The sequence below is a fragment of the Podarcis erhardii genome (assembly GCF_964252035.2).
Source record: "Podarcis erhardii genome assembly, chromosome: 3".
Classification (NCBI taxonomy): Eukaryota; Metazoa; Chordata; class Lepidosauria; order Squamata; family Lacertidae; genus Podarcis; species Podarcis erhardii.
Window position 1 is genome coordinate 117,371,400 of NC_138507.1, and position 71,302 is coordinate 117,442,701.

The 71,302-nt window shown below is 43.4% G+C and overlaps 2 protein-coding genes and 3 long non-coding RNA genes across 12 annotated transcripts; 2 read left to right on the forward strand and 3 right to left on the reverse strand.

Moving 5' to 3' along the window:
- Window positions 1-3,852: 3,852 nt before the first annotated feature.
- Window positions 3,853-7,977, forward strand: LOC309338033. The gene is made up of 3 exons (XR_014154596.1): window positions 3,853-3,985; window positions 6,242-6,368; window positions 7,784-7,977. It is a non-coding gene; the product is annotated as an uncharacterized lncRNA (long non-coding RNA).
- Window positions 7,978-8,348: 371 nt separating this feature from the next.
- Window positions 8,349-14,530, reverse strand: LOC309338670 (uncharacterized protein). The gene is made up of 4 exons (XM_081855989.1): window positions 14,364-14,530; window positions 12,840-12,969; window positions 10,867-10,983; window positions 8,349-8,449 (listed from the first exon to the last, which is right to left on the reverse strand). The coding sequence occupies exons 1-4, from the start codon at window positions 14,419-14,421 to the stop codon at window positions 8,440-8,442; spliced, it is 315 nt and encodes a 104-aa protein (XP_081712115.1). The 5' UTR covers window positions 14,422-14,530; the 3' UTR covers window positions 8,349-8,439.
- Window positions 14,531-16,195: 1,665 nt separating this feature from the next.
- LOC309338040 lies at window positions 16,196-28,717 on the reverse strand. 6 transcript variants are annotated; one of them, XR_014154609.1, is made up of 6 exons: window positions 28,353-28,717; window positions 27,307-27,688; window positions 22,360-22,462; window positions 20,774-20,909; window positions 18,501-18,651; window positions 16,196-16,646 (listed from the first exon to the last, which is right to left on the reverse strand). It is a non-coding gene; the product is annotated as an uncharacterized lncRNA (long non-coding RNA). The 6 variants fall into 6 exon arrangements; XR_014154610.1 differs by having other exon boundaries at window positions 27,307-27,622; window positions 28,290-28,716; XR_014154611.1 differs by lacking the exons at window positions 27,307-27,688; window positions 28,353-28,717 and adding an exon at window positions 25,356-25,372.
- Window positions 24,540-46,754, forward strand: LOC309338000 (uncharacterized protein). Of its 3 annotated transcripts, none has more exons than XM_081855103.1 (7): window positions 24,540-24,676; window positions 35,101-35,225; window positions 37,531-37,660; window positions 39,147-39,188; window positions 42,725-42,766; window positions 45,004-45,051; window positions 46,642-46,754. In XM_081855103.1, the coding sequence occupies exons 1-7, from the start codon at window positions 24,672-24,674 to the stop codon at window positions 46,652-46,654; spliced, it is 405 nt and encodes a 134-aa protein (XP_081711229.1). In that variant the 5' UTR covers window positions 24,540-24,671; the 3' UTR covers window positions 46,655-46,754. The 3 variants fall into 3 exon arrangements, with proteins under 3 accessions (XP_081711229.1, XP_081711230.1, XP_081711231.1); XM_081855105.1 differs by lacking the exon at window positions 24,540-24,676 and adding an exon at window positions 34,593-34,856; XM_081855104.1 differs by lacking the exon at window positions 42,725-42,766.
- Window positions 46,755-62,394: 15,640 nt separating this feature from the next.
- Window positions 62,395-67,632, reverse strand: LOC309338952. The gene is made up of 3 exons (XR_014155108.1): window positions 67,473-67,632; window positions 65,338-65,467; window positions 62,395-62,591 (listed from the first exon to the last, which is right to left on the reverse strand). It is a non-coding gene; the product is annotated as an uncharacterized lncRNA (long non-coding RNA).
- Window positions 67,633-71,302: the final 3,670 nt, after the last annotated feature.

Here is a 71,302-nt window from a genome sequence, read left to right on the forward strand (position 1 = left end):
AGCCAAGCTTAACTCCCACCCATGGTGCCTGGTTCCTATTTTAAGTGACATTAATAAAATACAATGCACAGATTTCATTAGGCAACTGCACAGCTCATAAAACTATGAAATGTACTGATTCATTGAAGTATAGCCATGAAAGGTGGGATGGTGTGGGGCCCATCAACATCATGCTGAGATCCGCCCGACGTCTGGTGCCATCCTTTAGGCCCTACCAACTTTGGAGCTCCAAAGGTGTTGGGGTAGGGAAACTAATACAAGACCCCCCTTTTTCCATGGTCTCCCCTCCCCCAAATTCTGTGTCTGCTCCTTGGTGGAGGGGATTGGCAGCAGGTGCCCATCTAGAAAAAGCATCCTACCCAATTCCTGGAGCAAGGAACCACCCACTAATGAGACTTCTATCTTCTCATAATTCTACTTCAGTTTATTATCCCTTCTCTGTCCTGTTACTCTATTCAGGCAATGGTTTTGGAGACTGCATGGTCCCACATGGCTGAGATGAACCTTTCTCATTCTACAACATTTTTTTTTAAAGGTTAGGTAATCAGAACTGCACACACCATTCCAACCATGGTCTAAACATAGATTAGTGTGTTGTGATAATAGATTAGTGCATTAGTGTGCTATGATTTTGTGCAAAATTGTACATTGCTTAATTGGAAGAACATTTCATTTTCTCCTCCTCTCAGCTTCCTCTTTATTAAACATTAGTGATCCATAAGATGACCTCTTCCCTCATCCCATTAGTGTCAAGTTTATTCAGAAGTCCTTGGCGAGGTACTTTATCAAAAGCCCTTTGACACACTCACCCACAAAGAAGGCTCATTAGGCAAAATGTTAGGATAATGGTCATATTTATTAATACAACAACTTGGAGGAACTGTAGACCAAATCAACCAAAATCAGAAAATACAAGCAGGTGAGGAGTTTAGCTAATTCTGGTAGGGAAGCACCCCTCCTTGGATTCTGACACAGCAACAAAGTGGGTTTCTCCAGCGAAGGATAGGGAAGAAGTTACTCCTCCTTGGGAATGTGCACCCAGGCTCTGCTGTCCAGCATTCACTGAAAATACATTGTTGTTATTTAGTCGTTTAGTCGTGTCCAACTCTTCGTGACCCCATGGACCAGAACACGCCAGGCACTCCTGTCTTCCACTGCCTCCCGCAGTTTGGTCAAACTCATGCTGGTAGCTTCGAGAACACTGTCCAACTATCTCGTCCTCTGACGTCCCCTTCTCCTTGTGCCCTCCATCTTTCCCAACATCAGAGTCTTTTCCAGGGAGTCTTCTCTTCTCATGAGACGGCCAAAGTATTGGAGCCTCAGCTTCAGGATCTGTCCTTCCAGTGAGCACTCAGGGCTGATTTCCTTCAGAATGGATCGGTTTGATCTTCTTGCAGTCCATGGGACTCTCAAGAGTCTCCTCCAGCACCATAATTCAAAAGCATCAATTATTCGACGATCAGCCTTCTTTATGGTCCAGCTCTCACTTCCATACATCACTACTGGGAAAACCATACCTTTAACTAGAATCATAGAATCATAGAGTTGGAAGAGACCACAAGGGCCATCGAGTCCAACCCCCTGCCAAGCAGGAAACACCATCAGAGCACTCCTGTCATATGGTTGTCAAGCCTCTGCTTAAAGACCTCCAAAGAAGGAGACTCCACCACACTCCTTGGCAGCAAATTCCACTGTCGAACAGCTCTTACTGTCAGGAAGTTCTTCCTAATGTTTAGGTGGAATCTTTTTTCTTGTAGTTTGGAACCATTGCTCCGTGTCCGCTTCTCTGGAGCAGCAGAAAACAACCTTTCTCCCTCCTCTATGTGACATCCTTTTATATATTTGAACATGGCTATCATATCACCCCTTAACCTCCTCTTCTCCAGGCTAAACATGCCCAGCTCCCTTAGCCGTTCTTCATAAGGCATCGTTTCCAGGCCTTTGACCATTTTGGTTGCCCTCCTCTGGACACGTTCCAGTTTGTCAGTGTCCTTCTTGAACTGTGGTGCCCAGAACTGGACACAGTACTCCAGGTGAGGTCTGACCAGAGCAGAATACAGTGGCACTATTACTTCCCTTGATCTAGATGCAATACTCCTATTGATGCAGCCCAGAATTGCATTGGCTTTTTTAGCTGCCGCGTCACACTGTTGGCTCATGTCAAGTGTGTGGTCAACCAAGACTCCTAGATCCTTTTCACATGTACTGCTCTCAAGCCAGGTGTCACCCATCTTGTATTTGTGCCTCTCATTTTTTTTGCCCAAGTGCAATACTTTACATTTCTCCCTGTTAAAATTCATCTTGTTTGTTTTGGCCCAGTTCTCTAATCTGTCAAGGTCGTTTTGAAGTGTGATCCTGTCCTCTGGGGTGTTAGCCACCCCTCCCAACTATACGGACCTTTGTGGGCAAGCTGATGTCTCTGCTTTTTAAGATGCTGTGAAAATACATACTTGAGGCTTAAACCGCCCCCCTCCCATCATACAAGTTCCACTAGCAGATCCCTACAAGGTGCCCTTAGCTCAATAATGTCTCAGCATATCTAATCTTTCTCTCCAAGCTCACCAATTGGAGGCATCCATTGCACTGTCTGTCCCATCTGTACTGGATGGGTTTTGAGTACTGCAACCTGAACAAGTTGCGGGGGAGGGCAGGAGAGGGCCTTCTTTGCAACAGCTGCTAAGATGTGGAATTCTCTCCACATAGAGGTGGCCTCTTTGCTATAAAACTTCTCAGAAGTTGCACCTCTTTACCCCAGCCTTTGACACCTGAGATGTGTGTTTTCAGAGCCTAGCCTACCCCTGTGATTGTACTCTGTTGAAGCTGTTTTGCATTTTGAACTTTAAGTTGTTGTAATCCACCAGCCGCCGCCACCACCACAACACAACATCTTCGCCTAACTCAGCACCAAAAGAGCAAACAAATCACGCCACTCCCAAATGCTAATCTAATTCATCCCAACAGTTTGAAGTTGGCAAAAAAAGAGAAGGGAACCTGTGGCCTGTCAAGGAATTGCTTTTCAAATATTCTTATTCAGCCCTTCCTAACAGGTAATAGTAATAGTATTCTAATAATTTATTATTTATACCCCGCCCACCTGGCTGGGTTTCCCCAGCTACTCTGGACGGCTTCCAGCAGAATATTAAAATACAATGATTTGTCCAATATTAAAAACGTCCCTAAACAAAAATGAATAGCAAAACCCCACAATGCAAATTGGAGGGAGGGAAGGCATAGCAAGATGGGGGAGCTTGAGGGGAAGCAGAAGGCTGATAATACCATGCTTTGAACATCTTCCCATTGGCCGTCAGGCCCTGATGTGGTGGCCTCCTTAACCCTCTCCTTCTGAAAATCAATTACCCACGTTTTCTTTTGGGGACGGGTGAGGTGCGAGGAGCATGCATGATATTGAAAGTCAAAGTCATAGCTGTCAACTTTTCCCTTTTCTTGCGAGGAATCCTATTCGGAATAAGGGAATTTCCCTTTAAAAAAGGGAAACGTTGACAGCTATGGTCAAAGTACGCAGTGGAGCACATCTCCCCGTATCCTTATTGACTCTCCCAAAGAACACTAAAAGTGCTCATTGTACTAACTCGGTTGTCCTCTTCAGTTCATTCTGTTTGTTTTAGTGACAGACCACAAAAGCTACACATTGGATAGTGTTCAGGTACTGCACTGTACTTGGTGTCCTCTCTCTGGTTCACCTTGTGTTCTTGTGCTGTGATGCAAAAATAGCTCTCCTTTGATGCAAAGTGCCAAGAATTTCTGCCACAGCACATTAGGAGCATCAGTGCAAGATGGGTGGGTTATAAACAATAAAATTATTATTATCATTATCACAGAGGCTTATAAATAGTAAAAGATTCAGCCGTTGCAATAACATAAAACCTTAGTAGCATAAAACCTCTCCCTGTCCTCTTTGAGATCCCAACCATGAAAATCTACTACTACATTGCTGTCCTTTCTGGGATGTTCCTTGTTTCCAAAGGTATTTTTATTTTTATTATTTATTGAATTTATTTACTGCCCTATACCCAGAGGTCTCAGGGAAGTTCACAGAATAAAATCAAAATATAAAACCACAAAATACTTAATCAAAATAAAAACAACATCCCAATAACCTCCATGCCCCCCCCCCCAAAAAACCACCACATTTTTAAAGGGCATAGGATGCCAAGGTATGCATACCATGATGTGTTGCAATTTGGCTGTTTCATGTAACAGCTTCCCTTGGAAGTTATTTTGCTTTAGGGTGGCCAGGTTGAAACGCCACCTCCCCTATTGGTCTTTTAATATTGCTATTTTGGATGTGAGAGTTTTGTCCAGTTATCCGCAAAGCCAGTACAGTGATACAGAATTGTTCTGCCTGGCCTTTGGCTTGGAATCAACTTGATCCCCATCCCCTCTTTCCTTTTTCCTTTTTCCTTTCTCCTTCTGTGTTGGAACTCCTATTTGGGGACTTCCCTGGCTTTTCTCTGGCCCATATAGGACCAGTCTGGATAGTTGGCCTTGGTGAAGTTTTGAAGTTTTCATCCCCCAAAAGTTTTTGATTTGAGTTTCTACTGAAATGAGGCTGCATTTTAATGTTGTATTTTAATCTTGTTTTTAAGTTGTATTTTAATCAATTGTTTTTATACCTGGTGTTAGCCGCCTTGAGCCCGGTCTTGGCTGGGGAGGGCGGGGTATAAATAAAAATTATTATTATTATTATTATTATTATTATTATTATTATTATTATCCTTTTGCATAGAGAGTGGGCTGTTTGTTGTCTGCAGAATGAAATTGGATGTTGGTTGTCGTTATTGTTGCTGCTGCTGCTTTTTGTGTGTATGTGTATGGAAGAGGGAGAGGGGGAGGGGAAAGGGGAGAGACACCATGCTCTTCCTTCTTGATCTCTCATTGGCATTTGATACAAACGACCATGGAACCTTCCTGGACCAGGTCTGAGGAACGGGAATATGGGAGACTGTATTATAGTGGTTCAAGGAGAAACCTTCACTTTATTTGGACCCTGCTGAAAACATTCTTGTTTGGACAAATCTACCTGGATGCTTAGAAAGTAGAGGTGTTTTAGTATTTTAACTTCTGTATGTTTTAAAATATGGTTGTAAATTCTGTCCATAAGTGACTGTGGAGGCCTATTCTGGATCCACACATCCTTCTACTGTGGCGACATAGGTTTCCAGGTGGGAATTGATCACAGTGAGAGTTTGCCAAACATGCCTTCCTCTTAGCTTGTTTCTCCTTTCGTCCTGAGTTTGTGCTTCATTAAAGTCCACAATGCCTTTGGTAGAAGCCAGTCTCCAATTAGAGTGCTCACAGGCCAGTGATTCCCAGTTGTCAGTGTTTATATTACTTTTTTTTTTTTTTTTTTAGATTTGCCCTGAGAGTGTCTTTAAACCTCTTTTGTTGTCCACCAGAACTACACTTACCATTCTTAAGCTGGGAATAGAGTAGTTGCTTTGGAAGACGATAATCAGGCATCTGAACCACATGACCAGTCCAACAAAGTTGATGTTGAAGAATCATTGCTTCGACACTAGTGATATTTGCTTCTTCCAGTACACTGGTGTTAAATTTGTCTGTCATCCCAAGTGACATGTAAAAAATTTCAGAGACGGAATCTTCTGAGGAGTTGGAGATTGTGTTTGCAGCTTAATTCATATATGGAAGTTATTTTGTGTGTGCAAAGGTGAATTTGTGTGTACCTTGAGTCTTCTCTTTTACAAAGGTCTTGCATGGGAGGGGGTGTTTTTCCTAGAAATGAATATTGTTGTTGTTTAGTTGTTTAGTTGTGTCCGACTCTTCGTGACCCCATGGACCAGAGCACACCGGGCACTCCTGTCTTCCACTGCCTCCCGCAGTTTGGTCAAACTCATGTTTGTAGCTTCGAGAACACTGTCCAACCATCTCGTCCTCTGTCCTCCCCTTCTCCTTGTGCCCTCCATCTTTCCCAACATCAGGGTCTTTTCCAGGGAGTCTTCTCTTCTCATGAGGTGGCCAAAGTATTGGAGCCTCAGCTTCAGGATCTGTCCTTCCAGTGAGCACTCAGGGCTGATTTCCTTCAGAATGGAGAGGTTTGATCTTCTTGCAGTCCATGGGACTCTTAAGAGTCTCCTCCAGCACCATAATTCAAAAGCATTGATTCTTCGGTGATCAGCTTTCTTCATGGTCCAGCTCTCACTTCCGAAGATATTAAAAATGAATGAGTGGCTTACAATGCCTTTTCTCTTTCTGTTTGCAGGTCAAACCGGTTTTATAGAAACTCGTGAAGCGTGCGAAGCCGCTGAAGGTTGGTGCCAGGAAGGCCCATGCAGTATTGGACCCATGGAAATTGGAAAGTGTGACACATGGATCTTCTGCTGTTCAGGGTAAAGTTTCCCAGTTTGTTTGTTTGTTTTTTAAATCCACTCTGCCCCAATTAAACATGTGTTTGCATTTTCAAATTTTCAAATTTACATATACAGTACACTGGAACATCACAGGCCCCAGTAGTTTTGCTTCTGGAATACAGTGGTACCTCTGGATGTGAACGGGATCTGTTCCGGAGCCCCGTTTGCATCCTGAATAGAATGTAAGATGCGACTGCATGTCTGCGCATGTGCAGGTCACATTTTGCCGCTTCTGCGCATGAGCGTGATGTAATTTTGAGTGTCTGCGCATGCGCGAGTGCCAAAAGACGGAAGTAACACACTCCTTTACTTCCGGGTTGCCGCGGAGCGCAACTTGAAAACGCTCAACCTGAAGCACATTCAACCCAAGGTATGACTGTACACAGTTTGTTTTCTTCATAAGGAGCTGGTACCTGTTCGTTGGTGAAAACTAGAGAATGGCTCTGAAACCTGAGTACAGTGGTACCTCGGGTTAAGAACTTAATTCATTCTGGAGGTCCGTTCTTAACCTGAACTGTTCTTAACCTGAGGTACCACTTTAGCTAATGGGGCCTCCCGCTGTCACCGCCGTGTGATTTCTGTTCTCATCCTGAAGCAAAGTTCTTAACCCCAGGTACTATTTCTGGGTTAGCAGAGTCTGTAACCTGAAGCGTCTGTAACCTGAAGCATCTGTGACCCGAGATACCACTGTACAACAATGTGAAGCAGAAGAGTAACTTTTTGGGGGGAGTGCTTTATCATACACAGACACTGAAAAATGGCGATTTGAAAATGCAAATACATGTTTAATTGGGGCAGAGTGCTGACAGAAAATCTGAAGAGGGATTTTGCTTAGTTGGGGTTCAATTCGGCTGCAGAGGAGGCTCTCAGGTAATGCAACTGGTGTGGTCACGCTGGGCACAGAGGTCATGGGGTGCCACAGCATACACTACCACTAATGCATCCAATAGAAGGTGAGAGTTGCGGGGGGTTCCCACTTTTTGGCATCACACAGAGTGCCACTGAAATTTGATATGTCAAGGTCTTTTACTGCCTGCAGGTAAGAATGAGTTTTCTCAAGGCTCAGCTCTGGAACGATGAGGAAATCCCCCAGACCCATGAAAATTAATCAGTGCACATTACAGCCAAAAGATGGTTCAAGGAAAAGTTTGAGAGGCATCCATACTGCCTTCCCAGCCTCTTCTTCACTTCCTGGGTTATTGTTTTGGGGAAGAGAGGAGGCTGAAGGAGATAATGACATTCACCAGCTTGTATTATGGTGATATCTGTAAGTTCTTTCATGCAGAAGTACTATTTTTGTCCTTGAATATTCTCCGGTAGACTTTGCTTTCTGTTTCTTGCAAATGCTGTGTGAGGGATGCCCCTGAAAATAAAAATCTGCTATCTTCCTATAGGAACTACGGAAACTGAAGTTGGCACCTCATCAACTATTATGTTCTCATGTACATGATGATCCACTACTCTTTAGCCTTCAGAATATTTTACCATGGGACTGAGATCCTACATTGTTGATTGCAGGATTTGTTACACATCTTTGGAAAACCAGTGCATAATGTGTCAAATAAAGGAGATGATGTACCGCTAAAAATTCCTGTGTGTGCATTCTGTTAAATGTGCATATTGTCTATAAGGAAAGTGGTTTTACTTTCAGTTCAGTGAGCTACTGGACTATGAAGTGATCTGCTGGCAGCCCTGCCAGAGAAAGAAAACCTTTCCAATTTTGGGAACACCTTTGATGCTCCATCTTGTATTCACCCTTGCCTACTTCATAACTTTTACAGGCACAGAAGGGAGCCAATGGATAGTGCAGAGGCACTGCTGAGACATAACTAATCAACTCAGTGAGTGGACTTTAAATAAGTATTCTCCACCCCCCCAAAAAAACCCCAATTCACACACATTTTTACAATGCAGTTTCAAATCACGGTGTATTTATTTCTGTGGTCAGCAGCACCAAGCTCTATATAATGGGAGATTCAGGGTATGTATTTCTATTGATGTTCCCCTTTGATAAAGAGATTGTATATTAAGCAGAAGACGAACCCCAAACTTAGTACTGCCTGCAAAAGAAAGAAAGAAGTGAGTCACTGAATCGCTCATGCAACAATGTGTAATTTAACAACAAATTCATAGCACTGTTGATGCCTACCTTTAGAATTTTTCTCATTGATGCAATACTGCTTTTGGAGCTCAAATAACAAAAAAAGTAATCAAAAGCTAAAGGTGCTGAGGAAATTGCATGCTTGCCCCCACCATAAGTTAGAAAAAGAACCCTAAAGGCAGAGGGAGGCAACAAGATGTCTACAGAGACATCTGGTGAACTCATGTTTGCAACCAAGGGCTCCATACAAAGTCCTGCCCTGTGGCAAATGATCAGCAAGTTTCTCCTCCAGGAGAGAATGGCGAAATGGCTGTCGTCTCTTGCCCAGGATTCCAGCCTGGTAAGAAGATCGTGATTAGAATAAATGCAGTGTGTGTGTGTGTGTGTGTGTGTGTGTGTGTGTGTGTGTGTTTGGTTATGGTAGAGAATTGTGCAGAAACTGTCTTCGTGGGACTTCACACAGAGTTTTTAATGGCACACAGTGGAAAGCAATGATGAACACACAGCAAGGATAATACTGAGTACAGATTATTCGTTTGGGCAACTTTTGTCACAGGACGTTCAACAGTGAGACGGAATGAGGTGGGTAGTGCCTGATGTTGGACTTCATGGACACCTTTGATGCCTACAGAATGTTCAAAAATACAAAATGTATGCTCTGTCAGGACAGCTGCAAACAAGTTATCCCAAAATACAGTAGGTCTCTGTGAATTCAGGGGAGGGGGCCAATCCCTACTGAGTGCTTTTCATCTCAGAGGCTCATGTAAACACATGGAACACAGCCGTGTTATTGGGACATAGAGCATATGAAACTTGTGTTTTATCTCAACAAATAGCTCTCCCTCCCCCGAATGCCTATAGCACATGTGAACATAAAAATGGCTCTGTTGGATCAGGCTGGTGGGCCATCTAGTCAGGTATCCTGTTCTCCCTGTGGCTAACCAGGTGTCTATGGGAAGCTCACAAGCAGTGGCGTAGAATGGGGAGTGGCGAAATGGCTGTCGTCTCTTGCCCAGGATTCCAGCCTGGTAAGAAGATCGTGATTATATTGTTAGAATTCCTGCTCCATGATTTCAGTCATGGGGTTGTTGTCTTTCACATGACGGTGTATGTTTTGACTCCACAGAATGGGAAGTGACAGAGACAAGGTGTTTGTGTTACTGTGTTCCGTGAAGTGGGATTATTGTCTTTTGTTTATTCTCTTTGCTGTCTGATGCTAGAGAGAGAGGGAGCCATGTTGCAGTGCTCCGTGTGTGTTTATACGTAAATAAAGTAGATTAGCAAAAATGCTGAGTTGCTCAGGTCTGTTACGCAAGCTGCGCAAACTCTGAGGCTCCCTAAGTGTGCTGATGTCTGCTGGCATCGGTCGCTGTGATGTTCAGGCTGAAGAAAGCTTTTGAAGCTCCTGAACAATCGACCAGGAGGGAGGGAACATGCAAGTCGGGCATGTGTCTCTACCAGGGTCCTACTCGAGTGTAGGGCGACCTCCTGACACATATCACTTGCCATCAGACTGAGGGACTCATATATATAATGTCCAGTAGCACCTTAGAGACCAACTAAGTTTGTTCTTGGTATAAGCTTTCATGTGCATGAACACTTCTTCAGATACCCTTTCTCAGAACTGTTCATCTTCTCCTACTTGCTCAAAGATGAGGAGTCTTTTCTTTAAAAAGAAACAAGATGAAGGGACATGGGGTAGCAGCTGTTGTATATTCAGCATTTGTGCCTTACATCAAACATTCAGAGAATTCTGTTGAAGCATTTTGTGGGGATGTTTAGGATAATACATAAGGAAACATTTGTTAAGTGTTATCCTTCCTTCACTCACACTAGGGTCCTCTCTTAAAGGGGTTATATAATGGGTGTCACTGGCCATACACTGAAAGGTTGTCAGTGAACTACCCTGCGTGCAGGGCTATGGGCTTGGCTGCCTGCTACATTTACGTCTCATGGAGCACCCCCATGTCCCATTTACCCTGATGTTCCCCAGTTCCCCCACTTGGAGAAGCTGGGAGGGATACACGCCCAAGGCCTAAGCCAAGGTCTTCCTACATTCGGAAGTCTAATCAAGTTGTGGCCCAATTTTTACTTCCATAATGTTGTCAGAATCTTTTCTTATGATCCCTGGGGGCTGGTCCTGTTGCGCCTGGCAATTCCCTGAGCTCAGTCAGAGCAAGCAATTCCGTGAGCCCAGTCAGAGCAAGTAGCCTATCAAGCAGAGAGAGGAAAAGGCAGCCAGTTATTTCCCTCTTCCAGGTTGTCAACGTGCTCATTGACCCATATATGGCTGTGTCTTGCCCTCCTTTCTGTCTCTGTGTTTGGGGCAAATAATGGCAACCACATTTAAGGTTGGCTTAAGGGAATTTTGCCTACCTTAAGCAGCATGGACTTCCTCTGCCACACACCCCAATTTTCTTGTAATTATCAAGACAATGCCACACCAGGCAATGGCCCCCATTTGACTTACATGAAAACATGTGATTTATCAAGCTAAAACAAAGAAAGGAAAAATCGTGATCAAAACAGGCTCAAGTCAGGAAATGCTAGCCTTGCTAACTGCCTAGCTGTCTTCTGTTCAGCTCAACTGCTGATATATGACAAAATATATGATATATATTACTTAATTGTAATAACCTCGAAGCAGTTTAGGAAAAAAAGCTTTGCATTAAGATTATCAATAAAAGTAAGAGAAAACAAGTTAACCTAAAACGTATCAGTCAGATTGTTTCCCAGTTCTGCAGATACAAGATGAACTTTGTGGCTGGTGCACGCCTATAATATATAGAATGTGTTATGTACTGAGTTGAATAGGATCCAAACTGCAGCAGTCTGATTGGTCCTAGAACAATAGGATCCAAATTGCAGCAGTCTGATTGGTCCTAGAACAATAGGATTCAGAATGCAGCAGTCTGATTGGTCCTAGAACAATGCAGCAATATGATTGGTTGGCAGGAACCACCCAATCATGCTCCAGATATAAGTGAATCCACAACCTGATTGGCTTACAGTAGAATTCCAGAATTAGCCAATCATGTGCAGCCCATTGTGTAAATAATGTATATAAAGCAGATACTTTGAGGGGACATTCATTCATTCCTCCTCACCACTATGAGCTGAATAAAGAGCATGAAATCACTTTGCGACTCTGAGTATATTTCAGAATGACTGAATAATTGAATATGAGATCAGAGCATATTGAAAATCTATAACTTTACGATCACAGTCCATACCTAAAGGAAAGTTTCTTATCCTTCTAATCTTATGTTCACTTTGTCATGTTTCTGCAAGTTTGGGATACTTTTTTTAAAAAAACCAAAGTAGTCAACAAAATTCACTAACGCTTTTGAGCTTAGGGGGAATTAACGTTTCTCCTAATAGGCACATATATTTAATTAATTTTGCCCAATATTCCAATTTTTGCAAAACATTTTCATATGTTATTTTCCCCAATGCATGCATTATAATGCAGACTTTCCAATAATGTGTAGTTTGGGGGTGGTTGAAAGCACAAAGTCAACAAAAAGTTAAGAAATCCAACACAAAGCTAAGAAAGCTGAATTTCGTCATGTAGCCACATTTCAGATCACCTACTGTAAATGATAATATTGTCAGTGCTTTTCTTCTGGGGGGGGGACGCAGGGGTACGCATACCCCTAAACATTTTGTAAGTTTGGCCTCATTGAGGGGCAGTATTTCAATATGAGTAGGAAAATGAGAGTACCCCTAAACATTTTTTTTTTAGAAAAAAGCACTGAATATTGTTATAAACTTTGCATGTTGGTGCTCAAAGATGGCCCAGCCATTAGGCAGGGTGAAGCTGCTGCTTCAGGCATCAGAACACCCTCCCCACCTCCAGGTCACATGCCAGTGGGTGCCCAGCCTGCCTCACCTCCGGCATCAGTAGTGGAGAAGTGTGGCTGACATTGGCACCAATTTTGGGCAAGATCACATCCATTATAGGCTAAATTTCACCCCATTCCAGTGATGGTTATGCTGTCATTTCTTTGTCAGTGGTGGATGTGGCAGGGCATGTGGCGGTAGTGGCAGCAGCAGTGGCAGGGCAAAGCAACACTTCCTGTTTCGCCTTAAGCAGCAAAACCAGATGTGCCACCCCTTTTTGGTACTTTACATGTGAATTTATGCATCCAGCACAGCTGACTGGCTAGACTTACCTACTTTACTTCCACATATGTTGTATTTGAAAGGACAAGCATTTCCCTTCACAGAATACAGGAGCTCTGCATGAACTCACAGCACTCTCAAATGCAGAGCCATCAACCACAACTCCTCGGAACATGAACATGCTTGATGGCCCTGCAAGGATCATTGTGGCAAATTCTGCTTACCTTTTACAACACTTCTTCCCTTCAGAACATGATCCAAGGTTCAGCGCATACGATGGACAGTGTTTTTGACAGTCAGTATTCTTAACATATAAACATGAGAGCTCATCAAGGTCCCTTAGAGCAGAAAGCCCTAAAGAAGGAAGGAAGGAAGGAAGGAAGGAAGGAAGGAAGGAAGGAAGGAAGGAAGGAATATGAGAGCTGAGATTTCAGTATTTCTCAAAAGTTTCCAACTCTTCTTAGCATCATAATCCATATACAACACATGACCTGGTTCCTCATTTGATGCCAGATAGAGCTTGAAAAACGGCACAGCAGACAGCAGTTTTATCAGCTGGAAGCTTTCTGCATCATTTTACCAATCAACGTTATCGTCACCGACACCATCATTTAATACCTGGTCTTTTCCATATAGATTCAGTGTTGGAAAAGGCCGCCTCTTACTGTAGAATCCCCACCAGTGTATAAACATGCACTTGGCTGACAGAAGGTTAGATTAGGAACGGAAGAGGAATGTGCATAATACACATTTCAATACAAATCAATTTATGTATTCTGCTTCTCAGTCTCAACAGCCTAGGAAGGTGGTTGGCCAGTGGGCTGGTTGTGGTGCAGCAGCAGTGAATGGGAAAGAGCAATTTTAGCATACCACAACAGAAGGTTTTAACACCTTCCCTTTCCCCTGGACCCACATTCCGAAATAGACAAAATCTTCACACCAAATGCACCCTCTGGATGAGATTGCAAAGGGTGGAATATGTGCTAGAATTACTACCAATCCTCCTCCTCACCACTATTATACCATCTCCTTTATAAATTGTTTCCCTTAAATCATCTCCAGGTGATTTAAGATTAAAAGCACATACAAAAATCCTAAATCCAGTAGGGAAGCTTTTAATGTTTGATGTATCACAGTATTTTGATATTCTTTTGGAAGCTGCCCAGAGTGGCTGGGGAAGCCCAGCCAGATGGGCGGGGTATAAATAAATAAATAAATAAATAATAATAATAATAATAATAATAATAATAATAATAATAATAATTACAAATGTAGACTGGGATAAAAATATCCACTTAAGAGAGTTATAGAAAAAGGAAAGTTTTCAATGGTTGTTGAAAATATATCTTACACACACAAAACACAGAATGCAATATGGTTGATGCCTAAGGTAAAAATGTGCATTTATATTTTCTGGTACTCTCTTTTTTTTTAGCTAAGAACTGCATTGCAATGTTCAGAGAAATGCAAAATCTAAAGGATAACATTAGTTCAGGAGGTACAGTTCAGGTCAATTCATGTCAGAATCAACAACAAATGATTTTTCTTAGCATCTCTGAAATAATTGTGATAAATGGCAAAAGGAGTGGTTGGTTGGCAGGTTGTCTAGAAAACCAATGTTTTCTGTTGGGTCTCTGGCTTCAGCTGACTTGCTATGCAAGCATTCTAGAGAGATGCCTTGCCCTGATAATTAATAAGGTGAATACACACACACACACACACACACACACACACATATAAAAACATACCTGGAGAAGTCAACAGTGTCCGTAAAACAAAAAGAGGGATAACCCAAAAGGCTTGCATGGTTGTTTTACTGAGAATTCAACCACTGTGGCAAACCAGGTTATTTGCTGAATCTGATCAAAAATTAAATAAAATACTTGCTATCTTCCTTCTTGGTTTCTTCTGGGGGGGGGGGTAATGCCTAGACACAAATAAATGCAGTGTGTGTGTGTGTGTGTGTGTGTGTGTGTGTGTGTGTTTGGTTATGGTAGAGAATTGTGCAGAAACTGTCTTCGTGGGACTTCACACAGAGTTTTTAATGGCACACAGTGGAAAGCAATGATGAACACACAGCAAGGATAATACTGAGTACAGATTATTCGCTTGGACAACTTTTGTCACAGGACGTTCAACAGTGAGACGGAATGAGGTGGGTAGTGCCTGATGTTGGACTTCATGGACACCTTTGATGCCTACAGAATGTTCAAAAATACAAAATGTATGCTCTGTCAGGACAGCTGCAAACAAGTTATCCCAAAATAGGTCTCTGTGAATTCAGGGGAGGGGGCCAATCCCTACTGAGTGCTTTTCATCTCAGAGGCTCATGTAAACACATGGAACACAGCCGTGTTATTGGGACATAGAGCATATGAAACTTGTGTTTTATCTCAACAAATAGCTCTCCCTCCCCCGAATGCCTATAGCACATGTGAACATAAAAATGGCTCTGTTGGATCAGGCTGGTGGGCCATCTAGTCAGGTATCCTGTTCTCCCTGTGGCTAACCAGGTGTCTATGGGAAGCTCACAAGCAGTGGCGTAGAATGGGGAGTGGGCACAGGAGCAGTAGCCTTGAGCGCAAAATTGTGAGGGGCACAAAAGTCCAACACCCGGTACTGCCTCAATACAGCCGTGTGCTTCTTTTGCTGGGCTCTGTTGAAAATGGCTTCTCTATGCAAACCAGGAAGTGGCCTTTCCAGAAAATGGAACAATTCTTTTCATTTCTGTAGCTGTGATTTCTTGGGTGAAGTGGGTGCCGTTAGGCAGTTGAATATGCATGCATACTCTGTCCATTTCTCTCTCTCTCTCTCTCTCTCTCTCTCTCATTCCTATTCCCTGTGGCCCTGGACACTTGCGACCCATGCTATACCACTGCCCAAAAGCATGGATACAGAGAAATGTTGTAGGGCTAGTTTAGCTGTTTGTGTTTGATGCTGGAGGAAGATGTTTAGCCATAGCCAGGTGATGTGTTCCATACCTGATCCGTCATTAGTACCATCTCAAGGTGTGTGTGTGTGGGGGGGTGTTTCCCAATTTTTATTTTAATCATTGTCCTTTCTCGTTTTAAAGCTTTGCAGCTGCACTCTCAAAACAAGTTCCAGGACTTTATTGTGACACAATAAAATATACTCATCCCATACATAGGAAGAAGAGGAAGAGATTGGATTTGATATCCCACTTTATCACTACCCGAAGGAGTCTCAAAGCGGCTAACATTCTCCTTTCCCTTCCTCCCCCACAACAAACACTCTGTGAGGTGAGTGGGGCTGAGAGACTTCAAAGAAGTGTGACTAGCCCAAGGTCACGCAGCAGCTGCATGTGGAGGAGCGGAGACGTGAACCCGGTTCCCCAGATTACGAGACTACCTCTCTTAACCACTACACCACACATAGGGTGGACTATTCTTTTCTTGCAAGCTTTCTTCTTCCTTGCAATGGTAATTTCTAGATAGTATTGTGCATGGGTGCATTCAACACTGTTGACCTGCAAAATCAAGTGGTGATATGTGTTCCGTATCTCCAAACATCTAAATAATGTCACTTTAGATAACCACCCAATGAAGTAGATGCACAAACATTTCAGCAAAGCAATTTCACATCAAAATCGTTTATTGGTTGATTGATTGTGTCAGTAATGAAATGGATAACTGAAGATATGAATTCCTGGTGGCAAGATTCCTTGGGAGTCCAAGCAAATTGATGTAGAGTACATGAATCAGAGAAGGCTCTACACACACACACACACACACACACACACACACACACACCCCTCGAGATATTCAGATCTCCATTTGCTTCAAAATATGATTTGACCAAATGGGAGAAATTCTTCTAAGCATGGCTGAGTCTCATCTTTGCTGTTTCTTTTACACTATTTTGATCCCAGATGGTTTGCTGTCTCTTTTATTCTTCATCAAAACCTGCTGATGTCACCCATAATTCTCTTTATTGAGACTTTTCCGACTTCAGCACTGGAGTCCTAATAAACTCTGCTGTCGACTGGTTACACCCGCAGCATTCTGGTCACCCTATTAAAGAATATAATGGGTTAGGTGAGGTTGGCCAGGAGGGGAAATTTGACTCATTTTCCATTTAAAGGTATAATGATCCAATCCACACTTTCTGAAGTGACGTAAGAAATGAAACACTACCTTTGCTTGAAATTTTCTGAATTTTCTGATGCAGTTTTTCAGCCAAATATGGTTTACAAAAATGTATGTATTGGAGAAAAGTATGCATGAATATGCATATTTTAGTGAAAATAGCATGCATACTAGGAGAAACTGCTTGCAAAAATGTATGCTTTAGGCAAAGCTGCATATAAAACGTGTTTACTAGAAAAGATTTGCACTAAAATGTTGAAGAATCTGTCTATAACGGCTTCTCTTCGTTTCTGGTTTTCCCCATCTTAAATTCAGGTCACCTCATTCCTACATCCATTTGTAATGTCTCCCCCTCTCAATATATGTTCTTATTTTTATTTTGGTATGTGCATTTGTCTGATATACATATTTTTGCAAGCAATTTTTCCTATTGCAATGTAGGAAATCCATGTATCATGGATGCTTTAGTTGAGATTCCTGTATTGCAGGGAATTAGGCTAGAAAATGGTTGAAAATGTATATTGAAGCAAATACTTTGTCACAAAATACACCAGAGATGGGGAACCCTCAGGCCCAGGATCGAAATGCAGCCCTCTAAGAATAATAATCTGTTCCATCATCCTTTGCCTCTGATCATATCCATGTTTGCTTCTGGACTCCATTGGCTAGTAACCCCTGGAAGTTTGTCCAGAAAGGAAAGCAGCCCTTTGACTAGAACTAGGTTCACCACCATAAAATATATAAATAAAGTACATTTTATGCTAAAATACACATTGTTGAATGCACTTTGATGCATTTTTTGAGTCAATAGATGCATAATAAAATTCAGAGGAGTGGAAAATCTGAAGAGAAAAAAATCACTATAATTGCATTCCAATCTGTGAGAAGCAAATTAAAGCTTTTCACTTAAAAAATGCAAAATGAATGAAATTATTTTGCGGCATAGTATTCCGAATTAGGAAACAGTACAACCTAGGACTCAGGACTCAGGGCTGATTTCCTTAGGAATGGATAGGTTTGATCTTCTTGCAGTCTATGGGACTCTCAAGAGTCTCCTCCAGCACCATAATTCAAAAGCATCCATTCTCCGGAGATCAGCCTCCTTTATGGTCCAGCTATCACTTGGCTGTATCTTAAAAAGCAGAGACATCACCTTGCCAACAAAGGCCCGTATACTTAAAACTATGGTTCTCCCAGTAGTGATGTATGGAAATGAGAACTGGACCATAAAGAAGGCTGATCGTCGAAGAATTGATGCTTTTGAATTCTGGTGCTGGAGGAGACTCTTGAGAGCCCCATGGACTGCAAAAAGATCACACCTATCCATTCTGAAGGAAATCAGCCCTGAATGCTCACTGGAAGGACAGATCCTGAAGCTGAGGCTCCAATACTTTGGCCACCTCATGAGAAGAGAAGACTACCTGGAAAAGACCCTGATGTTGGGAAGGACTGAGGGCACAAGGAGAAGGGGACGACAGAGGACGAGATGGTGGGACAGTGTTCTTGAAGATACTAACATGAGTTTGACCAAACTGCAGGAGGCAGTGGAAGACAGGAGTGCCTGGCGTGCTCTGGTCCATGGGGTCACAAAGAGTCGGACATGACTAAATGACTAAACAATAATCTAGAAAGAGCCCTGCTGGATGAGTAGACACTTGATAACCTTACCATCTATGAATTTGTCTATGCCATCTGTGTTGGTGGCCACCACTACCTCTCCTGGCAATGCACTTAGATGGGAGTTGGAAAGGATAGTTATGAACATTTCTCTGGACTTACCCTGGAGAGATTGGTCTACTTTCCTGGAATGGACTTCACACAGCATGGGCTTCCTCTGCCACATATTCCAAACTGAAAGTGCTTGACAGGGCAGTACCACATTGAGCAAAAACCTTTACCAAATCCACACAGCCACATATTTGTTACAATGCTGAAGAAAGAAAGAAAGAAAGAAAGAGAGAGTCAGAATGATGGCCTGTGTGAGTTATATTATCCATGAACATATCAAGGAGGAAATAGGCTGTTGAAAATATTCTTGGACATTAAACTCTTGTTAATAATAATAATAATAATAATAATAATAATAATAATAATAATAATAATTTATTACTTATACCCCACCCATCTGGCCGAGTCTTCCCAGCCACTCTGGGTGGGTTCCAACAAGATAGTCAAAACACAATAAAACATCTATTGACTTATTACATTGAGCAGAATGTGTATGATAACTGGCCAGATGAAGGGGGTGGCAAATACCCCAAGCAAAACCACCTGAGAATTATAAGCTTCAAGCCTGACAATCATTCAGGAGTGGAGGCCAGAGGCATGACTGTAACGCTGCCCTTGAACATTCCAAGTACAAAAGTGTAGGGCTCTACCTAGCCCCGCTTCCCTGGTTCCAGCCCTGAATCAAATTGGGAGTCAGGTTAATGCTTAATTGGGGCTTTTAAAAGCTGCTGGATTATGCAGATTCATGGAGGAGAGGGCTGTCAAAGGCTACTAGCCATAAAGGCTGTGCTCTGCCTGCAAAGTTGGAGGAAGCAATGCTTATGGTTTCTGGAAATCACTCGAGGGGAGAGTGCTCCTGCAGCAGCATAGGAAGGGGCATGCGGTGGTTGAGGGAGTTATTTTTTTTAAAAAAACACATATTCTGGCCATTTTGTCACCCCATCAGTGATGACACCCGGGGTGGCCTGCACCCACCACACACCCCTTCCTATGCCACTGGGGTGAAGACACTCCCAGATCACTGTGTCAGGAAGCCCAGTATGGTCTGGGGCAGTTAGTGTCAGGAGCTCGTCCTACACTTGAGTAAGACCCTGGCAGAGACACATGCCCGACTGGCATGTTCTCTCCCTCCTGGTCAATCATTCAGGAGCTTCATTAGCTTTCTTCAGCCCGGACATCACAGCGACTGATGCCAACAGACACCGGCACACTTAGGGATCCACAGAGTTTGCGCAGCTTGCGTAACAGACCTCAGTAACTCAGCATTTTGGCTAATCTACACACGGAGCACTGCAACATGGCTCCCTCTCTCTCTAGCATCAGACAGCAAAGAGAAAGAACAAAGGACAATAGTCCCACTTCACGGAACACAGTAACACAAACACCTTGTCTCTGTCACTTCCCATTCTGTGGAGTCAAAACATACACCGTCATGTGAAAGACAACAACCCCATGACTGCAATCACGGAGCAGGAATTCTAACGGTCAGGGAATCAGGAAGGAAGGCTGCAGGAGTCTGTTTCACCAGCCTGTTCCCTTCAGGGAATGTGCTAGGGAAGCAGATCCCAGAAAGATTGGAATCCCCTTGCAAACCAGCACCCTGCAGGCTCAAACCCTCCACTCAACAGCTCGTAAATGCACTTGCAAAGCAACACTCTGCAGGTTTAGACACATACAGACATGGTGTGGGGAGGCGATTCGGCCTAGAAAGTATTGCAGGCTGATTGCATCAGCCAGTTGCATCAGCTAGCAAACTCAAGCCTGCAGACTCACTATCTCACACAGCATTCTGTGAATCCCAACAGCGTCTGCCCACCGCCTCAGCCTACAGCTGAGGGGGAGGCGGTGGCGAGGTTCCATGCAGCGTACCCTGCATTGGCTCACCCTGCCCCCATGGGCAGCTTGCTGCGCCCCCATGAGCGGCTCGTTCCACCCCTGGCTGCCCTGGGCACCCAAGCAGCTAGCTATGCCACTGCTTCACTCAATTTGGCTGAAACCCAAATCTGCCCGATTCTCTCCAGGCCAAATCTAGGACAGATCCCTATAAAAGGGGAGTGTTTTAAAACTTGGGGGCAGGTGAGATTGGACCGACAATGGCCTACCTGTATTTCAAATGTTATATAGACTCACAAACAGCAATCTCTCTCCAAATCTTAGAGCTGATTTTTTTCCCTACAGGGGAAAATTAAAGAGTTCAGCTATGTTCAAAGAGGCACTCATCACAGGGAAGCACTACATGGACATAGCTGGGAATATATGACCACTAAAAAGAATAGTGGCAAGCATTTCCAAACCTGCAAGAATAATATTGAAGAGTTGTCTACCTTGTGCAGCAAATTGCATGTTTGCCGCATGGTGCAGTAGTCCTAGAAAGAAAAGGGCAGGTATGCTTGTAGCATAATCCTTTATCGAGCCAGCACATGAGTAGGTCACGTGAGAGGTTTGGATCAAATGGGTTATCTATGCAAGTTGCCAATGCAGAAAGAGGGAGGGAGAGAGGAAAGAAGAAGAAGAAGTTGTTAATGACCATGTAAAAAATAATAATGATGTGGTGGTGGTAATTTGGGATTTCATCATTTGGGATTTCGTCCTTACAAAACAGTGCTACATTAATCAATATTTCACACATCAAAGACGACCAGCAATATTCAGTTTCATTCAGGGCTCCATGGTAACTCAGCCCAGCGGGAACCTCAGTTCAAGCAGCCAGACATTTCAGGTGCTGCATGAGCTCCTCCTATCCCTCCCCCCTGCTGACATGCAATATCATATTTTAAGGGGGAATATGCAATGTATCTTAGAATATATGCATGCAGCACACACCAGGGTTTTGCAACATAGGAGGTTAACAAGGAAGTACCCCCAAAAAAAACTTCTATATACTTCTGGGCAATTCTTATTGGCTGGGAGTGGCATGGGCCATATTTTTGGTTTGGCATTTAGTATACTCATGAGAGGAAGTACATAAGTGTTAGGTGCATTGAGGCATTATTGAGGAGCACTGAGACATTATTGCATTAAAAGCCATCTGTCACAGCCTTATGCACAGTGGGTCGGGGGGGGCACACTCTTGTGAATGCTGGAAAGCAGTGCCAGGGTTCACATGCTGAGTTCATGTACCCAAAGCTCACTTAGGAAGGAGGAAATAAAATTCTCCCAAACCTTGGCTGGGGAGACTATAGACTTACCTTTCCTGTGCACTGTCCATGCATAATTTGTGCTTTAAGGCTCTACGTCCAAGCACCCTTTCTTTTTTCTTTCCCCCAGTCCAGAACTTTCCCCAGGAAAGCTCTTTCTTTACCCCTGAATCAGAGCAAACAGCAATCCACAGAAAACCTGAATTGCCATTTGTTGCACTTCGACTTTAAAGAGCGGGTTTTTGTGGGGGAATCTCCAGAGCAAAAAGAGGGAGCACTCGGACACAGAACTTTAATGCATGGATTTGTGCCTGGAACATGCAAGGAAAAAAGTTAAGTGTGGCTAAGCCCTAAGACAGCATCTATTAACATGCCCAGGGGAACGAAAGGTCGTTTCCATATCAGAATAAGACAAAACGCTTTCCAAATTTGGCATGCAGATGCTGTATTTCTTATATTCATAAATATGGCCTTTCAACCGTTACTTTGCATCATGAATCTTCCTTGCAGGTGTGGAGGCAAATGGCAACCTGCTACACCAGTATTGCTAGACAACTGGATTAATTGGCCTTAATACTTTATTGTTGTTGACACCCGTCTGTCTCAAGAGGCAATGAAATACGCCTCTGGGGGTGAAGACAAACCACTGGAGAATCGCAGCGCCTGCTGTGGCTGCAGAGACTGGTAACTTGTAACTGCTGCCTCCCTCTTTTACTTATTTCAGCCATATTAACATTAATAACTACAAAAAGAAACAGAAGCACACACCTTACCTGCAGCAGCCAGATTCATCCATGAAAGAGCAAATATGAGAAGTCGAAAGACTCCCATGGGCCTAACACTCACAGGGCACAGTGGCCACCAATGGCCATAGTCCTGCAAAAAGCAATAATATGCCAAGAAGAAACCGGAAATTGTGAACTGGAGAGAAGTTTGCCTTTAAATGCAAACCGAATAAATTTTCTCCCCCTTCTTTAATTTGGGACCTAATAATAATAATAATAATAATAATAATAATAATAATAATAATTTTATTTGTATCCCACCCTCCCTGGCCAAGGCCAGGCTCAGAGCAGCTAACATCATAGAAACAACACAATATGCATAAAAACAGACATCAGTTAACTAAAATACAGTGGTACTTCGGGTTACATACGCTTCAGGTTACAGACTCCGCTAACCCAGAAATATTACCTCAGGTTAAGAACTTTGCTTCAGGATGAGAACAGAAATCGTGCAGCGGCGGTGTGGCGGCAGCAGGAGGCCCCATTAGCTTAAGTGGTGCTTCAGGTTAAGAACAGTTTCAGGTTAAGAATAGACCTCCCGAACGAATTAAGTACTTAACCTGAGGTACCACTGTACATCTTAAAATTAATTCAGACAAGTTAATATCTGGGCAGGTGGCAATTATCAGGGTGGAATTGAGAGTGGTTAATATTTGACAGGACCAACTATTTCCACTGATCATACAAGGACCTGTGAGTGTGTTGGGGGCCTCCTTCGGGCTTGTTTTATACAAAGGAATGTAAGTCAAACTGCATCCTGTCCAAAGGGGGAACACAGAAAGCTGCCTTATACCAACTCAGACCATTGGTCCTGCTAACTCCATGTTGTCTACACCGACTGGGAGTGACATGCCAGGATTTCAGATGGAGAGCATTTCAAACTAAACCAGGGACTTTCTGTAAGCCAAGCAGACTCTGTCATTGATCTGTGGTCCTTCCCATATGTGTTCTCTCTGATCACGATTAATATTCCCAGGTACCAAAGTTCATCCACCCAGCACCACCACATCCCTCCTTTCCTGGGTGATTCTGCTTCCTGCATGATGTCACCTGTGAAGATGGAAAGGATGTTTCTTTGCCCCCTTGCTATCTTGCATACTCTTAGGTTGTGCGTCTACAACCTTCTTTCCTTCATTAGTTCCACCGGCCACTGTCAGGAAGCCCAGCTTAGGTAGGCAGCATGGAACGGTGTGTGTGTGTGTGTGTGCAGTGCTGGATTTATGTATAAGCTAAACAAGCTATAGTTTAGGGCCCCACTCTCCTGGCCCCCCAAAAAATTTTTAAAGGGGGGGGGGACTGGATGTGCATTTCCAAAATATAAGATAAAAAACAGATGAAATAAAACCTACATACAGCAACAGTGTTTTGTGTTGTGTAGGCTCCTATGATGTAAGTAATGGGCCTTGCCTGCTAGCCTGCTCCCTAAAATATCACTGGTTTGCTCCTTTCTATATATAGGGTGCCTTCATTCTGCATAGACTGGTTGCAGGGCAACATGTGCAAATGACTTTAGATACTTATTAGGTCCATAAATGAACATATAGCATATATTCAACACAAAAAACAGTGACAATTTGTTGTTGACAAAGGACAGCTGGGCCCCATTATCTTCAGTAACTTAGGGCCTTATCAAACCTAAATCCAGTCGTGTGTGTGTGTGTGTGTGTGTGTGTGTGTGTGTACGAATAATTGAGGAGGTCTACTTTGAGAGGCAGGTGGGGAGTTGTGTTCCTCACTTGCCTGGCTTAAAATTCAACCCAGATAAGAATTTAGGTGTCACCATCTTCTCCTGGTGATTTGAGTAAAGAATTTCTGGTCTCCCCACCCCCAAGACTTGTATTTCTGAGCTAGGAAATCTCAGCAGCATTGCAGCTCACCTCCTCCAGTTCAAGTTCTGAGATGAAAAAAATATCCGAATCAAAAATTTGTACCTATATTGTATTTGTAGAGGTGCCTTTAATAAAATTAAAAATCAATCAAACAAACAAACATTTGACTCTGTTCCAGTAGCTCAGGAATTAAATGGGGTGGGGGTGATGAAGATGGAATGTCTTACGTGAAGACCATTCTTTCTCTCATGCTGCTCTGAGGTCACAAAGTAGAATCCTGTTTCTTGGCTACCTGGATGATTTGTCATGCGGACTGAGTGTGGCCTACCTTAGTGAGAAAATGGATTCCTCTGAATTTGTGATTTGGTTGAATCTGGTGCGCAGCCTTAACTTCTCCCCTCTCCAGTTCTTGTCAGGCAGTGAGGGGGGCGAGTGTTTAAAAGGACTTCTATTACTTATCCTGGAATAAGTATGGTGTAAGTGAAAATGATATGAATTGTAGAGTTTTGTATTATTATTTTTAACGCATGCCCGTTTCCCCTCATTTTCAGCTTATTTCCAAGGTTTGCTTTCCTTTTGTGGAGTATAAGATGCACTAGTCGTTTATATCATTTATATTTACAGTGGTACCTCGGGTTAAGTACTTAATTCATTCCAGAGGTCAGTTCTTAACCTGAAACTGTTCTTAACCTGAAGCACCACTTTAGCTAATGGGGCCTCCTGCTGCTGCCATGCCACCGGAGCACGATTTCTGTTCTCATCCTGAAGCAAAGTTCTTAACCTGAGGTACTATTTCTGGCATAGCGGAGAACATAACCTGAAACGTATGTAACCTGAAGCATATGTAACCCGAGGTACCACTGTACTGCCCTTCAAAATGTAATTAACCATTTCTCCCCTGTTGTGTTTGTTTTGTTGTTTTCAGAAGTTATGTGCAAAATTAATGAAGAGTATTTATTTTTTATTATTATTTTCAAAAGTACTGCCCATATTTTGACTGATAAATCAGGGTTGCCATATCTCGAAGAGCAAAATGGAGGACAGCCCAAGCTGCTGCCAGCCTGAGCTAGTGAAAGAGGCATGCAGGTGTGTGGGGCCACTGCCACCTTGCTTGTGCACCTCTTTCCTCGGCTCAAGCCATAGCTGTCAACTTACAGATTTGAAAATAAGGGACCAGCAGCCTCAAAAATAAGGGATCAGCAGCAAAAATAAGGGATTTTCCAGGCACAGGTATGATCAACTTCTGAGCCCCTCTGAGCCAAAGGCAGAAAGCCCAGCCAGCAGCCAAACAAGGCCTCAAGCGGTGGTTCCCACAGCGCAGCAACCCAGTAAAGGGGATGCAGCAAGGAAAACCACCGTCACCTCTCTGCTGGGAAGCGCATCATCAATTGACATCATCAATAAGGGACAGCAGCGGGACACGGCGCTGGGATAAGGGACTTTCCCGCCAAATAAGGGACGATTGACAGCTATGGCTCAGGCTGGCAGCAGCTGAGATGTGCAGAGCAGCCTGCGCCCAAGCCACCCACCCCAAAGACCTGGACATTTCCTCTAAGATGTACAAATTCATGTGGATGGGCATGTTGCCCCTCCTCCAAAAGGAGATGTCCAGGTTTTTCCAAACATATGCCAACCCAATGACAAATGGGGTCGTTCAGGTACGTACAATGAACCACTAACTTGTTTCTTCAGGGACTTATTTCTGCAAAGCATGTTCTCACTGAAAGAGAGCACGGGTTGCGGATGGGGCTAACAGAACACCCCATAGTTGCCAGGCAGGATAGATTGAAGAGCCTTGAATCAGATTGGAGGTTGGAGTTGCTGGGGTAAATATGATGTTGCCAATTTAGGGGTGGGACCTGAGGCTATTTAAGTAAGGTCCACTGCTCTTTCCTTTCTCTTTCGCTGTGGACACCGGATCACCCGCCCGCCCTCCCTTGATTGGGCTTCGCTCTGACCTTGCTATGCCTGTCATGGGGTCGTTCGCATTGGTGCGGGGGCCCGGTAGGAATTTTTCCTTTTGGCTGATTAGTGCGTGCCAATTGGGTTTTGCCTACTGCGTAGCAAATCGTCACAACTTGTAAGGTTGGCGGTTAGGCATTGGTTAAATTGGTTGGTGGAGGGGTGTGGATTGGCTGTGCCTACCCCTCCAATGCTGCTGCTGCTGGGAATTCCGTTAAAGGAATTCTGGGGCTTACCATCCCCTCGTCCAAACCCTTGGAGCAGGGTGCGGGCCGTGTAAGTTCCCAAGGAGCAAGCAGGGAGTAGCTGAGGGTCTGTGTCGCAGCCCCAGTTGTCCCTGGTCTTGTTTCTCCACACGCTGACTCACAGGAGTCAGTGCTGTCCCCCAAGGCGGGGGGGACAGCTAGTCATAACCAATGCCTAAGCAACCACTCACAATATTGTATGATAATAAAGTTGTGGCCAAAATTATGCCAAAAACCTTAAACAAAAATTAAGTGTGATGTGTGATTTATTGGGGAAGGGGTGTCCTGGGGACCTCAGCATGCAACTACTTGAGTTTGCTATTTGTGGAAATGATGATCCAAAGGATATTTCTGCACCACTCATTTATATAATATGTCATGTAAATCCTTTACACCAGGCATAGCCTGTTAATCAAAGGAGATCTTACCTGGGAGAGCTAAAACCATCCATGAGAGGACAGAAAAGAGAAGCCAATTGACTTTCATTGTTACTTTTACTGAGAATTCAACCACTGCAATGACTGGGATTGCCATGGTGCTTTTAATCACAGGAACAAAATATTTATATGGCTTTCCAAAATAGTAATCCACAGACCGTTGCTTTTTAATGGTTTCAAATATGAATCAGAACTACTTGCTGTGCTCTTTATGGAGCAAAAATTATATACACTGATTTGACCCCGCCCCCATTTTTACTGCAGTTAATAAAGAAGATGTTAGTGGTCACACAAACTGCTTTGCCATTGCAATGGGGGGGTTGTCCAGGGCCACACAATATCACCCCCCCCCATTTAAATTGCCATTATTATCAACCTCAGACTGTGGAAGCAGAGCATTGCATCACACCAAACACAAAACAACCAAACAACAAATAATAGGAGAAATAAATGTTGACATACCAATATAAATCAAGGCATCCATATTTCCTGAGCTGATGTGGTGAAATTGCGCATCGATTTCTGAAGCATGGGAAATAAAATCCCGCCAGATGACATAATAGAATTGTGGATCCTTCATCGCCTTGGAAACATACATATGCATGACACATATTTTCTCCCACAATAGGCCAAAGGTCCATATGTTCTTATGTCACAAAAACAAATGTAGATTTTCAAGGTTTCCCATTGCTGGGGCTGTTGAAATCCTAGCTGCAGCAAACATCCATATTGAAAGATTTTCAGAGAGATGAGTTTTCATGTTGTTCATCCTCATATTCTGGAATGACAGTTGTGTGAAAGCCAGACATCTTAAACTGTTGATTTTTTTGTGCATTGGGTAATTCTGAAAGTCACATAGTCACCACATGAGATGTGGAGAAGTGGGTGGTGCAGGACGAACTGAACACAATCTCAGAAGCTTAGATAGGTATGCATACAGAGAAACACAGTGTGCTTTTCTTTAATGTTGCCTGAGAAAAGAATAGGGCCTTCACTCGCACTCCTCTCTCCCCATTAAGGCTGGGCGATATCTGATTTTCAGCATCGCAATATATCATCAGCTAAACATTGTGGTATATCTATATATCATGATGTCTGAAATAAGGATTAAATTATGTAGAGGCAAACATCTAGGGCTGGGCAATATCTGGTTTTCAACAGTGTGATATATCACCACCTAAACAACAATTTATCACACTGTCTGATATATCATCATATATCACGATATATCACGATATATCAGGCTGTATGAAATAAGGATGGAACTATGTAGAGGCATTGCCTGGCTTCATGGTTTCCCCTGCATTGTGATTTTTGCACAATACACAGAGAGACACCATGATTCGTGATATATTGCCAGGTCAAAAATTATGAAACCGATATCACAACATAAACTTCAAACTGGTTTTGTATGATATGTTGATATATCATCCAGCCCTATATACCATCACTTCTTGCTACATGGATTCCAGTGCAGATGGCAACAGGAGCATTGCAGATCTACTTACTGATGAGAAAAGAAGCCTGCTGGATCAGGTCAATGGTCTAGCATTCTGTTCTCATAGTTGACAACAAGATGCATGTGCGAAACCCCCAAACAGGACCTTGGTACAACTGTACTCTCCCTTCCAGTGGAGGGGGTGAATAAGCAAACAGTGGTCCATGGGGGGTGCCATTTTGCTGCCCCCACATGCATCCTGCCTGCGGCAGTTCCCTCAGTTTGCTTAATGGAAGGGCTAGCCCCTGAATTGGAAACTGGAAAGAAAGCAAGCATGGAATAGGAATAAATGGGTAATACCCATAGTAGATAGGGATGCGGGTGGTGCTGTGGTCTAAACCACTAAGCCTTTTGGGCTTGCCAATCAGAAGGTTGGTGGTTTGAATCCCCATGACCGGGTGAGCTCCTGTTGCTCAGTCCCAGCTCCTGCCAACCTAGCAGTTTGAAAGCACGCCAAAAAAGTGCGAGTAGATAAATAGGTACCACTCCGGCGGGAAGGTAAATGGTGTTTCTGTGCGCTGCTCTGGTTTCACCATAAGCAGCTTAGTCATGCTGGCCACATGACCCAGAAAAACTGTCTGTGGACAAACGCCGGCTCCCTCGGTCAGTAAAGCCAGATGAGTGCTGCAATCAAAGAGTCATCTGTGGACTGGACTTATCTGTCAGGGGTCCTTCACCTTTACCTTTTTACCTATAGTAGATAGTTGTACAAGCAAGAAGTTTGGTGTCCCAACGCTTGGTATTAGGACAGGCACGTTTTTAACTTGATCTGGAGTTTAGGGATATAGCAGCCTTTGTGCAGGTATGCACTTTTAGGACTTGTCATTTCTTTGATAGGGGTTTGTCTTGGCACCGTAGGACATGTACAGTCTTGAGCACACTGGAGGAAAAGTGAATATCAAAGCGACAAATTCACCTTAAAATTATATCTGCACCACTTCACCTTAATGTTTAATTTCTTCTCTTCCTGTTCCTATACTTCCCATATTTCCTCTTCCTCATTACTTCTAGAATAATGTGCTTACATAATGCCACATCCATTAAACTCATTCTTTCAAAAGTCAGTAAACATCATGCCAATTATACTCTGCAGGAAGTATCATGTAGCTGCCCTTGCGTGATTCACATCAGACCCCTTCCCCCCTGCCACAATTCCAATTTCAGCCATTGGTTTGGGTTCATTTAATTTCACCCACTCCCCTTGTTCCTGATATAGATCTTCACTCCTCTCTTCTTCCCTGTCTAGTGGGGTGAAAGGTGCCATTTTGTGCTTGTTTGGAGGTTCTAGCAGGGGAGCGCAGCTATCGTATACCCTTGACCGAAGAACGGTACACTCCTATCTGGGATGGTCATCCTCTTCCACCGAGCGCGCAGCTTCGGGAGGGACACACATGGAGCGGTGAGGGAGGAAGGGGACACCCGCCTAGCCAGCCAGATCAGCCAAATCAACCCTGGCGATCAATGGGGTGACAGATGTCGCAGCCAGATCGCCCTCACATCTAAGAATGTGAATTTGTTTAAAGATAACTATGAGAAATGCTGGCCAGAAGTGAAAAAAGATCTTGAAATATGGTCAAACTTGAAACTTTCCTTGTTAGGCCGAATTGCTGTTATCAAAATGAATGTATTGCCAAGAATGTTGTTTTGTTTCAATCATTGCAAATAATAGACAAGATGGACTGTTTCAAGAAGTGGCAGAGAGATATTTCTAGATTTGTCTGGCAGGGCAAGAAGCCCAGAATAAAATTAGAAATACTTACTGATGCAAAGGTGGATTTGCCCTGCTGGACTTTAAGTTGTATTATGAATCAGCAGCTTTTTGCTGGCTGAAAGAATGGCTGCTTCTTGAGAACACAGACATTTTGGACTTAGATGGCTTTGACAATGCTTTTGGGTAGCATGCATATCTGTGGTATGACAAGGTTAAAGTGCATAAGGCTTTTAAAAATCATATTGTCAGAAGAACATTGTTTAATGTTTGGACAAGATATAAAGACTTACTTGAAAATAAAACCCCAAGGTGGTTATCGCCTATGGAAGCGAAGGCTCTGAAAAAACTCAATATGGAGGCCAACTGGCCAAAATATTGGGAGATTTTGGAACAGGAAGGTGACAAATTGAAATTGCAGAGTTTTGAGAAAGTAAAGGATAAAGTGCGAGCTGGCTTCACTATTTTCAAATAAGAGAGGCTTATAATCTAGATTAAAAAAATGGTTTCCAGGTGGAAAAATCAAAACTAGAAACAGAATTGTTAGAATCCAAAGCTAAGACATTATCAAAAATGTACAACCTGCTGCTGAAATGGAACACTGAGGATGAAACGGTAAAATCTGCTATGATAAAATGGGCACAAGATATCGGCCATAACATTATGTTTGCTGACTGGGAACAGTTGTGGACCACTGGTATGAAATTCACGGCATGTAATGCCTTAAGAGAGAATATTATGAAAATGATATACAGGTGGTACATGACCCCAGTCAAGCTTGCAAAAATCTATCATCTGCCCGATAATAAATGTTGGAAATGTAAAGAGACTGAAGGTACATTCTTTCACCTCTGGTGGACGTGCCCAAGGATTAAGGCTTTCTGGGAAATGATCTATAATGAATTGAAAAAGGTATTTAAATATACCTTCTTGAAGAAACCAGAGGCCTTTCTCCTGGGCATGGTCGGCCAAGTGGTGCCAAAGAAGGATAGAACTTTCTTTATGTATGCTACAGCTGCAGCAAGAATACTTATTGCAAAGCATTGGAAGACACAAGATCTACCCACCCTGGAAGAATGGCAGATGCAAGTAATGGACTATATGGAATTGGCTGAAATGACTGGCAGAATCCGAGACCAGGGAGAAGAGTCGGTGGAAGAAGATTGGAAGAAATTTAAAATCTATTTACAGAAACACTGTAAAATTATTGAATGTTAATGACGTTGGAATGAAATGAAGTGGTTCTAGTAATAAGGTAAAATAAGAATATGTAAGAAGGGATGGATATCAGATGAAAATTTGAAGTTAGAATATGTGAAGATAAATAATTAAGGGAAAAATATGAGGTTATGAATTTGCTGAATAAATTTTTAAATGGAATACAAAAAAGGGAGGTGTGAGGAAGTCACGAAAAAAAGTAAATGAAGTTAGATATTATAAAAGAGGGATTTTTGGTTTTTATTTTTTCCTTTTTATGTTAAATTTTTTGTTTTTGTATCTTTGTATTATTTTTTTTCTCTTCTCTTGTGTGTTATTATTTTGTAACTTTTTTTTGTCAAAAACTTAATAAACATTATTAAAATAAAATAAAAAGAAAGGTGCCATTTTGTGGTTCACCCCAGGTTCCGAAATATATTGTTCCTGAGTGTGTCTAATGTACAATGAGCTCAGGGCTCTACAGGAACAGGTTTGTTCCCTTGAGGCCTGGAAAAAATAAGAGTCAGAGAAGTTATAGCTGTGTCCCACTCCAACAACCATAGCTCCCTTGCATTCAGGAAGAGTAAGGATATAAGGAAGCAGCACATTTCCTGAGAAGGGACTCATTCTTTGTGGGACAAACAGCTATCCTTTTGTGCCAATGATACTCTCTGTGGGTGGAGGGATCCTGGCTGTGGGTAATCCAGAACATGTTGGCACAAATGACATGGGGCATGTGGTTGTGAGGTCCCAGAAACCATATTCCCATGTGAGCAAAGTTTACAGCATATGGGACTTTTTAGTTTAGAGAAAAAGCAAGTAAGAGTTGACATGATATAAGTTTTTTGAATAAAGATAGCATGGAACAATGAATAGAGAAAAGTCTTTCTCCTCTCATAACACTACAGCTTGTGGATGTACAATGAAGCCAAATGTTGGACAATTCTGGACAGATTAAAAGCAGTACTTTATCATGCACGGCTTATCATGTAGGAGCCTGCTCCTACAGGAGTGATGGCCACCAACTTGGATGACTTTAAAAGATGATTAGAGGACTAGCGGGTTGGCGCCATCGCCGAATGGCGGACTCCCTCCGAGTTCCGGAGGGAGCCTGCTCGGCAGGGGCTGGGTTCTACCGTGCCGGCGACACGGGGACCCTCAAAAACCATGGGCGCTGAAACCCATGGGCATGGTGACTTGGCGGGCACCGTTTGCGCCCCCCCGACCACGCGAAGGAGCCTTTTTAAAGGCTACGGAGCGGGTGACGGGGGGGTTGCTGTGAGTCCTCCGCTTCCCCTGCCGAGTGAAGCCGCATGCCATTTGGCGGAGAGTGCTGACTTCTTCCATTGAAAATCTGGACTTAAAAGAATAACCCGTGAGTAATTGGAACTTGGATTAAAAAGGGGAACAATTTTTTTCTTAAATTCGGAGCGAGCGGGGGAGGTGCAAAAAGGAAGTCAGCCTCCCCCCTGTTGTAGAGGAGCTAAAGCAAAGGACCTGACAACTAAGATCGAGTGCAACCTTTTTTTTTTTTTTGATAAAGTTATTAATTTCGCGATGGAAAATTATAAGCTGGGCTGGAGGAGAAAAGTGGAATGTGAATTAAAATACAACCCCCCCCCTGAAAAACCCCGGGAGCGATCCGTGAGAGCGCCGGGAGAGGAGAAATAGAGGTTTTGACAGCTGTCAAAGGAGCTGCCAAAACTGAAGAACAAAAAGAGAACTTTGTTACGAGGACTTTGCTGGTTACATTTGTTATAAATTGGATATAAACTGTTTAAAACAAGGAATAATAAGTTACTTTGACTGGTGGGTGTGATCGGGAAGGAAACTGAGTTATTATAATCCCTCTAGAGGAGCTGTGGGTCATTAGAAGTATTGCTGGCATGGAATTTGAATCGGACTTTTTATCTCCTGGGAAACTGCAGAAATGGAACACTATTTTGTCTACAGAGGTCTACACACTAAAGGAGACAATAGATTTATCTATTGAAGAATGGAAGGGACTTGACGTAATGTTTTGTTCCTGAATAACAAAGCCTCTGTAGAGGAATTACAAGCTTTTTGGAATTAGAACATTTGTGCAGGAGAGCAGGGGAAAAAAAAAAAAAAAGAGGAGAAGAGAGAACAACAAGAACAACAAGAATAACAAGAATTGGACAAAGTTGGAAGATAGACCCCTTCCAAGATTGGACATTCGAAATCAAAGATGACCAAAAGACGGCAAAGACTATTAAAAAGATGGCAAAGCGGACTGGTGAAGGACTATGGCTTAGATGTGGGAGCTCCAGGACAACAGTAGACATTGACGGACATTGGGAACGCAACCGGGAAAGGGGGGAGGGAAATTTGGAATCCAAAGGGTGTTAAATTACATTTTATTCTTTTTTCTATTTTTTTATGTTAATCTGTATTATATACTAAAGAGGGGAACTCGTGGAAGGGAACAGGTCGATTTTAGGGGATGGGAAAATATTTTTTAAATTGGGTTAATGATAATAACTTTAAAACTTGGGGTAAGAATTTGCTGAATCTATTTGAAAGAACTGGAATACAAGAGGGGGAGGGGAGGGGAAGTCCTGGAAAGATGACATTGAAAATAAGGCCTTAAATTTGGATGTTTTTCTTTTCTGTTATATTTGAAAATTTTTAATAAATATTATTAAAAATAAATAAAAATAAATAAAAGATGATTAGAGAAACCCATGGTGGAGAGGACTATTGAAGGCTACTTGCCATAATGGCTATGCTCTGCCTCCACAGTTAGGTAAAGGTAAAGGGATCCCTGACCATTAGGTCCAGTCGTGACCTACACTGGCGTTGCAGCGCTCATCTCGCTTTACTGGCCGAGGGAGCCGGCGTACAGCTTCCGGGTCATGCGCCAGCATGACTAAGTCGCTTCTGGTGAACCAGAGCAGGGCACGGAAACACCGTTTACCTTCCCACCAGAGTGGTACCTATTTATCTACTTGCACTTTGATGTGCTTTCGAACTGCTAGGTTGGCAGGAGCAGGGACCGAGCAACGGGAGCTCACCCCATTGTGGGGATTCGAACTGCTGACCTTTTGATCGGCAAGTCCTAGGCTCTGTGGTTTAATCCACAGCGCCACCCAAGTCCCTGCCTCCACAGTTAAGAGGCAGCAATACTTCTGAAGTATCAATTGCTAGAAACTGCAGGATAGGTTTCATGCTCAAATCCTGCTTGTGAGTTTCCCACAAGCATCTGGCTGCCCATGAACAGGGTGCTGCACTTTGCCTGGTCCAACAGGCTCTTCTTATGTTCTAAGAACATAAGCAGAACAATGCTGAATATGGTCAAGAGTCTATTTGCTTCAGCATTCTATTTCCAGAGCTAGTCATTCAAAATTTTCTGGGAAGTCCATAAGCAAGACATGGTTTCAATGTCTTCATTGCTTGAACCCTTCCCCAAGCAACCAAGCTTCAGAGGACTACTGTGTCTGAAAACAGAGGCTCAGTTTCGGAAGCAGCTTCCATAGAGACCATATTGTCGTCTGGTTCCTTATAGCATTGCATTCAAACCCCTTCTAGGAATTCTGTTATTGCTGTTCACAGACAGGCAGATGTGCAAGGACTATCTGAAGTTGGCAGGTAAGATTCAAAGGTGCTTAGTGTGTTTCAACAGCGATGGGGAATCTGTTCCCACCCTCCAAAATGTTGTTGAATTCCAAATCCCATCAACATCAGCCAACATGGCTGGAGCTGATGGACCAACTTTTCTCAATCAGTTCTGCATGTTACTACACATGTATTAAAATCTCTTTCTTGTTTTTATTGAGTTTCTTGTTTTTATTGAGTTTCATCCTCATCTGATCCATTCCTGCCTCCCCCTCAGAGCTTCCATCACCAATTCACCTGGCTTGGTTGCAACAGAAAAACAGAGAACTCAAAGGAAAACAGCCATGAAGTTCTTTGGGCTTTTGTTTGCTGTTCTTTTATTGATATCTTGGGCTTCTCCAGGTAAGATATTATGGGTTTCAAGCTGTTCTAAACAAAATGAAGCTCTGGGTCCCAAGCTAGCTAGGACTTTGAGAGTTAAAGGCAACATCTGTTAGTTGCCCAAGTGAGACCCTTCTCTGTTGTAGCCCCTAAACTGTGGAATTCCCATCCAACAGAAGTGCATCTGGCATCTTCACTATACCACTTTTGGCAAATGAGGAGGATGCAACCCTTTACACCTCTTGACACCTGAGATGTGTGTTTTCAGGGCCCATTCTGTTCCTATGACTGTGATGTGTTTGTAACTGGATTTCAAATTGCTTTAACTCACCTTGAAACCTACTGGTGAAGGGTGGGCTATCATCACCATCTTCATCACACAGGAGTACTGATAAAATTTGTTTCACGGTAACTATGATTAAGCTAACTTTTTACAAAATAATATAACTTAACAGATTTGTGGAAAAATTGGATTTATTTGGGTAACATTTTGGAACAGTAAGTTCAATGATGATGCTGTTGTGCTGCTTTCAACCTGCTGTAACACTGAGTATTTCTTTATTTCCTTGTGCTTCTATCTTTTACCATTTCATTGATTAACAAATAACATTTTAAACAATAAAGGAGTTATGCAACAAAGGAAATAGAAGTCAATAACCTATTCAAACATTCAAAAAACATGAGGGGTAGGGGGTCAAAGCATGTATAGTGTGTTGGGTAAGGATGTACAAACCTTTCCATTTCATTTTGGTTTCTCATTCTTCCATAATCTTAAATTCATTTCTCCATAGTTCTGAATTCCATGAACTTCCCTGTAGTATAATGTATTTTAGTGTGCAATTTTACCAATGTATGCATACATTACCATGCTATTATTATTAATAATAATTGAATTTATTATTCATTTTATTTTACCCAAGTCAACTCAGGGTAAATCAAAACCAACCAACCAGCCAAACATACAAACAAACCCACAAAGAAGGTTTAAAAATTGGAGGGGGGGTAGAGAAACACCTTAGAAACATCACACCCACTTCTAAAAGGCCACAGGTAGTTAAATGCCATGGACCTGGTTTTGTCTGGCATGTAAAGATATATAATAATGGCACCAGCCAAGCCTCCCTGGGGAGAGCATTCCATGAATGGGAAGCCACCACAGAAAATGCCATTCTTGTGTTGCCACGCTCCAGACTTCTCGTGGAGGAAGCTCATGAAGAAAGGCCTAAGAGGGTTATCAGAGGGTCTGGGTAGGTTCATATGAGAGAGACAGTCCTTGAGGTATTGTGGTCCTGAGCCATTTAAACACTTTGAATTGGGCCTGGAAATCTATTTGCAGGCAGTGCTATTGGGTCAGATTCGGAGTAACATGCTCAAACCATTTTGTCCTGGTGTGCAACCTGGCCACTGAATTCTGCACCAGCTGATGCTCCAGAACCATCTCCAGAGGCAGTTCCATGTGTAACATGTTGCAGTAAAGAGGTTACCAGAGCATAGACAACAGTAGTTAGGCTATCCCTGCCCAGATGGGGCACAGCTGAGCCACCAACTGAAGCTAATAGAAGGCACTCTGCAATCCGACCCTCAAGTAACAGCAGTGGATCTAGAAGTATCCCCAAGCTGCGTACCCGCTCCTTCAAAGGAAGTGTAACCCCATCAAGAGCAAGCAATCTCCCACTAACAGTTCCTCAGTCTGATCTGGATTGAGCTTTTCAGTTCATTGGCATCCATTACCAAGGCTGGTTGAAACCACGCCACATATTTAAGAGAAGTATGACTCTTGAAGGATGGCTTTTTTTTGTTTGTTTCTGCATTGTTTCAGAAACTGCAGCTTAGGTAGTTTCACAATTTTCTCCCCCGATTCTCAGTGGCTGCTGCTGCTGATGATGATGATTTTATACCCTGTCCACCTGGCTGGATTGCCCTGTCCCCATCCAATGAACCTGCATAGCTCCACCTCTGACCCTCCTGTCTTGAGCAGGAATGTCTGAAGAGGGGGTCTGCATGTGTTAAGCTGAAGCCACTCAGAAACCTTCCTGCAATTGAGATTCACATCCAAAGGGAGGTCTCCTAGTGCACCCAGCAGAACACACAGATAGCCCCACTTCAGACCTTGCACCCATCACATGAAGGTCTGAGTTTTTATCAGCCACCACAGATTGTAGCGTCACTCATGTTTCAATACACGCAAACACACACACACACACACACACACACTTAATCCAATGCCTGAATAATAGGGTAAGATGCTCATGAGGAAGTTAGTTCTCAATCTATTGTATGCTAGCCATAAAGGTTGACTCTTCCCTTTCTTCCTCTCATTTTGCAGTGGTCTCTAAAGTTTATGGTTCCCATGACTGCATAAGCATTAATAAGGGTAAATGTTTTCGATGGGACAAGTGCTTACCCTTTTATGACATGCTTGGAAAATGTGACAGTTTGAAGATATGCTGTAAAAGGTGAGATAGGATGCCTCAGGGTCATCTACAATTCTATGGCTCCATAAGATCCTGAGTGTCCTATACCCCACCCTCAGGACTGGCCAATGTAGCTGCAGCCAGCTCTCATCCCACACTACCACCTGAATTAGATGGTGGAGGAGGGGGACAACTTCCAGTCCCTGCAGCTGCTGCAGCAGCCATGTCCTAGCAGATCTGCAGAATGCTCAGGTGGAGGGCATTCAACCAGCTGAAAGTAACAGCAGCACCCCCATCCGCTACACCCTGAAATTCACATTGACATCACTATCACCTGCAGCCACCCTACCAGCTCCCCAACACTGTCACAGAACCAGCAGTTAGGTGATGGTTATGTCCTGCCTGAAGCACTTGACTTTGTGGTTTCTGTTGGCTACATGAGCTGACAATCCTGCCAGCATCTGAGGGAGGGGCTGAACAGGGCAGAGGTCTTGGGCATGCCAGTGGAGGCACCCTTGCTCTCCCCATTGCCATCAGGCCCTGGCAGGGAGGATGGGTATCCCCAACAGGAACAGCAACTGTGCCTGACCACCCAGCCCTGCCACTTCTCACAGGAGAGTGACATCCCACATCCCTCTGCTGCAACTGGCACCAGAGATTGGAGGGCTTGGGGTGGTGAGAGTTGTTCCACAAGGGCAGAGGACAGTGGCTATGCATGTTTCCTGGCTGGCACAGCCCTGGCTGCTTCTGATGGGGCTGCCTTCTGCTTGGTGGTTGGCATTCTCTTCTCAGCTGGACACCACTGCTGCTCTCAATACGGGGTCTGCTGGAGAGGAGCTGCAGAAAGGGAGAAGAAAGGGAGTGGAGGTGGACAGAACATGGAATGTAGCCCTGTTGTTGTTGTTGTTTAGACATTTAGTCATGTCCGACTCTTCGTGACCCCATGGACCAGAGCACGCCAGGCACTCCTGTCTTCCACGGCCTCCCGCAGTTTGGTCAAACTCATGCTGGTAGCTTCGAGAACACTGTCCAACCATCTCGTCCTCTGTCATCCCCTTCTCCTTGTGCCCTCCATCTTTCCCAACATCAGGGTCTTTTCCAGGGAGTCTTCTCTTCTCATGAGGTGGTCCTATGCCCCACCAATGCTAAGCCTTCCTCTTCAGCTGGTTGAGGTGAAGAGGTACTAGAGGGATCAGAACAGGCTGGGTAGATATTACCCAAGCAGCTTCCTTAAGGAGCAGGACATTAGGACTTAGTAATGACTCCCCTTTAAGTAAAACTCTTTCTGTTGGTGGGTACAGATTATAATGCATCACACAGAATTGCCATATTTGTTAAAAAGGTTACGGAGAAGTGAAAGCTATTGACTGCACCTGAAGATTCCGCAGGTGAAAATGAATTCATTGGCTGCTTTCATGGGGGAATGTTTATAAACAGTGTTTTTGTGATAATGTATTTTGCACGCATGAATTTGTGTATGTGTTCGGCCTGGTTGGCTAAAAGGCAATCAACTATTTTCCCATTTCAGGAAGGAAGAAAACGTCAAATCTCATTCTGATGGGACCACCAGGTGAGACTGTGCCCAGTTACTAAGTATTGGGCCATGCCGACTGATTTCTATTGTGACTTTTGCAATAGACCACCCTCTTTGCCTGTTCAGTTTATACCAGGTTCCCAAGGCACATGGTTTAGAAGCCAGAATAAGCCCCCTTTCCCTACTTTCTCAACCCCACATCAAAGTGCCTCATCTCCCAACCTCTTTGTGCAGCAACAGCTAAGAGCATGCGCAGAGGTGGGAGCATACACCTCTATGTAATGCAGCCTCTTCCGCTGAGTGAACCCTCTGGCAACTAACCTAGCCTTGTACTGTGGTTCTCCAGATTCTGTGGGTTTAAGGCGATAAACCCACCTGCTACTCACAGCCTGTTTGCTAGCTGGCAACGTTGTGAGGGAGAACACACCTAGAGACTCCACTGAGCTCATCTCCTTCTGCATTGCCTCATGCCATTTGCTGGCTTCTTCCTGAGGCAGTTTCTGTACATCCTCAAAGTTTCAGGTTCACACCTAGCCACACCAACCCACACACTTGTGGCTTCAAACTTGTCAGGTGGCTTACCCTTAGTGGTTCTAGCTGATCTCAGCGTAAACTCTGGTACCCCCTCTGACCCACTAGGGCCAGCCAGACCATCCCCAGTGTTAGAGAACTCCCCCTCTGACCTGCTGCATCTTTTGAACCTCACAGCTGGACCTGCGCGCGAGGACGGCTTACTCTTTGGCTCAGACTTGACAGTGGACTGTGGAGGGGTTCTAGGCCACCCCCTTGGAGGGGTTTTGGGCCGCTACTGCTCTGGACTCTGTTGCTCTGGACTCTTCCTCAGCAACAGGTTCAGTTCCCTCCTCTTCCTCCTCATCTGAGTCAAGAAACTGTTCTGAAAGAACATCTGGGTTACCATGTATGCGTGTCCACCCACTTTGCTCACAAAATTCAGCACTGCTGCTCACTAGCAGCTGGGACTGATTGCCATCAGGATATGTGAACCACCATGCTTTGGACCCAGGTTCATATCCCACAAAGATCATCTTCCTGGACCTTGGTTCACCCTTTCTGCACTTGGCCTTTGGGACGAGGACCCAAGCCTCACAGCCAAAAACACATAAGAAATGCACTTTGGGCTACTTACCGTGCAGCAGAAAATAGGGCGTGTCCCCTACAGCTGAATTAAACACGTGATTCTTCACAAAAGCCGCAGATTTCCAACATTCAGCCCAAAAGCGTTGTGGAAGTCCTGCGTTAAACAGCATGGCAGCCACGGCCTCTTGTAGTGTTCTGTTCTTGCGTTCAGCAACACCATTCTGTTGAGGACTGTGTGGTGCTGTCAGCCTGTGACTGATTCCCTTCTGGCAGAAGAAGCTCTGCAGTGCAGACCCAGTAAACTCCGCCCCTCTATCGCTCTGAAAGCTAACCAATTTGGCAGAAAATTGCAACTCTACCACTGTGATCCAATCCTTAATCAATGCAGCAGCTTCCCCTTTGTGTTTTATCGAAAAAACCCAAGAGTTCCTCGAAAAATCATCCAAGAGAAGCAAAATGTATTTAGACCCACCCAGAGATGCTACTGACATAGGCCCACACAAATCTGCATGGACCAGCTCAAAAGGCTTGCTTGTCTCTCTGCTCAACCTGGGATATGAGCATGTTTTCACTTTGGATTGCTTACAGGCTCTGCAATCCAGAAACTTATCACATCCCTTTAATTTCCACCCCTCTGCACACTCTGGGGCCTTCTTGACATAGGACCAACTCGAATGAATGAGTCTGTGGTGCCATAGATGGGAACAGCCATCATGTGGTGGGATGTTTGCGCACTGCACCTGTGTTACCTCAGGGGGGTCATCACCAGCAATAGATATCTCAACCACGAACAGCCTATTTTTGCACTCAACACTGAAAAGCTGCTTCCCATCCCTGGAAGAAGAACACATGTTATTTGCAAACTGAACACACAAACCACCAGCTACTAGAGCAGACATGGATAAAAGGCAGTTGGCTATTTCTGGAACCACAAAAGCCTGAACATCATGATCTAGGAACGAACAATAAAGGGTCCCAGACTGAGTCAGTGGCCTTCTGCTTCCATCTGCCAGTGACACATATCTTCCACTTTGCACAGTCTTGCAGTTCCAAAGAAGTCCAGCTGAGGGCACTAAAGTGTGCGTGGCTCCAGTGTCAACAACAAAGGAGAGACTGGCTTCCTGTTTGGGTTTCACAACAGCCATAAAAGCTGCTAAATGAAACAATGTTGTTGACTCCTTGCGCTCAACCCAGTTGGAACTTTTGGCATTCTTCCCATGCTTTGCAGAGGTCTTAATCTGGTTGCTCCAGGAGACGGCCTTGGGCCCTTCCTGCTGCGCTTCTGCAGGACAGTCTCTCACGAGATGGCCAGTACTTCCACACTGAAAACATCTTTCAGACAAAGGGTTTTACAGAGCTCTCACAGCTTCTCCCTGCACCCCCACTCCTGGGTGCACAGTTTCCAGAGGAACAGCCTGCAACTGCTTTCCTCTCAGCTCTCTGCCTCTGTTCCTGTCCATCACAAAGATGTGTTGAAGCATAAAAACAGCTTCCAGAAACATGGCTTTCAGCCCCCACTGGGCTCACGGCCCCCTCTCGGTCTTTGGCTCCCACTGTGGCTACACACGCCTTCTTCAGTGCCTGCCAAGTGACCCGGGCCTCCTTGATCTCCTCAAGGTTTGGCAACAGCCAAGCATCCACGTTTGCTCAGCATGCTCAGGACACTCTGATCCCTTTCCAGAGCTGCAGCCACTTCTGCCTCAGAAACTGTCTCACTAGCCTGAGGTGGTGGGGTTTGCATGCAATTCCAGAGCTGTTCTCCCAACAGCCAGTACTTCATCCTTACGGACCACTCCTCTCAATTGGGACCAGTCAGCCTTTCAAAAGGCAAGGTGAAAGCCTCTGGAGCCTGAGCCATCTTTCCTGGGGCTAAAGCTTACTCACGCTTCTGCTGGCCAGTGCTCAAAGATGCTTCCTTCAGCTCCACTTCACCAGCGAAATCTTGACTGCCTCAGCGTCTGGCAGGACTTCAAGGCTGTACTTGGACGTAACATTCCTTTCTCACACTTAGCAGCAAAATGAACGGCCCATAACGTGTGAACTTTACTGCCTGTCCGGCACACTTCCGCGGTGCAATAAATCTGCTTCCAGGAAGCTGCAGAGCTGAGCAGCCGTTGCTTCCATATGAGAAGAAGGAAAAAAGGGTCCACTCACTGTTCTTTCTTAACAGCGTTTATTTACAGCAAGCAAAACAACAAACAGTTCCATCAGAACTCAGACACATGCTGTGTGTCTCTCTCTCTCTCCACCAAAATCGAAAGTGCTTTTTACACAGACACAGACAAAGAACAACGCAGCTTCCACTTCCTGGGAAGCTCCTCCCCAGATGTAGGACATTCAGGAGGTTTAACCCTTAACCACCACACTCCACAGTGTATAAACAGGGTTTTTGTGATAATGTATTCTGCATGCATGAATTTATGTATGTGTTCAGCCTGGTTGGCTAAAAGGCAATCAACTGTTTCCCATTTCAGGAAGAAAGAACACGTCAAATCACATTATGATGGGGCCACCAGGTGAGACTGTGCCCAGTTGCTAGGTATTGGGCCATGCCGACTGATTTCTATTGTGACTCTTGCATTAGACTGCCCTCTTTGCCTGTTCAGTTTATGCCAGGTTCCCAGGGCACATGGTTTAGGAGCCAGAATAAGCCCCCTTTCCCTCCTTTCTCAACCCCACCATGCCTTTGGAATGCCCATTTTCAGGGTTTACACTGACATAAGATCCAACAAGCTCAGCTTTGTTGGCTGAGACACTGCAGGGTTACGGAAGATCCTGCAATGTGTCTTTGGCAGATCTGTGGATGGGGACTATTTGGGAACCCCCCAACAAAACCAGAGATATGCTGGACCTTCTGAGCCCTGTGGATCTCCCTTCAGGAATACTGAGTGAGATAACAAAACTGCTGTGTTCCAAAAACAACACAACCATGAGTCCATGAATGATCCAGTTGAACACAAATGTTGTCAAAGAAATCTATAAAGCAGGGGTCAGCAAACTTTTTCAGCAGGGAGCTGGTCCACTGTCCCTCAGACCTTGTGGGGGGCCGGACTATATTTTGGAGGGGAAAAACCCACACAAATGAATTTCTATGCCCAACAAATAACCCAGAGCTGCATTTTAAATAAAAGCACACATTCTGCTAATGTCAAAACACCAGGCAGACCCCACAAATCACCCAGAGATTCATTTTAAATAAAAGGACACATTCTACTTATGTAAAAACATGCTGATTCCCAGACTGTTCGTGGGTCGGATTGAGAAGGCGACTGGGCTGGATCCAGCCCCCACGCCTTAGTTTGCCTACCCATGCTATAAAACATGGGATGAGAACAATTCTGTAGGACAGGGATCTGCATACATGCAATCTGAGAACCAAAAGTAAATATTAAAAGTTATATCATGAGATGAAAGGAGTTGCCTTATCCTTTGATCCGAAGCCCAACAACTATTTCTCTCTTCCTTTTTTGTACCCATTAAGTCACATCTACCTGAGAGCCAGCCTCCTTCCTTAGTCCCCTCCTTGGCCACCACAAAGAATGACCTTTGTCACTATATAACACCTGTGCTCAGGGATCTGCACTTTTTGCCGATTTGCTACTGGACCAAGTTCAAGGTGTTACTATTAGCATATAAAGTCCTTAACAACTTGGGACCAGTTTACCTACAAAATTGTCTTACCCCACATGTGCCCACTCGACCATTCCAATTGGCAGAATTGACACTACTAAGTTGTCTTGTAATACCTGCATTCTGTATTTGTAAGAACTTGATTGGTTAGTTCCTACCCTTTGGAACTCCCTGCCTATTGAAGCAGGTGTCTTCATTGTACACTTTTTGGCACCTGTTAAAACATTCCAAGGGATGCAGGTGGTGCTGTGGGTTAAACCACAGAGCCTAGGGCTTGCTGATCAGAAGGTTGGCAGTTTGAACCCCCATGACGGGGTGAGCTCCTATTACTTGGTCCCTGCTCCTGCCAACCTAGCAGTTCGAAATCACGTCAAAGTGCAAGTAGATAAATGGTGTTTCCATGCGCTGCTCTGGTTCGCCAGAAGCAGCTTAGTCATGCTGGCCACATGACCCGGAAGCTGTACGCCAGCTCCCTCAGCCAATAAAGCGAGCGCCACAACCCCAGAGTCGTCCGCGACTGGACTTAATGGTCAGGGGTCCCTTTACCTTTACCTTTTTAAAACATTCCAGTTTAGACTAACCGACCCAGATGCTTAGAAAGTTGAGATGATTTTAATATGTTTAATATGTTTTAGTATTTTAACTTTTGTATGTTTTAAAAAGGGTTGTGATTTCCCCCCTTTGAGGGTATTTTTTTTACAATTGACCAATGTATAAATTTAATGAAATAAATAAAAAATAAAATATTTTTTCCATGGCTGACGATTTTCTTGGCTTCTATTCACCTTGTGTCCGCTAGCAGCAAGGTTCATTGTTTTGGCCCCTTGAAAACTGACTTCATTACCTTCTGAGATAAGTCGTGTTCCAAGCACCTGCTCTTTCAGAGACATGCAGGTCTTTTTCATTTACCCAAGCCTTTTTCTGAACGAAATCTTTAACAACTGTGCATTGATCATCATCTAGTGTCGTGATGTTATATTAACAGTATGGGTTTTCGTTTGTTTGTTTTCTGTAGAAAGTTCTGATATTTTCTAATCTGAACATTTTAAAATAGTAAATGAGAATGACAATAATAAGCAACCATTCCATTTCTGCCTATATTCCCCTATCTTTTTTTTTGCAGAAAACACACTGTTTCCGTCAGAATTCAGCACAGCAGCTCTCATCACATGTGAGTAGGCGTGGGGAAGGAATCTGACAAGCTGTGACTCCACGTTAGCATGCCTGATCCAATGTACCCAGACCAGAACTGGGATTTTTTCTGGGATCTGAACATGGCCCTGTTCTCACTCTCTTGTGGATCCCCAATATGAGGTGTCCTAAGGGATGCCTGAGGTGCTGTGGTCTTAATAATAATAATAATAATAATAATAATAATAATAATAATAATAATATGTTATTTATACCCCACCCATCTGGCTGGGCTTCCCCAGAGACTCTGGGTGGCTTCCAACAAAATATTAAAATACAGTAATGCATCAAACATTAAAAGCTTCCCTAAACAGGACTTCAGATGTCTTCTAAAAGTCTGGTAGTTGTTGTTCTTTTTGACATCTGGGCGGGCGTGCTGGCGCCACTATCAAGAAGGCCCTCTGCCTGGTTCCCTGTAACTTGGCTTCTCGCAGTGAGAGAACTGCCAGAAGGCCCTTGGCACTGGACCTCAGTGTCCACGTAGAATGATGAAGGTGGAGTCACTCCTTCAGTGGTCTAAACCACTGAGCCTCTTGGGCTTGCCAATCAGAAGGTGGCGGTTCGAATCCCCGCAATGGGGGGAGCTCCCATTGCTCGGTCCCAGCTCCTGCCAACCTAGCAGTTCAAAAGCATGCCAGTACAAGTAGATAAATAGGTACTGCTGTGGCAGGAAGGTAAACGGCATTTCCGTTTGGTGCTCTAGTTTTGGTGTTCTGTTGCGCCAGAAGCGGCTTAGTCATGCTGCCACATGACCCGGAAAAACTGTCTGTGGACCAACACCAGCTCCCTCGGCCTGTAAAGCGAGATGAGTGCTGGAACCCCAGAGTCCTCTGCAACTGGACTTAACTGTTAAGGGTCCTTTACCTTTACCTTTTAAGGGATGCCTGAGTCCTTTCTTTTTAAAATAATCTCTTCATAGCAGCCAGCTAGTGAGCAGAGCTCTGTTGATGCACAATTTGAAACGGATGAAGCCAGTCCCACAGAAAGTGACACGTCTTTCTGAAGCTCTCCTTGGAAGTTTTATATGTCACACATGCATTTTATGCACTGCTTTTTTCTCTCATTTTCCTACTCATATTGAATGAGGCCAAACTTAGATTCACAAAATGTTTAGGGGTCTGCGTACCCCTGAGTCCCCCCAGAAAAAAACCACTGATTTGATGTATTTCATGTACAATTCTCCTTATCAAGATCTGCCACTCCCAAGTGGACTTGCTAATAGGGACAGATGGATCTGTCGATTTCGGTCTTCTCAGTTTCTCTTAAAAAACAAAATCAAAATTACATTCATTACTCCATATTTCTGCAGAATTTTGCCATAACAATTTCCCATGAATATTCACCAACATTTTAGCGCAAATTTCTCCGGAAAAAGACATTTTTGTTTAGAGTTTTGACTGATATGCACATTTTTGCAAGCCATTTCCCCTGATGTAATGATCTATGCCCAGATTTTTGGGGAGCTATATGGATTTGCCCTTAAAAATCCACAGAGAAATAGGATAGAATGAACTTTAGTCCCATACTTATGTGGATCTCAATATCATTTCTCCCTTATTTCTTTTTACAGGGGTGGATTGTAAGCAAAGCTCAGATTCATATCAAGAATGAAATAATCAAAGAGTCCTGGTTCACCTTCCTGATTTTTTTCTTTTTTCAAAATAAATTGTAGTTATAAAAAGATCCATGTTGTCTTATTTTATGGCAAGGAAATAACCCCAGTTGTTGAGTTGCTCATGAATGGAGAGAGACAAAATCATATGGTGTTTTTGCTGGGGTTGATAAGAGAATAGATGCAAGGAAACAGGTCTGGGGTAGATATGAAATATCTAAAGGTTTGTCACATGGAAGATGGAGCAAGCTTGCCCTCTCCTGCTCCAGAGGCTAGGAGTCGAACCAATGGATTCAAGTCACAAAGAAAAGAGATTCTAGCAAAACATCAGGAAGAACTTTCTTATGATGATGATGATACCTTTATTGTCATTGTACAACCTGTGTACAATGAAATTAAACGATCCTCCCTCCCCACCTTAACACTCAATCTCTTATCAAACAACACACCATCTCGCATGTCAATTTTGCTATGTTATTTTCCATTCAACAGCCTAACAGCCCACGGATAGAAGCTATTTTTTAGCCTGTTGGTACGGCTGATTATATTTCTATATCTCCTGCCCGAGGGTAGAAGATTAAAGAAGTGATGGCCGGGGTGTGAGTCATCCCTGAGAATTTTTCTCGCTCTCCTAAGGCAATGATCCCTTGTGATGTCATCTAGTGGACTCAAGGGATATCATGTGCTGTATTCACCTACCCTCTGTAGAGACTTTCTGTCTGTGGCTGTCAGGCTAGCATACCACACTGTAATACAATATGAAAGGACACTTTCTATTGTGGACCGGTAAAAGGAGTTCATCAATTGTTGTTTAACATTATTCTTTTGCAAGACCCTGAGGAAATGGAGTCTTTGTTGGGCCTTTGACAGCAGAATAGACTCCCTCGGAGGTGGTGGACTCTCCTTCACTGAAGATTTTCAAGGAGAGGTTGGATGGCCATCTGTCATGTATGATTTGGTAGAAAGTCCTGTATTGCAGGGAATTGGACTAGATGACCCTTGGGGTCATTTCCAGCTCTAAAATTCTATGATTCTATATAGAGCTGGGTATTGTTTGTATATCGATGGTACTGAAAGCACTAGGATTTAATGAGACCTCCTAAGGAGACTACAGAGGGAGGGAAGGGAGAGGAGAATAAGTGCCTAAAGCAGACCCTCTTGGGGACTTCAATGGAACAAAGGAGAGCAGAGGAGCTTCCTCCCCCAATGGAAACATTGAATGCATTGTGACAGATAAAAGCAGCTAAGAACATTTCTGAAAACTACGTGGATACATGGATACTGCTGAGTAGGAGAGAGTGGGGGAAGGGTTAGCATTTCCAGTGCAGAAAAGGCAGTAAAGAGGAAGAGAACAAAGCAGAAACCCTTAAACACACCAGTGACAATATCCTCTGTGATATCAGCAAGGGGAGTTTGGGAGGATTACAAGAGTGACTCACAAATTACTTCCGTGCCCAAGCGAAGCATGAAGGTCACAGCCAATATCACGCCTTGCTTGCCTCTAGCATCTCGTTTTCAGAACCATATTGCCTCTGCACAACATGTCTCCATTTGGCTGTCACGGTGGGTAGCTCGTGAAAGAACTTCCTACTGAAGGGCTGTGGAACTAGCAAAATATACCAATAAGCATTTCCTAAACTTAAGAGGCTCAACTAAGTCACAGTTGCTTCCATCTTCTGTAATCCTTGTCCCCTCAGATGCAGGTTTCCCAGACAAATATCCACTTCTAATTTTCCATCACTATGAAGATCTGTTATATACTCTTTTCTGTCTTCTTCCTGGTGCTTTTTATTGAGCCAGGTAAGTTTTTCCTAAGAAAGAAAGAAAGAAAGAAAGAAAGAAAGAAAGAAAGGAAGGAAGGAAGGAAGGAAGGAAGGAAGGTATAGTAAATGCATGTAGTGCTTTTAGTTTCCTTCCTACATAAAGCACTATAAGTCCTATTTTGCACTGACTCAAAATCTTCCCCATCTAACAGTCTGAATTTGCATTTATTGACAGCAAAGTAAATCCCACCTATTTTGATCAGAATTTACTTCCAGGTAACCAGGCATAGGATTGCACCCTAACATGGGAGAGCTGTGCTTGATGGTAGTTGTTACATTGCTATCTACTGTGTGGGAAAAGTGGGGTGTTGCATGGTTATTCTGTGCTATTCAACATCTTTATAAATTACTTGTATGAAGGAATAGAAGGAATGTTCAATGAATCTGCAGATGACACCAAACTAGGAGAGGTAGTTGATACCTCAGAAGACAAAACCAGGATTCAAGATGGCCTTAACCAACAAAATGAATTTCCATTAGGGACAAATGTAAGGTTCTATACGTAGGCAGGAATAATCAGGTGCTCTAATATATAAAAGGCCCCTGACTCAACTGCGCTGCATGTGAAACAGATCTAGGGATCCTAGTAGACCACAAGCTTAACAAGAGTCAATAGAGTAATGCAGTAACAAAAAGAAAAAGAAAAAGAAAAAGAAAAAGAAAAAGAAAAAGAAAAAGAAAAAGAAAAGAAAAGAAAAGAAAAGAAAAGAAAAGAAAAGAAAAGAAGCGAAGCTAAGGAAATTTCTGACAGCATCAACAGAAGTCTAGTGTCCAGATCAAGGAAAGTAATGCTATCACTCTATCCTGCCTTGGTCAGACCATATCTGAAATCCTGTATCCAGTTCTGTGCACCACAGTTTATTGATAAGCTGAAAATTTGTCTAAAATTCTATGATGATGATGATAAAATTTAATTTGTATTCGGCCCTCCACGGACAAGGCCGGGCTCAGAGCAGCTAACATCATAAAAACAACATAATATGCATAAAAACAGACATCAATTAATTAAAATGCATCTTAAAGTTAATTCAGACAAGTTAAAGCTGGGCAGGTGGCAATTATTAGGTTGGAATTGAGTGTGGCTAATACTTGCCTGGACCAATTGTTTCCACTGATCATACAAGGACCTGTGAGTGGGTTGGGGTAAGGTTACCAGACGTCCCCATTTCCCGGGGACAGTACCCAGATTTACAGCTTTCTCAGCATTTACATGTACATAGCAAACAATAAGTGTCGCCAGATTCATTGAAAAAAATTTGGTAACCTTAGGTTGGGGGCCTCCTTTGAGCTTGTTTTATTCAAAGGAAAGTAAGTCAAACTGCATCCTGCCCAAAGGCTAGGCGGAACAGCTCTATCTTGCAGGCCCTGCGGAAAGATGTCAAATCCTGCAGGGCCCTGGTCTCTTGTGGGAGGGGGTTCCACCAGGCTGGGGCCATGGCCAAAAAGGCCCTGGCTCTAGTCGAGGCAGTCTAATTTCCTTGGGGCCCGAGATCTTCAAGGTGTTGTTGTTGATTCTAGGGATAGAGATAGATGGGGATCCGGGAGTATTTATTTATTTACGTATTGAATTGATATACTGCCCTATACCCAAAGGTCTCATTTTGCCACCTGAGTTGAAACTGGAATGTGCCGTTGTGCTGCTGCTGAAGCCCCCCCCCCTTACCAATTTGGGTATACCAATTTGGGTATACATCAGAAGATCTGTTTGTGGGTAAGGAATTTCCTGACCGATAGGCCGCAGACAGTGAGAATGGGACCTTACTATTCTTCTACTCTAGTATTAAGCACAGGAGCCCCTCAGGGGTGTGTGTTAAGCCCCTTTCTCTATTCCCTGTACACATTTGACTGCACCCCACTGTATAAGTCCAACACAATCATCAAATTTGCGGATGATACAACAGTGGTGGGGCTCATTAGTGAGAATGATGAGGCTGCTTATAGGAAAGAAGTACAGGGGTTAATTCAATGGTGTAAAGAAAATAATCTTATGCTTAACACCAAAAAAACCAAAGAACTCATAATTGATTTTAGGAGAAAGAAAAGTGTATTTTTACCATTGCACATAAATGGCGAGGAGGTGGAGAGGGTTGGTAGTTTTAAATACCTGGGCACTTACATCTCTGAGGACCTCTCATGGACTGCAAATATTAATATGGTTGTGAGGAAGGTGCAGGGGAGGTTGTATTTCCTGAGAATGCTCAGAGGATTGAATCTATCTCAGCACCTACTTCTGTCCTATTATCATAGTACCATTGAGAGTGTCTTAACCTATAGTATATTATCGTGGTATGGGAGCAGCTCTGGAATGGATAAAAAAGCTTTACAGAGAATAATTAAAATTGCCCAGAATGTTATTGGGCTCCAACTACCAACCCTGGATGAGATCTTCACGTCTCGCAGCTTGAAGAAGTCACACAATATCCTGAGAGATCCCACCCATCCTGCTCACAACCTCTTTGAACTGTTGCCTTCGGGCAGAAGATACAGGACAATGAAAACACGAACCACACGCCTTCTGAATAGTTTCTATCCAAGAGCTCTGATTGCACTAAATAATGATCTCAGGGCCAGTTGTAAGAAATAGCAAGCAGTGAGTAGTAAGGAATGAGATAGGTTTTAGGTTATGCTCTGCTTCTAATAGGTTTGTGTTATATTCTGGATTATGTATGTTTTAATAGATTATGTCTGAATAGGATGAGAGTGTTGGAGATACGTGCAAATGTGTATGTGAATCCGGTCTTGGGTGTTTGATTTTCGTTGTTGTGTATACTGTGTATATACGGACAATGACAATAAATTTATCTAATCTAATCTAATCTAATCTAATCTAATCTAATCTAATCTTACCTGAGCTGCTTGGTGGCACCCACAAAGCAGAGACTAATGACATCTCATGAAAGTGCAGTGAAATATTGTGAGATCTCATCAGAAACCAGCATCAGAGGCAGCAGGGTGGATAGTGAGCCTATGAGCCTATGGGAGTATCTCCTCTCTGGCTTCCCTCACCCAAGGCAGCTGCTTCACTAAAGGTAAACCTCATAGGCATGGAGGCGAGTACAGCCATTTCATCACCAGCAGAGCCGTCTTTCCCATGTGGCTTAGTGGTGCATTGCGCCAGGGCACCGGCCTCTCAGGAGCCCCCCCCAGTGAGTGGGGGAGCTGCGCGGCTTTGCCAGCGGCCTCCCCTTTCCCTGCATGTCCGCCAGCTGCACCCTGTCAACCATATGGCTGGTGGGCCTGTAGCTTGCCTCCGAAGCCTCCGTGGAAGTTGAGCGATCCCTGCAAAAGCTTAGGATGGAAGATGCGCCCTGCCAACTACATGATTGGCGGGCATGCAGCTTCCCTCCCAAGCCTCTGCGGGGATTGCTGTCCTGCAGCGACATGGAGGAGAGTTGCGCCCCCCCCCCCAGTGGCTGGCAGTGCACAGCTTCGCTCCCCCCATCCGTGGTAATTTGGGGGTGCAGAGCAGATATTTGCACCCTGGCGTCACATCTGCTAAAGACAGCCCTGATCACCAGACACCACCCAGGCAGCCCCACACCAAAAGGCCTTAGGAATTTGAACTCAACATGAAGAAAGCACCCATAATGTGACTTTCTAAAGTCTAATCATAATTGCAATACTGACCCATAAGCTTCTGTGGTTAGTTTATTTATTTAGTTATTTGTTTGCTTGATTTTGAACTTTCGTCTCCAGCTTTTAATTTTGCTCTGGAGCAAAATCAAAACCCATGTACAATTTAAAGAGACTGAAAAACATGCAACTGTATTTAAAGTGCAGCAAAGAAGAGGAAATGGAATCAGTTGCATTCAGTTATATATAGAAATTAAGTCACGAAAATAATAAATTAGGAGAAATGCTGGCGGGAACACTGACAAACATCATGCATATGAAACTTTCTGAAATCAGGAAGACGACAGAAAAGTGTGCGGGGAGATTATTATTATTGTTACTATTATTTTAGAAAGATTGTCCCACCTTCATTTGTGCAGGATTCACTATGATAAACAATAGGAGAAAATGTGTGCGTCACAAAGGCCACTGCATCCGTTCTACAAAGGGAGCTTGTAAATATCCTGCATTTTTGATTGGAAGATGCACTAGAAAGAAAATTTGCTGTAAAAAGTGAGTACCCCGTTGCATCCCACTGACTTGTTTGTGTGTACAATAAATTGTTAAAAAAAAAAAAGTAAAAAAGTGAGTAGCTTCAGATATCTGAGATGGCATTTATATTCGCTGACAACTCTCCCTGCCCCCAAGTCCTGTAAAATGTTTTCATAATGCAAACGAAGAGGAAAACAAGAAAAAAAAAATATTCTGAATCTCAGAAGCCAGAACAGCAAGAGGGATCGCTGCACAGTGAAAGCAGCAATCCCTCTTGCTGTTCTGGCTTCTGTGATAGCTGTGCAGCCTGCATTCGCTCCATAAGACGTACACACATTTCCCCTTACTTTTTAGGAGGGAAAAAGTGAGTCTCATAGAGCAAAAAATACGGTATATATATATATATATATATATATATATATATATATATATATGTGTGTGTGTGTATTTCCCCTCTTGTACATCATTTCCTCCCTGCACTATATTGCTAATACACCTCAAACCACCTCAGGCCTTTTATGTTTGCATTAATTTGGGAGTGGGCTATGTCTGTGGGACCACTGCTATTTCAATTGCCTTCCATGATGTTTCAATTGCCTTCCAAGCAATGGAAGTCGGGAGTCTCTATATCTAGATCATACAATTCAATATAGGTCACACAGTTCAATTGGAACAACGGGAGAAATTGTGGAAACATGATATTAAGTTTACAGCATGCTTCACAATCAGAGAAAATATAATGAAAATGATATACCATTGGTACTCAACCCCAGTTAAATTGGCTAAAACATATAAATCAAAATCTAATACATGTTGGAGATGCAAAAAAGAAACTGGAACGATGTACCATATATGGTGGGAATGCGTGCATATTAAACAATTTTGGAGTACTATACAAGAGGAACTTTTAAAAATGCTTAAAATGTCATGTAATAAAAAACTAGAAGCGTTCCTTTTGAGAATAATAACAAACAACATTCCTGCGACTAAGAAAAATGTATTCTTATTTGCAACAGCTGCTGCCAGAATGCTTATAGCAAAAAACTGGAAGGGGGTGGGGATCCCTTCAATAAGAGAGCGACAAACTAAATTTTGTGAATATATAGTTTTAGCAAGACTTATGGCTGTGATAAGAGGACAAACAGACCAAAAACTGATAGAGGAGTGGGATTGTGTAAAGGAGTATATGAAAAAATGTTGTTATGGTATAAATATATTGATAGGCAATGAATGAAATTTGCAAGGTAAAGATAAGAAGGAATTGGTTATAAGAGGTATAAAGGTAAAATAAGATTAATAACACAACAATCAAACTTAAAATGAGAGAAGGAAGTCATATACAGGTGGAGGGAAATCAAGATTATATGTAATTTTGGTTTGGACTTTTGTATTATGGATTGATATTTTTCCTTTTTCATTTGTGGCTGTTTTTCTTTTTTCTTTAGTTCTTTTTTGTTTTGTTGATGTTGTTTACTCTGTTTGTTTTAAGTTATTGTAATTAGCAATTTTTTTAAAAAAGGAAGATTCCTTTTAGAATCTTGATTTTCAAGAGTCTAAAATGCATGAGTACAGGGGACTTTCAGTCCGGGGATGGAGCTATAAGGGTTTTCCTTCTGATTTCTCTGACTGAAAAGCTTTAGAACCTTGAAAACGGATCAGTGCTACCAAAAGACTGACATTAAAAGGGTTAATAAAACCTCCTACTATCTTTCTTCAAGATTAATAGAGACAAATTGCCATGTCTGCTAACACAATATTATTTTGAATGCATTAATAAGACATGTGTCTTCAACTCTGAGATGGAGGTATCCTAAGATGTATACTGAACATGCATGTTTTCCCTTGCAGGGAACAATTGTTCCGAGGTAGACCTAGAAAGGTTCCAAGAAGAGGCTGATCTCACTTCAAACCCACTCATTTCTTTCCATTTCTCATTGTTTCCTTATTTAAGTTCCACTGGCCCTATTTGCACATCAGTGTGTGTGTGTGTGTGTGTGGTGTATTAAAGAAACTCATGTGGAAATTTGTACAAATTTTCTGTGCCTTTCCCATACTATACACATCCCCCCCATCAATCCCCATAATGCATTTGTGTAAGCTAATTTCACCAATAAATTTATTTTTGTGCACACAATTCTCTAGCATATCCCTTTTTTGTACACCTTGTTTGGTTGGACAATTGCACAGCAAAATTCAGAGAAGTGTGAATTTTAAAGAAGCTGTGCTCTCTGAATGATTTCCTCCCTCATACCTAGTCAGAGGTGGGGTTTGTTTGTTTTTTTGTTTTTTTGAGATTGAAAATAATGAAGCATGATACAAACATGCGGTGAAACTTGGACCACTTAAATATATAACACAAGAACATGGAAGTAAAACTATATGTGGGAAAATATCCCCAAACTCTGTCCGGCTCCTCAGTCTACAATGGAGTAACAATGGCCTAGAAATCAAACTCTTCCTCCGCCACACCCTTAAGGTGAGGATGGAGGTATTCCTGATTCATGTAGGACTCAGGTGACAAGGTGGTCAAACTACTGAGCCTCTTGGGCTTGCTGATCAGAAGGTTGGTAGTTCAAATCCCCCTGACGGAGTGAGCTCCCGTTGCATTGTCCCAGCTTCTGCCAACCTAGCAGTTCAAAAGCACACCAGTTCCAGTAGATAAATGGGTACTGCTGTGGTGGGAAGGTCAATGGCATTTCCGTGCGCTCTGGTTTCCATCAGTGTCCCGTTGCGCCAGAAATGGTTTAGTCATGCTGGCCACATAACCCAGAAAGCTGTCTGTGGACAAACACCAGATCCCTTGGCCTGAAAGCGAGATGAGCGCCACAACCCCATAGTCGCCTTTGACTGGACTTAACCGTCCAGGGGTCCTTTACCTTTTACCTTTACCTATTCCTGATTCATGCCTCTTCAGGGCCTTAAAAGCCCAAGTGGCATAGGTTAACCTCAAAAGTGATCTGCATCTTGACCCATGAGTCTCTGGCATCCCTGTTCACCTCAAACATGTCTTAGGGTACTTACTATATGTTTCAACCTCTTGCCTTTCCCACCATACATGTGTGCCCTTTGACCAAAGTCAATTGAACCAACCACTAAACCAAAGTATCCATCACCCATTGCCATCTGTCCCTACCCAGCCGTAAAGTGGGTTAGGCCAAGAAGAACCCTCTGTAGGCCAGTCACGGAAAGGACAAAATAATCACTGCTTAGCCCCGCTAAGATAAACAGCTAAACTCACAATGCATACTGAGAGAGAAGGCCTTAAATTCCTCCTCCAACTGCTTCTCACTGCTGAAACTTGCTGGCTTCTAGAGCTGAAAGTAGCTTCATGCCAGTCTTCAAGTCCCCATGCAAAGACTGGGGTAGACAACCTTTTTGGCCCAGTGAACTCCAAAAAAACCAAGGTCTGAATACCTGCTCAGCCATGGAAGCTAACTGCATGACCCCAGACCAGTGAACTTCTCTAAGACTATCCTACTTCCTAGCATTATTGTGTGGATAAAATGAGGATGGGGGATAACCATGCACCTTGAGGTCCTTCAAGAAAACATGGGATTGAAATGTAATAGTGAATAAAATAATCAAGTTTCAGGGGATCATAAGGAAGATGTGTTCTTTCCCCATGGCTGACCCCAGCAGGGGCATATTTCCCTTTGTACATGTTGTCTCCATTTGGCGGTCACGGCTGACCATTCTTAATAGCTGGCACTGCTGATAACCCTTGATAGAACCTCTACTTTGGAAAGGTTGATTAAACCAAGAGATGCAATAAACAATTCCTAAACTTCCTTGGCTTCGCACACTTGAGTACCCAGAGTAGTATATAAATTGAAGGACCATCCCTGGCCTGTACTAACATCTCACATCCCATGAGATACAGTACTTCCACTGGAAACTTTCAATCATGATGAAGATTTCTTTGCTTCCCTTTGTTGTCCTTTTCTTGATGTTTTATGCAGATCTAGGTATGTTTTATTCCATTTTGTTATTCATATTAAAAAATTCTACTCCATGCAGAACAAGTGCTAGACTGTTATGACTTTGGGTCACCTCCAGCTTCTGGTCTTCCTCATACCCAGTTATGAAAAGCTTTGCTGAACACTTTGGGAACTGAGGGAGACCCATATCTGCTCAGTAGCCTGGTCCAATGTCTATTGTCACAGAACTAAAAGCTTGTAAAATGTGGACTAAGTGACGATACTGTTAGGTGGATTTGTAGCTGGTTGACTGACAAAATTCAGAGAGTGCTCGCCAATGGTTCCTTATCATCCTGGGAATTACAAGTGGATGCCACAGGGTTTTGTCCTAGACCAGTTGTAGTTCAATATCTTTATGAACAATTTGGATGAAGGAATTGAGGGGATGCTTATCAAATTTTCAGATGGAAGGGTAGCTAATAGAGCAGAAGATAGAAAGACGATTCAAGATGGCCTAGGATGTGCCCTGACCCTTGCTACTTGACAAAGAACTCCAACTTGGGTTTCTGTTTCTGTCAAAATGTTCCAGTCAGGTTACATAAGGAAGGCAAGGGTTCAAAGGCACAGCAGGTAAATTGCATGAGGAATGTCTCAAGTTGAGACATTGAACCAATGAGTGGCATGCCCCTGTCCCTTCCCTCTAAGAAGAGGGATGGCCATAGTCTTCAGCACAACCAGCATGAGGAGTCCTTCATGCAGGCAACCAAATGGGCACTCCTTGAGTGCATTGGGCCTGAGTGTTCTGCGATCTCCTTGACCTAGGAGACAGGGGAGTCATCAGCATCAGCTCAGCATCAGTCCTGTCATCTGGTTTCTCCTCCACAGGAGTAGGTGCCAGAGGTAGCATTGCAACAAGCTGACTAGAACATTTAGAAGAAATGTACTACTCCAACAACCTGCTCAGCCCTTCCCAGGGATCAGGTTGTACATTTTCTCACCAACCACTCTCCTCCCCTGGTTCCAATATCTCTTTGGATCCTGCCGTCACCTCCCCGTACCCTGGGCACCTCCCCCATGTTGCTGAGGTCTAATTTGGTGAGCTCTTCCACCTCCTCTCTTGATCTGACTGTGTGTGCCCATGACAATTCCTTGAGGCTGATGACACAGAGGGTCAGATAGAAGGCCATGTAAGGCCTCAATCCTACTTTTGCTCTAGATGCTAAGGCTCACCTTCTGAACATGAAAGCCCGTCACCGGTTACAGTTCCAAACCCTGCAGATCTTTCCAAGTAATTATTACCCCTTTAACCTACACGAAATCTTTTTTTATTTGCATGTGGGGAGGGATGGCATCTTCTGCACTTTCTCATACTTGCTCACTGAACAGCATCTTGAACCTGGTTTGGGCTCTTGATATTTGTATCATTTTCATATATGCAGGATTCACTGGCCACCATGATTGTGCACACGGAGGAGCGCTATGCCAAGAGAAAGGCCGCTTTCGCTGCGAATGTGAAAGTATTCATGGAAAATGTTCTTTTGAAGATTGCTGTAAAATGGTGAGCATTAGATACCAGACAGGACCAATATGGAGATGGCAGACATATCATATTTACCAAGACTTTTTTTCCACCTACCTGCGTCTCATAGCTCCAAGACCTGAGGTCCCACACCTCTAGACCCTGAAATTTTCGGGCAAGAGGAATATCACAGATATGCTCCCAAAGTGATAGAAGCATAGAAGCAAGTTGGGAGGGACCCTAAGGATCATCTAGTCCAACCTGTAATGCAGGAATATACAGCTGATGAAATCTGCAGCTTTAGAGTTATCTGCACCATGCTCTAACCAAGCCAGTGTGATGTAGTGGTTAAGAGCAGTGGACTCGTAATATGGTGAATCGGGTTCGCTTCCCCGCTCCTCCACATGCAGCTGCTGGGTGACCTTGGGCTAGTCACACTTCTCTGAAGTCTCTCAGCCCCACTCACCTCACAGAGTGTTTGTTGTGGGGGAGGAAGAGAAAGGAGAATGTTAGCCGCTTTGAGACTCCTTAGGGTAGTGATAAAGTGGGATATCAAATCCAAATTCTTCAGCTGAGCTATCTAGTTGTGTGCTATTGGCTGGGAGCTGCAGCACCAGAATTATTGCCCTGCTGAATCCTGCTGCCATCATGAAAATTGCTCCCTGAGAAATGTTTATTTTCTGCCTCTTTCAGAAGGTGGATGGATGGAAACATGTGTTTATTATACTGGGGGCTGTCCAGGAGCTCTTTTAATTATTATTATTTTACTTTAACAGAAGACATTTTGCACTTTTGTGTGTAAAACTATCCCAGCCAGGGCTTCCTGAAGGGATTGTGTTAATTTCAAGAAGCCCTGACAAGATGGAGTCTTATGGCACAGTGAATGAGTGTGGATCTTTCTTTACAATGTTGGAAGCAAAATAAATGAGCCCATTGCCAATGCACCTTAAAGAAGACTCAGGAATTAGCCAGTAAGCCAGTGTGGTGTAGTGGTTAAGAGCGGTAGTCTCGTAATCTGGGGAACCGGGTTCGAGTCTCCGCTCCTCCACATGCAGCTGCTGGGTGACCTTGGGCTAGTCATACTTCTTTGAAGTCTCTCAGCCCCACTCACCTCACAGAGTGTTTGTTGTGGGGGAGGAAGGGAAAGGAGAATGTTAGCCACTTTGAGACTCCTTAAAGGGAGTGAAAGGCGGGATATCAAATACAAACTCTTCTTCTTCAAATCCAAACTCTAATAAAGATTCAACAAACACACAACATACATACAATCAAAGGAGCAAGCACAGAAGGAATAAGAAGTGATGAGGGGTGAATTCATAACAGATGAGGAAGTCACACTGGCAAACTCTCTCCCTGGGAGCCAGGGCTGGATTTAGGTTTGATGAGGCCCTAAGCTACTGAAGGTAATGGGGCCCTTTATATGTCCAGCTGTCCTTTGTCAACAACAAATTGTCGCTGTTTTGTTGTTCAACAACAACAACAAAACAGCGACAATTTGCTATATGGTAATTTATGGACCTAAGGGATGCGGGTGGCGCTATGGGTTAAACCACAGAGCCTAGGGCTTGCTGATCAGAAGGTCGGCGGTTCGAATCCCCGTGACGGGGTGAGCTCCCATTGCTCGGTCCCTGCTCCTGCCAACCTAGCAGTTCGAAAGCACATCAAAGTGCAAGTAGATAAATAGGGACCGCTCCGGCGGGAAGGTAAATGGCGTTTCCGTACGCTGCTCTGGTTCGCCAGAAGTGGCTTAGTCATGCTGGCCCCCTGACCCGGAAGGTGTACGCTGGCTCCCTTGGCCAATAAAGCGAGATGAGCGCTGCAACCCCAGAGTCGGCCACAACTGGACCTAATGGTCAGGGGTCCCTTTACCTTTAATTTATGGACCTAATAGCTATGTAAAGTCATTTGCACATAACAAAATATGCATTTTTTCCTTTAATTTCTTTGGGGCCCCCAAGAGAGTGGGGCCGTAATCTATAGCTTGTTTAACTTATACGTAAATCTGGCACTGCTGGGAGCATATAGTAGATGAGGCCTCAGTCATGTGCAAGGCAAAGATGACCAAAGTCTGGCTTCTAAAACCAACACTCACAGAAAAGGTAGCAAACATGGAGGCTACTGTTTGAAGGGGAAGTACCTCAAGAAGACAGGATCAGGAGCAAAATATACCTTTCCCAGACCTGGTTGGCAATCCTAGACTAGGCATACAATGAAGGCAGCAAACACAATGAGTCAAAACCAGAATCCTTCTTCCAATGAAATCTGGAGTTTTTAATACCCTCATAGTCAAATGTGTCAAAGCAAATTTAAAACAATTTCTTAAAATCCTTTTAAAACATTTGTTTGTCATTTCTTTTCAGGTAAGAATGCGTGAGCAGGCTGAAGACAAATGTCGCAGCTATAATTAACCAACCCCGTAGAAAGCCATCTAATTAGACTTTAATTTGATTTTGACCTGTTTTTAGAAGGTAATTTAATTATTGTTTGATTTTATACCAGTGTTAGCCACCCTGAGCCCAACTTCAGCCAGGGAAGGCAGGATATCAATAAAAGATGATGATAATGATGATTATTAATCCCCCCTTTAAGTATCTTTCAAAAAAAATTCTGGGGGGAGGCTGAGATTTTTTATTCATGTTCTTTTTAAATCCCACATGTAATAAAATTAAACGAAGTTGAGTAAAAGCTATCTGACTTCTTGCTGTTCTTTTGTTCCCATTCTTTGTTTGTCTGGCCATATCCATTCATTCCAATACATCTATGTAGAACATGGGGGAAACTGAATACAATTCGTAGTCACTGAGTTGGTGCTCTGTTTTCCTCATCCAAACATCCCTCCCCTGTCCCTCCCATATATATATATATATATATATATATATATATATATATATATATATATATTAGATAGTCCCATTGAGGGGACTTTCTGCAAGTGTTGCATACCCTTTAGTATTCTATTTGTTTTAGGGAGAAAGATGAAGCAAATGACCTAATAAAATCTTGCCCCTTCCCCCTCTGTGAACTTCCTTTTCCTTGTAGGTCCCACCACATCCTTTCTTTTTACCTATTTCTAAAGCTTGTCCTGGGACATGGGTGGTGCTGTGGTCTAAACCACTCAGCCTCTTGGGCTTGCTAATCAGAAGGTCGGCGGTTCGAATCCCCGCAATGGGGTGAGCTCCCGTTGCTCAGTCCCAGCTCCTGCCAACCTAGCAGTTCGAAAGCATGCCAGTGCAAGTAGATAAATAGGTACCACTCCGGCGGGAAGGCAAACGGAGTTTCCATGTGCTGCTCTGGTTTTGCCAGAAGAGGCTTAGTCATGCTGGCCACATGACCAGGAAAAACTGTCCGTGGACAAACACCGGCTCCCTCGGCCAGTAAAGCGAGATGAGTGCCACAACCCCAGAGTTGTCTGCGACTAGACTTAACTGTCAGGGGTCATTTACCTTTACCTTTTCAAAGCATATCCTAGCATCAAAACATTTCCAGTGATGAACCAAGGCAGAGGAGAGTCAACTGCTAGTCATGTCATAGATAAATAAATCAATAATAGCTGCAGGCTGCTGTAAGCCAAAGGGGGCTCTCTGTATCTCTGCATGATGCATTGCACATACTCCCCAATATTCAACCTGATATTCAACTCTTGCACAGATCCAGTTTGAACAATGATGAAATAAGTTGTCAATCTCATCTCCTATGCTGCAATTTTCTTCCTCCTCTCTTACTGTAGCAGGAGCAGTGTGGGCACTCCAGAGCCCCAGTACAGCATTTTTTCACTCCACTGGAAAAAGGACTAGGACTCTCAGTTTTACCATTCCCAGTGAGAAAAATCACACTGTAGCAGTTAATGGTGCTGGCCCAGCACTTGGGAGACCAGGGTTCAAATCCATGAAGCTCACAACCTGACCTTGGACCACTAAACATTTATCAGAAAATCCTACTTCCCAGGGCTTCAATCCTTTACCCATATACAGTCTCTCTCTCTCTCTCTCTCTCTCTCTCTCTCTCTCTCTCTCTCTCTCTCTCTCTCCCCCCCCCCCAGCTTGATCAGGGCTAAAGGGCTTTCAGTGTGATGATTAATTACATGCTCAAGTCCCTCCCAGTTAAATCAACGAGGCATAGGAAATGCTCTTTTTAAAAAAATTATTCATTTATTTTAAAAATCATTTCCCACTTTTGACTGTGAAGGTCTTGAAGCACCTTGGAATAACGCGGTATGCAAAATTTGAAATGTAAATTGAACTTTGGCCAGACTGTGCCCAGCCAAGTGGAACATGCTCAATCCCAGATTCGTCAGACCAAAGAATGAGTGTGTTTTAAGTGATTAAAAACAGAAACAAGGAGCAGAGAGGTATTATTCACCTTTATTGCACAGGGAACCCATTGTAACCTAATTAGCAATACCAGCTGTGTGTTTTTAAGATTAAATTCCCTGGTTTTCCCAAGGTTTGCACTCCATGTGAACACTCCAGGTACCAGGATTGGGAACCTTCAGAGCCATTTGTGCTACTCAAATCTTGCCAGATAACTTATGCTCCTGGGCGAGGCCTGTGGAAAGAGAAGAAAGTCAAGTTTAGAAAGCTTAGAAAGTTTAGAAAGGGAGCACAAATCACCAGCAACTTTAGCCATACAAGCCTTGTTGAAGTGAATGGGGTTGGAATGAGAAGCATTAATAATAATAATAATAATAATAATAATAATAATAATAATAATAAAATTATACCCCGCCCATCTGACTGGATTTCCCCAGCCACTCTGGGCGGCTCCCAACAGAATATTAAAAACACAATAAAACGTCAAACATTAAAAACTTCCCTAAACAGGGCTACCTTCAGATGTCTTCTAAAAGTAGATACAGTGGTACCTTGGTTCTCAAATGCCTTGGTTCTCAAATGCCAAAAACCCAGAAGTAAGTGTTCCGGTTTTTGAAAGATTTTCGGAAGCTGAACATCCGATGCAGCTGTTGGCTATTGTTTCTGGGCACCTGCACCAGTCAGAAGCTGTGCCTTGTTTTTTGAACATTTCAGAAGTCAAACGGACTTCCAGAACAGATTAAGTTTGGTCTTTTTGTTTTTGCTATTTATTTTGCAATTTTGTTTTTGAGACTTTTTCGGTTAATTTGGTGGGGGTTTTTTGACTGTGTGGAACCCAGTTCAGCTACTGATTGATTGATTGATTGTGTGACTGTGAAAATGGATAAAAGCCCCCCATCCAAACAGTGACTATCATCAATGCAGGTTAAAAAATAATAATTTTGATTTTTATCATCTACAATGCTGACTTATTTATTTTAAAATACAGTACATTGTTTATTGCTTTCATTTTATGGATCAATGGTCTCATTAGATAGTAAAATTCAATGTTAAATTGCTGTTTTAGGAGTTGTTTTTAAAAGTCTGAAATGGGCTAATCCTTTCCGTTCTATGGGAAAGCGCACCTTGGTTTTGGAACGCTTTGGTTTTGGAACGGACTTCCGCAATGGATTAAGTTTGAGAACCAGGGTACCACTGTAGTTGCTTATTTCCTTGACATCTGACGGGAGGGTGTTCCACGCAGGTCATGTCACTTGCATGGAAATATGGCCCTGGAACATGGTCTTGAGGATCCTCCATTCAACATGTAGGAAGGTATAGAAGGGAAGAGGAAGGGAAGGTTGCATGGGCAAACCCCAGCGGACTCATCAGTCCCATGGGCCAGTGGCTCCTCACCCCTGGTGGAGCAAATATGAGGGGGGGGGAACCCTTGTCCAACTTTATTTAAATGATTATGCCACACCCCAAACCCTAGGGACATTCTCAGCAATACTTCCTTACATGTTGCTAAGCTAAAACTGTGCAGGACCGCAGATGTCAATTATCCATTGGAAGTGCTGTCAGAAGAGTCTGTTTCAAGGGCAGAGAATATCTTTCTGCCCAAAGACCTCATGCCTTCATTGGAAACATTCTAGGGATAACATGCCACTGGCGGACAGAGCCAGAAACAAAAGTGGATGGAGATATGGATGTGTATCCCACCTTTGCACTATATATATATGTACATCCCAGCTACACACAAACCAGAGGTTCCTGTGCACACACATCTTTCCATTCTCCATTGAGGCAAGAAACAGACATACAGTGGTACCTCTGGTTAAGAACTTCATTTGTTCTGGAGGTCCGTTCTTAATCTGAAACTGTTCTTAACCTGAAGTACCACTTTAGCTAATGGGGCCTCCTGCTGCCACTGTGCCGCCACTGCGCAATTTCTGTTCTCATTCTGAAGTAAAGTTCTTATTATTTCTGGGTGAGTGGAGTCTGTAACCTGAAGCGTCTGTAATCTGAGGTACCACTGTACTACAGTTCAAGGCCAGATTTCAGCCAGGCAGAAGCACTTGAGGAGGGGTGGTAAGACGTGTGGCCTGGGATGGGATCTTGGTCCGAGGAGAGAAGCAAAGTCCATATAGTGAGGCCTGGGGTTGCCACACTCAACCCCAAGGTCTGAAGTCTCCCCACCTCTGCTCTATTTGAAGAAGTCCTTTCTCTGGAGGGCTTTCTGATCCAAGCCCACCAGCCCGTAAGAATGGAGAGCAGTGAGGACCTTGAAGTTGCTCATCTACAGCAGCTTAGCGCTTGAACAGCAGACTGAGAAGGCACCTCCCCTGGCCATAGTCTTTCCCACAATGGCGAGATGTATTGTGTTTCTGTTTAAATGCTAGTCTGTTATTTCTAAGTTTGTATCTGTACATATAAACCTAGACAGCATCTTAAAAAGTAGAGACATCACCTTGCCAACAAAGGTCCATATAGTAAAAGCTATGGTTTTCCCAGTAGTGATGTATGGAAGTGAAAGCTGGACCATAAAGAAGGCTGATCGCCGAAGAATTGATGCTTTTGAATTATGGTGCTGGAGGAGACTCTTGAGAGTCCCATGGACTGCAAGAAGATCAAACACATCTATTCTTAAGGTAATCAGCCCTGAGTGCTCACTGGAAGGACAGAGGCTGAGGCTGAGGCTCTAATACTTTGGCCACCTCATGAGAAGAGAAGACTCTCTGGAAAAGATTCTGATGTTGGGAAAGATGAAGGGCACAAGGAGAAGGGGACGACAGAGAACGAGATGGTTGGACAGTGTTCGCGAAGCTACCAGCATGAGTTTGACCAAACTGCGGGAGGCAGTGGAAGACAGGAGTGCCTGGGTGACAAAGAGTCGGACATGACTAAACGACTAAAGAACAACAACAATGCCCTCCTTTCTGGTGCCTTCTCTTTTTGGCTATTCTAACTCAGCAAAAATGTCATATACGGGCTTCACTTACCATCTGCAGCAGGACATCATTCCTCCTCTGCAGGTCCCCACATTTTGGAAACCGGGTCTGCAAGCCCCAACTTGACAGCCTCCACCACTCCGGCCACATGCAATTGTATCCTCAGGCGCCTGGGCATCCCCTGTATATCACAAACCAAAAAGATTCCACCCGTGAGAACTGCTCATGATGAAAAAGGAAAAACAAGGCAGCCTATGGACTGAGCCCAATTCCCCGCTGCAATAAATGGGTTTGCAGAATAAACTGAAATGTCAACCGAGAAATGCAAGTTCAGTTACAACCATGCAGAAGCAAACATGTCCCTGTTTGTCTCAGAAAAACAAACAAACACTGGTGATCATTTATTGCCCCCCCCACACCATAAAAGGGGGAAAGGGTATAATTACTTGCATCAAATGTTTCCCAGTAGAGCATATTATAGCAAATCACGTTTGAAATGAATGGAGCTTTTCCAGAAAAAGAGGAAGGAAAAGTCAGGGTTTTTTTCCTGAGTCAGTCTGAAGGAAGCTACTGTATTACATCAAAGGAACAGAGCTATTGGTACAAAAACCAACATGGGTGATAGGAAGTCTCCCTTTGTGGTTCTCTAGAGGATGGGTTCCTCCACCCTTGGTTTTGGACATGTCCACCTCCTGATTTTTGTTTTGTTTTGTTTTGTTTTTGGCACAAGTTGGAGGGTTTCTTCTGGAAAGATAACTATCTGTGCTTGGTGAAACTGTAGCCTTTCCCCCAAGAGTCTCCCAAATACCACTTCCTATACAATTGTGTAGCTGGAAGGGGCAAACTACATAAAGGTACCCCTTTCCCCAGCTTTAGCAAGATATAAATGTCTTTATGACATCAGCAGTAATTCCTTCCATTCCTATCCTCACCTCAGACCTATTTCCAAGCCTAGGAAACAACAAACATCACCATATTGATTGATTGACTGTCATTTGTCGAGAGGTTATGTGGCATAAATAGTGCTTGACTCGGGCTGGGAAATACCAAAAGTGAAATCTAACATAGTCAACAACCACCCATAAAGCTGCATTTAAAACACATCAATTTAACATTTCCAGCCAATAAAACAGTCTAACAGGAGTCAAACAGACAAATCTCATCTCAATGCCTGCATGAAAAGATGCCATAATAAAGTCATTGGTTTACTCTATGCCAGTTGCTATGAGAAGTCAGTCTTGTGATAGATTCACTAGTTTAAAAAGTCACTGGTGTCAACTTACAAAGATACACTCTCTTTTTTTAGAGACAGGCACATTTTTATCGTTCCAATGCTTTGATCATTAGAACTGGTCTGTCCCTATAATTTTATGACCCCATCCCCCCGACCCGAGGCAAAAACCCTTTTTTGCTTGCCAACGCGGGTGGTGCTGTGGGTTAAACCACAGAGCCTGGGACTTGCCAATCAGAAGGTCGGCAGTTCGAATCCCCATGACGGGGTGAGCTCCCATTGCTCGGTCCCTGCTCCTGCCAACCTAGCAGTTCGAAAGCACGTCAAAGTGCAAGTAGATAAATAGGTACCACTCTGGCGGGAAGGTAAATGGCATTTCTGTGTGCTGCTCTGGTTCACCAGAAGCAGCTTAGTCATGCTGGCCACCTGACACGGAAGCTGTAAGCCGGCCTCCTTGGCCAATAAAGCGAGATGAGTGCCGCAATCCCAGAGTCGGTCATGACTAGACCTAATGGTCAGGGGTCCTTTTACACAGAGTAGGGAACTTGGCTTGATTTAGCTAACCAAGTTGTCTTCTAGCAGTGCTGAGGGTGGGTTGGTGACAGTAAAGGATTTTCTTTGGGAAATCAATTCAGGATCGGTGGTTGTGCTATCAGCTTCAGGAGCTGCCTTGCTCTCAATATGCTCTGCTTGTATATTTGTAAACAAGCGTACATTGCAAAGACACTATTGGCCTATAGTGCTCTCTCACAATGAAGAAAGAGGTCCAGAGCCAGAGGTCATCCTTAAATTCCCTTCTCACTGGGAAGACACATACACGCACAAACACTTCTGTAAAGCAAAACACCCACCACTTCCCAAGGCTGCTGATAAATAGCAGACATCTACCAAGCAAATTCGCTTTCAGCTCTATTTGTCATTGAGACCCTATGGGTCTTTTAAGTGATCTTCATACCTGGTACAGCTTGGGATGAAATCAGAACAATGGCAAAGATAAGGAAAAGGGTCTTCATGGTTGAAGCTCAATGCAATCCTTGCTGGAGACAGGAATCTGAAAGTCAGGTCAAGTACAATTTGGCAACTGAGGAGCTGGCTATTTATGAAGTTGGTGTGGAACCCAAGAAGAAAAGAGGGGTTAATAATCCACTGAGACTTACAAATTAAAGAGGTATTCAAGCCTATTACAAAACTACACCCCACCCCACCCCTTTGGATACATAAGGTGACCAAAATGTCACAATTACGCAACATGGTGTTTTTTTCCATTCCCTAGTTGTTGGTGGGCTGTTTCCACAAAGGACTTTGGATTGGAGTAGAACAGAGGTGGCTTGCTGATTCAGACCAAAGTCCATCTCCTCCAGTTGTCTGCTTCCAGCAGATGTTCATAAGAAGGGCATTCCAACCTATGAACCCAATCTAGTTGAATTCTGGGTTGATCAGAATCAATCCAGTTCAGTTCAGGGTCCAGGATTCAGCCAGATTTGATGTACACCTCTAATTCTTATTGATGATGACTATACATTACCTCCAGTGGCAGAGTCCATATTCTTCTCTATGGCAGTTGCTATAGGACGCAAGCCAAAAAGTGCTACTGCCCTCCTGTCTTGCTTGATGGCATCTCATAGGGATGTGGTTGGCAACTAGAGGAATAGGATGCAGGAATACCTGGGTATTTTGCAGGAATACCTGGGTATTTTGCAGGAAGACCTGGGTATTTTGCAGGAAGACCTGGTTATTTTGCAGGAAGACCTGGCTATTTTGCAGGGTTGTTTTTTTATGTTCCTATGGAACTTATTTCCACAAGATGTGGTAATGACTACCAACTCAGATGGCCCTTTCCTGTGTTCCCACCAAGCCTACCTGAGAGAGTGGTGAGACTTAGAAAAGGGCCTACCTTCACATCTCTTTATAAAGCTATCTCATGAAGGCCGAATGCTTGCAAAACCAAATGCAGCACTCTAGTATTTTATTTTATCAATTTTTTTAAAAAAATAGTGCGTGAAAGGCCTTGTTTTAAACTGCATGCATTTCAAATGTACTTTTTACCCGCAACACACATGTTTTTATACCAGATAAAATCTTTTCAATGTTTTTCAATTCGTTCATCCATTAACTACACATTTATGTACACCACTTTCATGTAAAATACATATTTTGGGGCACAGTTCTTGTGCATTGGTCAGCATTGCAAAATCTGGAGAAGGGCCTGACCCAAATGGGATTACCCTTCTCATTCAGCATTCCTAATGGTAGCCCTCAATAAATCTACTCATGTCCTGAGTTATTTAACTATTGACGCAGGGAGTCACAAAATGTATTAGAACTCATATAGCTTGTTCTGAACTGGTAGTGGGCAGTTTCTACCAAAGACCTGGGATTGGAGGAAAAGGGAGGTGGGATAAAATATGCTGGGTTTATTCCAGGTATTGCAACCATTTAATATGTTAATAAGTAGCAGTGACATTGAGAGAGAAGTGAGTTCAGCAGAACTCCAGGTTACAGAGTGTTCACAAATACTTCTGGGTCTTTAGCGCAATGTTGTGGCGGGGGGTGTGTGTGTGAGAAGAAAGGACACTTTGAAAAAGGGGTAGATGTTGTGGGGGGTGCTGTGTCCATATATGTACATCCTGTATCCTATTTGTGGAATGCCCTCCCTTGATGAAGTGTGTCTGTATCCTTCATTATTAACGTACAGGATGAATTTAGAAACATTCCTGCTCACCAAGACCCTCCCAAAATGAATGTGGCCATACCCCTCAGCATTTCTCCAGTCAAAATAGGGATGTCTTATTCCATCATCGTCATCATCATCATCATCATCATCATCTGGTTTTCTGGATCCAATTCAATTAGGGTTTAGGCCTGGTTTAGGCACAGAAACCACTTTGGTCAACCTGTATGCAAGGCTGTAGCTAGGGGGTGGTGAGGTGGGCCCGCACCAGGGGCACAGGTGATGGGGGTGGTGCAACATCAGCTAAAAATATGTCCATTGATATAAAAATTGATTATTGCCTCATAAGAAATGGTTTTTAATAGAGAGTGAATTGAATGGGTGAAGGGGGGGGTGTTGGAGAAGAGGCAGAAAGAAGAGCTAATTTGTCCATGGCTTGGGGGCGCAATCTGGATGGTTATTCCAGGGGTGCAAGATCACCTAGCTATGGTTCTGCCTATATGATGACCTCTGTTGAGAGAAAGACAAGGGAAACATGTCCCTGTTAATTGTTCTTGACCTCTCAGTAGCTTTCGATACCATCAATCATGGTATCCTGCTGGAGCGACTCTCCAAACTAAGGATGGGTGGCACTGCTTTGTAGTGGTTCCAGTACTACTTGGATGCGTGTTCCCAGAGGGTATTACTGGGGGAGTGGTTTTCAGCCTTGTGGAACCTTCAATGTGGGGTTCTGTAGGGCTCAGTCCTATCCCCCATGTTGTTTAACATCTACATGAATCTGCTGGGTAGGGTTATCCAGAGGTTCGGAGTACTTTGTCAGCAGTATGCTGATGACACTCAGCTCTATTTCTCCTTTACATCTGCAGGTGAGGCAGTGGAAATGCCGGACCAGTGTCTTGCCTTGGTAATGGACTGGATGACTGAAGCTCAATCCAGATAGGACTGAGGTACTGTTACTGGGGGGTTCCCTAGACCAGATGGGAGGGAGGTTGCCTGCTCTTGATGGGGTTACACTTCCCCTGAAGGAGCAAGTTCATAGCTTGGGGGTCCTCCTGGATCCTTTCTTGTCGCTTGAGGCTCAGTTAGCCTCAGTGGGTTGGAGTGCCTTCTATCAGCTTCAGCTGGTGGGCCAGCTCCACTTCTATCTAGACAGGGATCCCTAACTACTGTTGTCTATGCTCTGGTAATGTCAAGGTTAGATTAATGCAATGTGTTATATGTAGGGCTGCCTCTGAAGACGGTTCAGAAATTTTAGCTGGTGCAGAATTCAGCAGCCAGGTTGCTCACCAGAGGAAGATGGTTTGAGCATATTACATTGATTCTGGTCCAAGTGCACTGGTTACCAATTAGTTTCCAGGCCTAATTCAAGGTGCTGGTTTTGACCTATGAAGCCTTAAATGACTCAGGAGCACAATACCTCAAGGACTGCCTCTTTCCATATGAACCTACCTGGATCCTGAGATCAGCTTCTGAGGCCCTTCTTTGTGTGCCTCCTCCTTGAGAGGTCCAGAGGGTGGCAACATGAGAACGGGCCTTCTATGCAGTGGCTCCCCATCTGTGGAAGGGAAGTTTGCCTGGTGCCTTCATTATATACCTTTAGGCACCGGGTGAAAACATTCCTTTTTTTTTTCTTATTCTTTTTTATTAGTTATTTCAAAAAAAAAAAAAACACAAGGTAACACACAAATACAAAGAAAATACACAGAAAAGAAAAATTAAAAATAATAAACAACAATTATCATTTCCATATCATCCATATAACATAGTCGTCTCTTACGGGACTTCCTTCAGCCTGTCCGTAAATCATTCGAAGCAATAAATAAAATTACACGTTTCATTACTTATATTGTCATTATACCGATTCCTAATTCCTGTTTGCTTTGCACAATAACTCTTAGTCTTTCACAGTGCGTCTCTAAATCCCTTTAGCGTTATTTGCCCTTCACTAATACATTCCAGATAATCTACATACTTTTCCCAATCTTTGGTGAACACTTGGTCTCTTATGTATCTAACTTTTCCTGTTAATCTATCCAACTCTGTGTAATCCGACAACTTAGATCTCCACTCCTCCACCGTTGGGGTTTCCCGTAGTTTCCACTTCTGGGCTAATA

Coding starts and splice junctions, on each gene's coding strand:
- LOC309338670 (XM_081855989.1), bottom strand. CDS start 14,421: ATGCAAGCCTTTTGGGTTATCCCTCTTTTTGTTTTACGGACACTGTTG. Junction 12,970..14,363: donor GACACTGTTGACTTCTCCAG/GTATGTTTTTAT, acceptor TTCCTTCTTTAG/GGCTTTCTGCTCTAAGGGAC. Junction 10,984..12,839: donor GGGAAGAAGTGTTGTAAAAG/GTAAGCAGAATT, acceptor TCTTTGTTTTAG/CTTGATAAATCACATGTTTT.
- LOC309338000 (XM_081855103.1), top strand. Junction 35,226..37,530: donor GATATCTTGGGCTTCTCCAG/GTAAGATATTAT, acceptor CTCATTTTGCAG/TGGTCTCTAAAGTTTATGGT. Junction 37,661..39,146: donor TTGAAGATATGCTGTAAAAG/GTGAGATAGGAT, acceptor TTCCCATTTCAG/GAAGGAAGAAAACGTCAAAT.